This window comes from Salvia splendens, chromosome 15 (assembly GCF_004379255.2).
Source record: "Salvia splendens isolate huo1 chromosome 15, SspV2, whole genome shotgun sequence".
In the NCBI taxonomy this organism is placed as follows: domain Eukaryota; kingdom Viridiplantae; phylum Streptophyta; class Magnoliopsida; order Lamiales; family Lamiaceae; genus Salvia; species Salvia splendens.
In genome coordinates this window covers 15809141-15862706 of record NC_056046.1, presented here as the reverse complement: position 1 = coordinate 15862706, position 53566 = coordinate 15809141, and the positions used below count along the sequence as shown (strand labels likewise).

Sequence of the window (53566 nt, the reverse complement as noted above, 5' to 3'; positions counted from 1 at the left end):
CCTTTTTTTTCTTTTATATGAAAAGGGCTAGAGTATTTTTTAAATATAATCGGGATATTGTCTGTTATAAACTTTCCCTTAATTAACTGAAGTTATATTTTCAAATTAAATTTGGATTAATAAACTTTATGTTACTAGTACTAGTGTACTACTATTATGATTTGTGCGTTGATTAGTTCATGTTAAATTAAGGCTATGTACTTTATACTGTATTTAACTATTTTAAGGTTTTTTTTAATATGACAATATGAAGATAAAAGGAAATGTTGTCTACGATTTTTTTGCTAATACTATTACTTTTATCGGTTGGTATGGTTGCTTAGATTAATTTTGGTGTTATACGTCAACATGGTGATAATGATTGCTAATGACTGGAAATTTCCACTTAAATTAAGTGTGATGGATATTTAAATCATACTACTACTATATGCCTGTTATTTGTTTCTTTTTTCTTTCCTTCTAATTTTTTTTATTTTTTGTCGTTCTTTTTTTGAAGGAAACTGCTTTTAGTTTTTTTCCATTTTCGGATTAGTGTAGGCATAAAAAGTTGCATGGAGATGGACTAAAAATATTGAGTTGTCTTTTTAATGAATTGATATTTATATGTGCATTATATAAAGAGCCCATGCGTGAGAAAATGAAATGGAAAGGGACTTTCTGGAATCATTTCTCTAGCATGTGATATTTCTTTTATCTGTTGGCAAATTTCTTTCTCTTTTTGTTTTTAGTGTCTTATTGTAATGATTATTAAATATTCGTGCACGTACACAAGTAACAGATTTTTTGTTTTAGAAAAAAAAATCTCTTTAGCGACATGAAACTAATTTTCTACTAATAATACTTCAATCACTTTTTTTCTATCACTTTTTTATATTATATTAACATCTGTGTCATTTCAAAAGTTGATAGTACCATTATTTAGGTAATGGACCACACACTCTAGCAAATCACTATACTCTATTAGTTTATGTCTTATCTCAAGTGATCAATTTTCTATTTTGAGTTGTTCTAACTAAGTGATTGATTTCCCTTTTAACAAAAAAGCAATATTTTACTCATTACTTTATCTCTCTTCATTTCTCATACTTTATTAGGCAAATTGTCTGTAAAGTCATGAACCTTCAAAATAGTTTAGTTTTCCCGTGAACTTTAAATATTGCATGAAAAGTCATGTACTTTACCGGACTGTGTAAATTTCTCATCCGACCCGATAGATTTCCGACACAAACTTATCCTACGTGGCGAGCCAGAGGCATGACTTGACAAATGACAAATTTAGGGTTCAATTCGAATTGTGAAATTAATGCTACTTTTATGCTGAATTCGATTTGTATGTTTATGTCGATTTCTATGCTGAATTCGATTTGTGGAATTTGATTTGTATATTTTCATTTGTGCTACTTGTATGTTTGTGATAAGTTCATGGTCAGAGATTGCAAAGATAGAAGAGAAACCATTAGAACTAGTGGAGTTTAGTCAAGTCACGCCTCCGGCGGGCCACGTAGGATAAGCTTGTGTCGGAAATCTATCGGGTCGGGTCGGGTCGGATGAGAAATTTACACAGTCTGGTAAAATGCATGACTCTTCATGCAACATTTAAAGTTCACGGGAAAAATCAAACTATTTTGAAAATTCATGACTTTATAGGCAATTTGCCCTACTTTATTTTTTCTTTATGTCTCATGTTTTATTATCCTTTATACTTTATTCTCTTCATTTAACTCAATAAATATATTTTTTTAATCTTACGTAGAAAATAAGTTGATCACTTCTGACAAGACGGAAATTAAGAGTACAGTATATAAAAGTGGAATCGCATTCACTAACTTTGCCTATCCATTTTCCTTCGCATTTCTAAAAATTTATGCCACAACAAAGTAGGAGTATAAATAGGGGACTGATGGAGTATATAATAGGGTGACATATTCAAGATGAAATTTTATTACGTAAAAACATTTAAATTTGGTACATTAGCAAAGGAGTGGAGTTTGTTGGACTTTACAAGCAATTTGCCCTACTTTATTTTTTCTTTATGTCTCATGTTTTATTATCCTTTATACTTTATTCTCTTCATTTAACTCAATAAATATAATTTTTTTAATCTTACGTTGAAAATAAGTTGATCACTTCTGACAAGACGGAAATTAAGAGTACAGTATATAAAAGTGGACTCGCATTCACTAACTTTGTCTATCCATCTTCCTTCGCATTTCTAAAAATTTATGCCACAACTAGGGGTGGGAAATTATACCGAAATATCGTAATACCGGACTTACCGTACCGGAAAAATACCGAAAATACCGATTTTTCGGTATACCGCAGTTTCCGGTACGGTATGATACCGTACCGCAGTGTTTCGGTACGGTAACGGTATCAATTTTTCTATACCGCGGTATATCGAATCCACGGTATACCGGTATACCACGGTATACCGAAACTTCGGTATATACCGAATCCACAGTATACCGGTATACCGATAGATTATTATATATATATATATTAAATATGTTGTAATATATATATTACATTTATATATATATATATATATATATATATATATATATATATATATATATTACATTTATATATATATATTATATTAAAAAAAATTAATACATCAATTAATACAATAAAATTAAACATTCAAATGATAATTTATTCAAACAAATTCAAAAGTAACCTGAATTATTTTTTTATCAACTCATCCTATTAAATATAATAAACACAATAGCACATAACACCGAAAGAAGATTGGAAATACGATATCGGGAATATGTTTCAACAGAGCACATTTGAAAGAATTTGTATTAATTCACACCATTTAGTATATGATTCTTTGTGTAATGTCATATTCCAAATATACGAAGTAATTAAAAATTTTGTTTTATTCTTCGTCCCACTTCATAAAATGTCAATTAAAAATATGTTCAGCTGAAAATGAATCAAATCTTTTAATTAGTGTTTAATTCATTGTATGTTATCTTATTTTATATACTACTTAAATTGAAGGATGAATAAATAGGATACTGATCAGTCATTCTTAAAGAGAAATAAATGTCCAATTTAAATTACTAACTAGTGTCACGCTCGTGCGATGCACGGGTCATTTTAATTTCTTCATATTTATTTCATTTTGCGAAATAAAAGTTGTGAAATGATAAACAAAAGAATATTCGACATCCTCTTACTTTGGATTATACTTTTTCAATCACATTAACCCCACATAGACACAAGAATGTGTTTAAATGCTACCTTTTCTTAAAAATGTCAATACGATCACATTAAAATTTCAACACATATTTGTGTTGACATTTTAATAAACTGTCTTGACATTTAAATATCAGACTTAAAATTAAAAAGCATTTTAAATCTGTGAAAATATGAATTAACCGTTGAGTTATAACTGTAGGAGCAAGTTTACGTTGCAATAATTTAATATTGCACTGGTGAGACACTTTCTAGTCGAGATTCATTTCATTGCAATATAGCGACCCTATACACTAAAAACCCAAACCTTGAGACCTAAATCCTAAACCCTTAACTTTAAAATATACTCATCATAACCAACAAATGAGCCAAATTTTGATATATGTTGAATTTTAGTATTTTCACATTAAAAAAATATTATTTGCTAGTATTTTAAAAATTTATTCAAATCAAAGGAAGACCGTGCCTTGTTAATATTTTTGAGAATTTGTATGCATGTTTATAATGATAGATTGAAATTAAAGTCTAGGGGGAAAAAATTGAATCTTTATTTCATTACACTTGTAAATCTATTTGGAGATTTTATTTATAAGACCAATTATTACTACTATTGGTCTAAATAGCCAAAAATAATCAATAAGTACCTTCATTTTATCATTAACCACGATTATGGGATAAAATTATGAATATATATAATCAAAATAATCCATAAATATATATTAAAAGATACTTAAAGATCAACATCATCGGCAACAACAAATATAATATGATACTTGATAACATGCTAACCAAAATATAAAATTGAATAGAGTGATGGACGAATTACCGATAGCAAAAAATAATGAACAATCGAGAAACCAATTAGTAAATGAACAAATCAAGAAACCAATTATTTTTCGGTATACCGTAATAACGGTATGGTAACGGTATCAAAAAATCATACCGAATTTCCGGTATACCGAAAATTCGGTACGGTATCGGTATTGAATTTTGTCATACCGTACTTTCTGGTACGGTATGCGGTATGGCACGGTCGGTACGGTATACCGTACCGACCCACCCCTAGCCACAACAAAGTAGGACTATAAATAGGGGACTGATGGAGTATATAATAGGGTGACATATTCGAGATGAAATTTTATTACGTAAAAACATTTAAATTTGGTACATTATCAATAAGAGTACGATCATGTAAACTTTTTGTTTCATTTGTTTATCTGAGCTCCGTTTTCTCCATAAATTGCACAATCTTGAACGAAAAAAATATGTCTCAATGAGTCTAATACCAGTAATATAAAGAATGAAAACTGTGGGGGAGACATAAGATTTTATTCTCATCAATATAAAACGTGAAGTCACGCAATTTGATCATAAGTTTAATCTATTTCTATTAGTTAAATTATTGTTCTCACTTCTAAAGTAGTAGTGGTATCTTACTACCCATGTATCTTAGTATTAGAAAGAGACATATGAAACTTACCATAAATATATAGAAATTAATTTTGATGGATCACTCAAAATAAATTTATAAAATTGCGGGGCAAAGTATTTATACTGGGAATCCAAACACTATCAAATTAAAACACCATCAAAATTACAAACATTCCACCAATCATAAATTACATCTTAACACCCATCAAACTATACTTGGTAGTAGTACATATTTTTGTTGTGAAAGAAAAGGGAAATAAGGCTAGTTTGCAAAGTAGCCTTGGATGACACCACCTCTATTGAGGGACTCATAGTTAGGGGTATAATCAACACCAACCCAAACATTGAGCTTAGGTTCCCATCTATAAGCACCATCTTCGTCAAATCGCCAGTCGCATTTCTCATACTCATCTCCCGTGCACTCATAGTCGTATCTGTAGGCGACAAATGTGCCCATGTTGGTGGAGCAATTAAACATGGTGGAGGAAGGGTAGACCACCCGCTTCGTCACCTTGAACTCGTACTGCCCCCACGAGGGCAAGTGGTTCACAGTGTAACCATCATTGAACGAGAAGCACCGCACGCTTAGGTAGTTGGTGTGGTTGTTTGTCACCACCACGGTCTTGGCGTTAGGTTTTATGCTTGCGTGTGCCGAGGGGAGGAGGATGAGGAGGAGTGGGGCCGCCATGAGGAGGAAGGTGGTGGTGCTTGTGGATTTCATGGCTTTGCTCTTTTAATTTTGTCACTTCCCACCCTTCAATTTCAAATGTGTAACAACTTCATCATTCATAAGTTCAATGTTTGCAAATAGAAGCAAAGGATAAAATAAAAATATGCAATGATTGAATAGGGAACAAAATAACTCTATATGAATTTGGTGTTTTTGTTGATGCTATAGAACTCATGGATTGACTAGATTATATAATCTATTTAGGATGTAAATATTAAAAAGTTCTATGCATTTCAATAGATCAAATAAATTACTTATTATTTTCATTGTATTTTCTTCAATGTAATGCCTGCTCATAAACAGATAATCAATGCATAATAGAAAATGAATACGTACCTCTTTTTTTTCTCGAAGAGGAAAGCACAAGAAAATTTCTTGTGCAATTGAGGCTTCGAAATAGTGGGGAAGATGGAGATTTAGAAGAACAAAAGGAATATGAGGAAAATATGTGGGGCCTAACTTTATGATGAAACCAAAGGTTATTAATAATCGATGTTTGTAGTCTTTTCGTGTCTATACTATTTTTGGGCTGATAACGAATAACTATATAAAGTCTAGTAATTTTTTCCACATACATGTTATATTAACAAAGTTGAGTATGTACATTATCAACTTGGCGTTATGACGTTATCATCATAGTGTAATGTATATTTTATTTATTTATTTAAAATTAAAATAAAAAATAAATAAAATGAGTTATATGAATCTAATAATATAAAGAATTATTTTAAGGTATTAGAATTTTAAAAAATATTGACGTAGATTGAATCGCAAAGGTACATGGTGGCATATGGTTAGGAGTTGAATCGTATGAGGATTAAAAAGGACTAGTGTTTTTTTGTTTTTAGAATATATAATTAAATAGTTGCAATTTTTTTTTAAAAAAAATAAAGCAACATGCCATATCAATTACTTGATTTTGATTTTTGACTCAAGTTATGAAGGAGCCAAAATTACAACACTACCGTTAAAATTGTGACAAATTTTTCAAAAGGATAAATTAAAGCAAATTGGCTCAAAGGCCGTTTTATTTGATTTCAATTCTATATATCCATCAACCTTCAATTATCAGAAACAATAAAAAAATTTTGGACTCATGTACAACCGCGCAGATCCAATATCTAAAGAATGTGTCGGGTTCGGCCTGGCACGAGCCAAACACGACACACGCCCGTACCCACGAAAACCACACTGAGGACGCGTACACATTTTATAGTAACTTCAAGAGCATCAAAATAGGGAGATCAGACTCAACAAAATTCACAACATTACCCAACATTTACATGGTGTTAGAATTCGAAAAATACTACTCCAGCATAATATATCTCTGAACTATTTATATAACAACATAGAGCTACACTACACCTTACTTAGTTACTTATTATATGTCCCCACAATTTACTTACCAATTAGTCATTCTATCCTCAAGAAACTTATACCTCGATTCACGTTTGGATGTTCAATTCTTTTCGACCCGGATCTCATCCTCGACTCCTTCGATGGAGTGGAAAATCGGGTGCAAGTACGCATCCATCAACTGAGACTTGAACTCACCATCTAATTCAGTAGCTCCATCTTCAAGATCCTTGCTCATTGATTCCTTAAAATGGGAATATCAAGAAATAAAATATTCACATTCTGTGTTACATAAAAATCAAACTCTGGTGTGTGTACATCAGGATCCACCCCAATTAACGCTAGTCGGTCCCCACTTTGCGGGTTTAATTGGGGCCGATCCAGATGTATGGTGCATCCGCCCCGATAAGGGTTCACAATCCCCCCTTAGGGCTTAGGGTTTACAATCTTACCTCGAGTGGGTCATTCCGAAAAGCTGGCTCGAACCGATGCTTGCAGTACTTATGAAAGGTGAGAGTGAGAATTGGCAAAACCACAAGCAAAGGAGTGGAGTTTGTTGCCTTTTTTGTGCTCAATAGCCCCATTAGAAGTAGCTGTGATACCACCAAGCTAGCGACGATTCGATTATGAACATGCGGCCAAAACGCAGCGGCGCTCTCATATTTCTGGTTATACACATTGATGACCTGCACGAGAACAACGCCGACCATAACTTAAAACGAATTTCACTAACACCAATATGAGAATGATAAAGAAATCGACTCTGTCGTACCTGGTGGCGATAAACAAAGTAGGCGAAGGCAAAGAAGACCAGAATGAACGGAAGAAGGATCGGAGTAACAGCCATGTACACTATGCCGAGAAGGAAATACAACTGAAGGCTTGGTAGAGTCTCCGGAAAGTCGATTCCTTTAGGGCGCATCGCCTTCTCCAAGTCCCGTTCAGTTTTCACCAAGAACATGCGCTTTAGGTGGAAAAACGCTAGTGGTTTCAACCGGAGGATTTCTCCGGCAATTCCAGCCCAGCCATCGATCATTATATACGTGATAAAGAAACTAGCTTTCATCGGTATTGATACACCGATGTTTCTTGGGATCCTGCAACCAAAATACCTCATTCAGACAATAAGGCATGCAATCATACGACATTGTACTAGTCACAGGGGAACCATTATTGATCCTCTTAACAAAAAAAGGCGACGATATCCATCAGAGATATAGGAAATATTACTCGGTTGCTGATTGGTGAAGAAAAGCATTGAGTTGCTGGAACGCTGTCCCAGTCACTATGCTTCCCAAGAACACATTGACTAACATGAAATAGTAGTACTTTGCAGCAGTTTTTTGTTCTAACACAGATAGTGCAACGTGCCCCTCTATCTTCGACATCACCATTAAAATCGAAGGAAGAAGAAGCAAGAAGATCTTGAGAGCCAGACCAGGAACGAAGCCCTGTAGAAACGACTTCACCAGCTTCCTGCAGAACATATGAATTGCTTTAATCTATAAATTAACAAAATTAGAAACGAATTTCTCAGCCCGTCTCTCAAGCACTCGTTTCACAATAGACGTACAACACAAAAGAAAAACAAATCAGGCCTTCTAAAATCGAGAAATAGTCATGACCTTTCAACCTAAACTCTAGAAAGACTAATTTTCTTTACTTTTAAAGTTTTAATACAAAATTATACATATAGGGAAATAAATAATGATGGACACATTTAAATATAGACTAAAGTCTCAAAATGGTCCTTAACATATTGCGTTTTTGTTTTATTTTGGTCATGTTTTATTTTGGTCAAAAACATTATCTTTTGAATTATTCGGTCCCTCACATTTGAAATCGGATCACATTTGGTCCATTTTAGACGGTTCCGTCAAATATTTGATGATTTTAATTACCGGGTCACAAATCCGTCACTAATCGGAAGAAACTGATCCGTCACAAATCCGTCACAAATCATTTAAATTGTTTTACCTCCTTATAAAATATTGTCTTTTGACAACATTTCATATGTAATTCTCATCATACTATATTCGTCTTAATTAGCCATTCCAATTGTTTATTTAAAATATTTACGTTTTAACTTATATGATTTCAATAAAGTAAATATTTATTTTAATGAAATAATATTGTTTTGAATATTGTCAAAAGACAATATTTTATAAGGATATAAAACAATTAGTGACGGATTTGTGACGGATCAGTTTCTCCCAATTAGTGACGGATTTGTGACCCGGTAATTAAAACCGTCAAACATTTGACGGAACCGTCCAAAATGGACCAAATGTGATCCGATTTCAAATGTGAGGGGCCGAATAATTCAAAAGATAATGTTTTGGACCAAAATAAAAAAAAAACGCAATATGTTAAAAACCATTTTGGGACTTTAGTCTTAAATATAAGTAAACTACAATATCAGAATAAATGTACTCCCTCCGTTTACTCATAGTTGAGGCGGAACTTTTCAGCACGGAGTTTAAGAAATGGATATTGAGTGTGTTAAATAAATAGATAATAAAGTAAGAGAGAAAAAAAAGTAGGGAGATCAAAGTAAGAGATATTAAAGTAAGAGTGATATGTGTTCCTCCGTTCCATAGTAGTGGAGTCATTTCCTTTTTTAGTAAAAATCAACACATTTCTTCCCATTTACTTTACTCTCTCTTACTTTATTTTCTCGTCATCTCTCTACCTTTTTTATTTCCTACTTTTTTCTTCCTTTACTTAACTCACTTACTACAATTTTTCTTAATCTCCATGCCGAAAAGAAATGACTCCACTACTATGGAACGGAGGGAGTACTATATATGGAAATGACTCAACTAGAGGGAACTTCCCAAAATGGAAAAATGACTCAACTATGAGGGAACGGAGGGAGTAATAATTTTCAATGAGATACTATTACCTGTCAAGGATTGGCCTCAGAAAAGGAACTGCCTTCGAGAGTCCTTCAATATTGGCCAATGATTGGACGAAAGCAACTGGTATAAAGTAAAAGAAGATCAATCCAAACATAGCTACTGATATGAAGAGTTTACGAATGCTTAGGGAAACAAATGGTATTCCCAGATTCTTCCAATAGATATCGCGGGGTTCGGGGGCCCAATAAGTCAACCAAAGCGTAGGATTTTTGCTCTGTTGGGTCTGCGTGCATACAGCTGCTCCCCATCTCGTTTTGAAAGACACAAATGCAGCACGAGTGACGGCTTTAGGGTCTTTCATAACTTTTTCGCGTTCAATTGTCAACTGGCAAGGATATAAATCAGCAAGATACTAACATGAAAAATACAAATGAATCCGACCAGCTCATCTGAAGCCAGTCGGCACACTTACTTGCTCATCGAGATCTTTAATTTGTTGTTCAAAGTAATCGATTGAGTCGACCCTTTCACCCCAAAGTCCAAGAAATCCTTTCTGAATGGCGAAAACATTGTAATATATCGGAAAATGGAATAGTTACATAGTTTCCTCATAATATATTGCTTAAAGAGTTTCAAATTTCAATCAAAACAGGCAGCATACCTTTCTAGTAGGCCTCTTTTTTGGATTTCTCTCAAACTTCAGCTGATTGTAATCGAGCCGATTTTGAAGCTTAATTCTCTTTTTAACAAGTTTCACAAACTTTTTAGCCTTGTATACACCCTGGATAGGAAAAAAGAAGCAAAAGTCAGATCGATTGTATGAGAAAAAGTAATTAGTGTCTAGACAAGTGAGGGGCAATCTACTACCTGATGGCACAGATAGTAATCCGGATGGTTTCTCTGAAAGAAGTTGTCAACAGTTTCTGATATTGAACGGTTGGGATCACGAGGAACATTCCGCACTAGAACCTGATCAAGAGTGTTCATAACTTTGCATGCAGCTTGTAATTATAACAAAGCCTTACAAACTGGACTTTGTTATCACATGTTGGCATTTACAAACACAGCCCTAAATCAAGTACTAGCCCTAAACACGTAGTCATTTCACTGTGACAAGCATATATAATTCTCAGTGTCAAAGTTGAAACTTCTATGAACTACATAGCTGATTTTGAGCCAACGGCTATCAACTTATTGTGTTTGTTGATCACCGCTGCAGTGAGTTTTGGATCATACGCGAGGCTTGTTATAAGTAGTACAGAAACTTGCAAACAATTGGTTGATCATATTCAAGTGCAAATAAATCCAATAAGTAAGTTCAGGGGCTTGTAGATGTGATGAAAGAGTTAAATTTTCAGCTCATATTAATTAGTACAGGCAATTTGGCATGATTATATTACTATACTCGATTACAATAGCCACTGAAGTTTTAAAAGGCTAACCGTGAACTGAGCAGGGTGCCTGCCACATGAAGCCAAGAAACTCAGTCTCATCGATGCAACTTTATCATATTCCTTATAAAGCATGTAACAAGCCCAAAATGTAAATACGTACTCCAGGCCTATGTGGACAAAAAACCTGAGAATCCGTAGTGGTATGTGTTACATACCAAAATTAGAATAATAAAGAGAAGATAGAGAATAATGCACGATAAATGCAAACTGCTTAAAAGTGAACAGAAGTTGAATTCCATGTTCAAAACTCTACCTTGTTGTGTTACTGAAGGGTTCCATCTCATTTTTGAAGTGATAATAAAAGTCATGAAAATGTTTCTACTTTCTACACAATATCTGGTGTAGAAATAAAAAGCATCAAACTTACTTATTCGACTTGGGGTGAATATTAGATATAGAGAGCTTGTCAATGTTGTTAACAACCAAGTCGTGCTGCAGAAAAAACAAAGTGCTACCAGATGCATTCACCGGAAACAGAATTATTGCAGCAACAATGGCTATTGGTCCGAATATTTTCAATCTGGCAGCGGTAAAAAACAACCAAGTTAGAGGTAGTTAAAATGAACGACCGTTGCAAATTCAAGATAACACGACATTGAAGATCAAACATAAGCGACTGCCTGGACACAAAATTAGCAGATTCATTGTATACAGAGTCTAATAAAAAATGCAAATCAGATGGCGGAATCATACACCATTGATTCTGCTGAGCTATAAACGAATATACTATTTCATGAAAATCATGTCACGGGGGAAGACAGAGACCATAAGAGGTGCATGGCTATGGAAATACTCAAAACTATGACAAATTTATAATTCAAGATTGCTCCCATGTTTGCAACTGAATGCCCCAAAGCTTCAGAATGATAAGCACAGGGAATCATACAAAAGACAAAATTTGATGAATTGGAAGCTGAAAAAAATACATAATTCTTCCTTAGTCCAACGAAAATATCTACGGAGTTGCTGCGATATATCTTCTAAGACATTCAAAAGATAAATAGAGCAAGTTTTACTCGAGTTTCAAGTCCTACAAGTATAGCTCTACAATGATTATCCTAAGACGAGGAGAAAATAAGCCACCAGCAGGATGCTTTCTCTACTTTATTTTGTTTTGCATTCTTAAAAGAGACTATATGACCGCTGAATAATAATCAAGATTTCGACTATAATCCAATCCCAACATAACTTTCCTTCAAAATATTTTTTCTTGAAACTTTCTAAGATTCACTTTTTGGTAACTCGACAAACTAAATAGTTCATCCAGTTTTGCTTGTGCATTATATCCATAATAATTACTCCAAAACTAAAGGTCTTAACACAACTTAAAAATAGCCATTCCATTTTCTACATGTCACTCAAAATTATAACTATTCTAAATATGAAGTCATGCGATAACAAAAAAAAGAAAACCGAATGTATTCTCCACGACATTTCCATACGCAACATTTGGACTATAATCGAATGTTCAGTTGTCCACCCTAAAAATAACTTCCGTACAACATGTTTTTTTATTGAAAGATTTCCAATTTGGTCACTCAACAAATTTAAAACCCACTACATCCAGTTTTGTTTGTGCACAATCTTCAACAATATTAGATGTCTCTTTCAGTCTGAAGCTAAATCTATTAATACAAGTTAAAAATAGGCCTTCCGTTTTCTACATGTTACTCCAAAATATAGCTATTCCAAATATGAAACTCGTGCAACTACCAAATAACCAGAAAACCAAAATCCTCCCAAAATATTTCCACACGCAACAAAAAATAGTCAAAACCATCAAACAACAAGAACAATTTTCATCAAAAAACATCTCAAAAATGGAATCTTGAAAGTACCCAAGTGTGCAAATCCTCAAGAAAACGGCAGAAATAATGTCTTCCCTCCAAAAACCAAATTTCTAACACTCTCTCTGGAATTCAATTTTCAAACTAAAGATTTACTCCCTTCATACAGTTATGCTTGCTTGTGCATTAAAATCATACACATTTCCATACACAACAAAAAAAAACATTCACATCACAACCATCCAACAACAAGAGCACTTTTCATTAAAAAAGATACATATAAAAAATGGGATCTCGAAATTACCCAAGCCTGTAAATCCTCAAGAAAACAGCAGAGTCAAGGCCAGCATGCTCGATAATCTGAGGCTCTTTCATCTGCAAGGCCTGAGGCATCCAGTTGAGGAAAGTCAAGTAAGTCCTGTAATTGAGATTGACAAATCTGCCCACCAGCCCATCACCGCGGCGGCTGGGGCTGCTCCGCTGCCCCTCAATGTACCATTTGGTGAAATACACTCTGTCATTCAGCGGCTGAATCCTCAGCAAAGCAAACGCAAGCAAGAATGCAAAGGCGCCCAGAATGTTGATCAAAGCTGACATCCCAATATCACCTAGCGTCGCCATTTTAGCTCGGCCGAACTTCAAGAATCAATTTTTCTTAAGAATTAAGAGAGAGAATGCGTTTGGTGAAAGCAAAGAACGTATTTTTTTGAGGTGGGATTGCTGAAAAGTGGTTGTTGATGGGGATTGGGGCTGCCTAATTAGTGTGTGAAACCTGAGAAACCCTTATTCCGATGTTTCTTCTGGAATTGGAAATGGCAGGGGAGCAATTGAGTAAAAAGGTGGTGGTTTTGTGTGTGCTGTTTTTATTTTTATTTTGTTTTTTTAGTTAATCGAGGCTCTGTGTTTGTGTTTGTGCCTGTGCTGTAGTGGTCTGAAAACAGGCAGAGGAATTCTTGCTTTATTGACTGTATTTTGTTTTTTGACGTTGGGTTCTTCTCCTCCGGCGGCGGCGGGACGCCGTGGAAAGGCGGTGCCGGTGGGGAATCAAAAATAAAGTTGCTCTTCCGAAATTAGTGTTGTTTGGCTTAATATATTGTACAAATATTTATTATGTGTGCCCTTTTTTGTGTATAATATTCCATAACATGCGGTGTGATGTGACCTTTTTCATTGAGATAAAGATTAGTCATATTTTTAATAAACGAGGAATATTAATTAAATAGAGAATATCTTTATTAAAGATAAATGAAAGAGGAACAAAATATAATTAATTGGCTTTCCTTTTACTCATTTGGATTTCGGAAATATGTGGGAATATTTCTACTTTTATTATCACAAGTTTAGCCCATTTGTAATTTCATTCGTTTTTAAATGTCGTAATTATAATAATTATCTTTCGATTTAAAGAAATTTATATGTTTATGATTTGCATTAAACATTGATCGCACGATTCTGTTTGCTTATACAGAAAGCAATTGTGGCCAATCTTATCTTTTAAAAATGAGATGTTTCAGTTCAATTTGGATTCGAAAAAGGTGGTTTTGCTTGCAATTGAGGAGAGTTAGGGCATCCACAATGGGACGGAGGTTCCGGGGGACATCTCGACGAACTTTCCAAAAACACCTTCTGCTACGTCATAAGGACACCCCATTGCACTGCCATGTCATAAGGACATTCCACTACACAATGGCGGACATCCCCAAGGACATCCCGACGGACATCCATAAAAAACAATAAAAAAATCGGGACGTCCGCCAGGACATCCGTCATGTCAACGCAATGACGGACATCCGGAAAGCAGCGGAACTCCGGTGTCCGCAGCGGAAGTCCGTATCCGTATGCATGCTGCCTAATGGCGGACGTCCGGCACGGACATCCGATATCCGCTGGAACATTCGCCATTGTGGATGCTCATAGATATAGTATTGAAGTCTGGGTTATTCCGTTGATTATTTTATAATAGCACTCAAAAAGGTTGTTAGAAAATTTACCGACCTTGTAATTAACTAAATTAAATGATTTGAGTAGTACTTTATTAAATTTTCTTATTTCCACCTACTATTTACTAATTTGATTTCTTCAACAACAAAACTGGTCTATTTACAGAGAATTAATTAATTCCATAATATACTTACTTTAATATTTAAAACCTATACATAAATATAGGACTAATACATTCGTAATAACTAATGTGATAATTTCAACAATAAGGATTAAGGTGGATATATATGAAATTGTAAAATATTAACCATCCGATATATTTCCACGTGATTAAATAATTATATCATAGATTACAATTTTATATCAAGCCCGTGCATAGTTTATCAATAAATAGCCTTAGCTTTGGGGATTGTGGTAACAATTGCATATTTAACTCAATATCGCATGTATACTTGCTCATTAATATTTACTAGTGTAACACCTGTGTTGTGCACGGATCTTTAATTTATTATTATATACATATAAATTTAAAAATTAAGCAAACACATTTTTCTAATATTTCTTTTATTGTATGTATTAACTCAAAAACAAAATTAAAAAAAATATAATAGTAAATTATACATAATGATTAATTTAAAAGTAAAGAAAATTTTTAGTTATAAAAAACAATTCTAACAAAAAATATTTCTTTCTACTAATTTATGAACAAATAAATATAAAAAAAATAATTATATTGTGTCGTTAAACTGCAAAACGTGCTATGCACGATAACTTTTTTGGGTAAATGATATAATATTAAATTATTATGCATCAAAAGTAGAAAATTTAAAATTTATTTAATAGTATATTGTAATAATATTTCTCTATATATTACAAAATAAACTAAATATAGTAAAAGTTCCAAAAAACATCATGAAATCTGTAGAAATTTGTAGGAATAGTCAAACACTTATTTACACATACTGAAATGTTTGTTGATATATTATAATAATGTTTCTCTATGCATTACAAAATAAATTAAAAATCTCATAAAAGTTCCAAAAATATCATAAAATCATTAGAAATTGTATAATATTACATAAAATAAGAAGAATCAAACACTCAAGAATTGGCAGATAAATATTAGTATATGTAAAAATTGTATGTAGTAAGATGATCAAAATAAAAATGCATTTAAATCCAGAAATACAGTCCAAATCTTGGCCCTAGGATTAGATGATCTAATGGTCAATAATTAACCAAAAACACGGAAGGTCATAATTAAGCAATTTTAGGTCATATTATAATATTTGGGTTTAATGTCATGCTAAGATCATTTTAGGTCATGCTTTGTTAGCACGACCTAAAAATTAACTAAATATGACCTAAAAGTGTCCTACGTATGATATTGTTCTGTGTTTCTGTATTTAAATCTAGTTTTGCATAGATCAAAACTCATTGTATGTAATCATAAATAATAAATACAATATAAATATTTGTAGATAAATATTAATTCATTTAAATTCAAAATACTCTATTAAATGTAGTAGTTTATAGTAAATCTATTATAATTAAATATTTATAAGCATAGTGTATTTATAAATAGAACAAATTTTCTAAAATTATTAACCTTTATCACCATAATTGTCATGCCACTATATATTTATTCAAATACAATTTTTAAATAAGATTTCTTATTTTATTTTTGTTACACTTAATAACATAAATATTGTCAACAAATATTCTTTTCTTCTTAAATTATACAATATAGGTTATAGAGGTAAAAAAAAATTATAAGTCATCAAATCAAGAAAAGCAACATAATATTGTTTATAATTACTGATTAATAAATTTTGTTATACTATAAATAAAAATTGTGTGAAAAAATTTACTACTAAAGTTCATATACTATTGAACAAATATTTCATATCTAATTGTGACTTAGATCATGAGTAAAAAACAAACTCAACTTACTACAATAAAAAAATATACATAATTAGGGTAGAATAAAATGAACTATTAGACCTATATCAATACATTTATACAAAAAGTCCACCACAAAATAACGAACTTATAGAAAATGGGCCGATATTGTACCCATATAGTATAATTTATACCATAAATTATAAACCTACTAAAACATATAATGATTAAATCAATACAATTATAATGTACAACACAAATAAACTAAATAATACCCTCCATTCTCTATCCAAATAAACCTTAAAGTCTAAAGAAGAATCGGATTCATCATAACTGCTAGAAAAATTCGCCGACGACGCCACCAACACCACTCATCTTTCTCATCCGATTTCTACATATCATCATTATACATAATCAATTTCGAAATAATTCTCTACTACGGATATAGAATGTGCATGCTCTCAACTTGAGACTGAGAGCACCTTAGTTTCGAAACACAAGAATTGTATGATTCCCTCAGCTAGCCAATACATGTATTTATAGCCATGACATATATTTTATGATTAATGGAGAACCGTTACAAATTAAATTCTATTTGACCATGAAATCTCCAAAATTGAATAATAATATTAAAGTATTAATCATTTTTTTAATGGCTTAACCGTTTCACATTTAATTCTAATTTGGGCATGAGTCTCCAAATTTGAATGACACGCTTTCTTTATCATTTGGCCATGGAGTCAAAAAACTGTAACTGCCTCATTTAATCTAAATTTAATTTAAAAAGTGCCTGATTTTTCAGTTATGTCTAATGATATGTAATTAATGCATGATTGGAAGTTACAAATCAAAATCATAATTTAATTATATAGAATTAAAACTTATAAATATTAAAAAATTTGCCCAAAATTTTTTAATATTCAAAATAAGGCCAAAATCCGTCTTTTATATATGTATAGATAATAATCATATCATACTATTAATTATTATGTATAATGCTACAAACAATACGGTTGTGAGAATATATATATTCAAGCTATTTAAACGTGTCAAATTAATTATATAATTCTATTTCTAACAAACATATATCGTGGAGTACTAGAAAATTCCAACAAGTTAAAATGAAGAACCGATTATATATATTTTTGTTTTAAATTATTGATTTTTTCCGATAATACATAAGTGTGATGTATTTCAAAAGGGGGAATATTATATGCTATTCCATATTTATCTATTTTGAACTTTCTGACAAATGTCGTTTGTATCACAAAATTTGTATAGTTACATTTTAATTAATGCATTTGGTGGTAAAATTACGTCGAACAATCATCTGTACTATGTACTTAGAATAGAACGAAAAACATGGTATACATGTTTGTCATTTTGTGTACCTTTTCTTCTATAACTTCGTAATTTTTTGGTGTTAATTTCGAAACAACAAATAACACCGATATGGTATAGCACCGAAATAATTCAAGGGGGACAAGTTATTTTTATGAATACTCATGGAGGAGATCTCGAGAATTATCATATTTATAAATCTATACATATAACTTGAGCATACATTATTAATTATACACTGTTTAGACTTGTCAAGCTCAACAACAAATGCTAAATAATGTCATGTTTCCGAAGAATGTGGTCTTAAAGAAGAGAAGATGACGACTGACACCATCCCTGCAAAATTCAAGGATATCAAAAACTTCACCACCTCATATACCATTGGTGCTAAATAAGAGGCTAAGACTATATATATTATATAGTTTGATTTCTAGTTTTAATCTAAGCCTTTAGAGCATCAATAACGCCGCGGGTCGGGACCCAGGATTTCTAGTTTTAGTACAAGCCTTTAGAGCATCAATAACACCACGGGGCGGACGGCACCGCACCTGGGTCCCGGCCAGCGGCCTGCAACGTTGGAGGGGAAGGAGTTGCGGCTCAAGCCGCTCCTGTGGACGCGGGAGAGTCCCGAGGCCGCACCCGGTTGCGGCCCGGCCTAAGGGTATGGGGTGTTCGGGCCAGACCCGAACCCCATATTCTTCTTTTTTTTTTTGAATTTTTGCCTATTTATATACCATTTGTTAAACATTCTTCCATCAATTTCTCACTTTATTCTACCTCTATCCTTTCTATTTATTCCTATATTTTTTTTCAATATTTGTAATTTTTTATTTTCTAGGATTTGTAATTTTAATTTTTTAGGTTTGTAATTTTTTTTCGACTGAACAATGAATTTTCCGTGTTTTAATTGTTCAATATTTTCTATTTTATAATTAAAATAGCTTGTAGTTGTGAATAGTGCAATTTAATAGTTGAGGTCTGGATGAGGCCTATAGGATTATGGGAGTTGTGGTCTAGTAGGGCTGGCAAATCATGCGGGCCTAACCCGGACCCGACCTGTTAAGGGAACTGTAAATCCGAACACGAACCCGACCTGCTACCTTCAAATCCGAACACGACTCGCACTTGACACGAACCCGTTAATGACACGACATAATACGGGTTGACCCGACACGATAACGACCCGAACCTGATATCACACGATTAAAACCTGATATTACACGATTAAACCTTATTTTTCCAACCTAATTTACACAATTAAAATTCATTTTATACCATTTAAACCTGAATTTACAAGAATTTAAAAAAATTAAAGTAAAATATATTTTTTTAAATAATAGTATTATCTTAATGGGTTATCAGTATCCAACCCGCTTCCAACCCGAACCCAACCCGAAATTATCGGGTTCTTAATGGGTCAACCCGATAAGGACACGAACCCAATAAGGCTTGACCTAAACCCAAAAATTTTGTGCGGATTCCTATCGGATTATCGTGTCGTGTCGAAAATTGTCAGCCCTATGGTCTAGCCCTAAAAATTAGGGGAATAATGACGTGGAGGAGACTTGAGGTCTGGATCCGGGCCGGGGTTAATGATGCTCTTATATTTATTCGAGAAGCTCAAATCAAATGTACCAGTCGTCTTGGGACATCCTTTCTTAGCTACAAAAAATGCATTAATTGATGTACCAAAATGAGAGCTCGCACATGGTGTGAATAAAACAGATTCTCCATATACAGGTAATTTAGAAGATTATAAATGCACAATGAAGATAGAGAAAGAAGATAGGGAAGAAAGCAAGATTGTGAGAGTAATCCAAGATTTTGGAAAAGCGAACACTTGTGTCTCATGCAAAATGGTGGAAGAAACAAATGAAAATTATCTCTATCTTTCAAAGCATAAAAAGGAGGATTCACCAACCTCTTATGAACTTGAAGGTGTCAATCTAACCATTGTCGGGAAACCCAACCAGAGTAATTTAGTTTTAATTTTAATTAGTAATAATATGTGTTCAAAAGGTATGTGTACCAGCTATGTCAAATAGTACATGATTTTGAGGCTGATGGTAGCAATTGAAATAAGAACTCGTTTAGTTGTACTGATAGGCCATGATAGGGCCACCTATCGGAGGTATATCAGGTGTTTGGTTGCCATGATACTACTATCTCTAAGCCCGAAAATTTGCTAAAAGCCCGCCTAGGCCCGGTGGACTATCCACAAATGTGTGAATACACTATACCACACAAAAGCAGTGATAGTGTACTGTTCCCCTATGATAGTCAATATTGCCCTCTTTCTCTCCCACTTTTACTCACTCTCTCTCCCTCCTGCAACTCTTCTCTCACCCCTAATTTTACTCACTTTTCTCTATCTTCTGCAAATCTTCAAAGCTCATTCTATTGAATGATTTTGGTGATGTTTTTATTGTATTTTTGGAGTTGGGCTTCTCAGAGCTTGCAATTGAGATCGCCGTCAAGAAGTACGTTCGAAGGCTTAACGTCGGCGTGGACGATGTGAGGGGCGCAGGTATCGTGAAGGTGGGGACGAACGCGACGGCGGCGCGTTGATTCCACGTGAGTGGAGGAGTGTGGGAGGCGTGATGGAGCTTGTGGTGCAAGGTGCCGTTGGGGACGAACTCCATTATCAGGGCGCCTTGATCTTCCGCGTAGCCGAGGAGCTTCACGATGTTTGGGTGGCGGATGTGGAGCAGGATTTGGAGCTCATGGTTGAAGGCGGCGTACACGCGCTGGCTGCTGCGGTAGAGCTTGACGGCGGCGGTGGAGTTGATTTTTTTACTATTAAATCATTATGCAACTAATTAGAGGCATATAATTATTTTTAGAATTTTATTATCATTTTTAATAATTAAAAACTCGTAACTATTAGAGTTGATAAATTCAAAAGTCAGAATGTTATTTCTTCAAAATCAATCTTTTTTTCAAATTTTCAATGGAAAATTTAATTTGTTCATCTTTTCTTGGGACATTTTAATTATGATTTGTTGATTATCGTTACAATATTGATTATCGTTAATAATTTTATTGATAGCATCATCATTAACACCAATTTACTTAACTTAATCATAAAATAGAGATACACATTTACATACAAATATATTTAGTAACAAGGACATTTCTGTCATTTTACATCTTATCTATAAAACACTATCTTGTCAATCAAACAACATCATAAAAATACTATCAGACACTATCTCATTTTCGGCCCGAAAATGCTATCTTAAGATAACTATCTTGCTATTTTCTATCATGGCAATCAAACGAACCCTAAATGTATGTCTACATTGAACAGTTGGTAGAGATATCAAGGAAACATTGGGAATAAACTCACAGTGTTATTGCACTAGGGCTATGTTATCATATTTTGTAACTTGAATTGTTTTTAGTTCTTATAATTTCTACAAAGTATGAGGTTATGTCACTTTTATCTTTAACTTTTGAAAATCCTTTTCTGATTTTTTTTCTTATCTTGGGAGTTATACTCTTTTACAAGAGAGAAGCATCAGTATGCTTCGCAGATGGTAATTTCTCAATTTGATCTCTTTGGCAGGTGAAATATGCTATTTTGAGCTTTTGCCACCATGGTACATAGCATTCCAGTTAGTTGTTTATTAGTATATTTTTGTTTACTTTGTCATTCGTAGGGGTTGAAAATTCTTTTTTTCTTTTTAAAGTGGAGACAAAGCGAAGATTGCAACAACAATATATGACTCTTAATTGTGTTTCTAACCTAGCTAGCTGATTTTTGTGTGAATATTTACATTTATAAACGATTGATTAAAGATCAAAGTAGGAGTGATCATTCGGGTTTCGGTTCAGTTTTTTGCCAAAACAGAACAAAACCCGAAAAACCGAATTTAGTTCAAAACACAAACCGAACCGAACCCAAAAAAAAAAAATCAAAATCGAAAAACCGAAAACCGAAAACCGAACAAAACAAAAAAACCAAAATTTTCAGAAAAAACCAAAAAAATATGGAGTATATATTAATATATATAATTTATTTAATTTTATACATATAGAATATAAATATATATAATATAAAATTAATAGAATATATATAATACATATTATATAAAATATATTAAAAGAATATATATTATATATATGATATAATATATTAAATTGATAGAATAAATATATATAATTCGGTTTTCATTTTTTTTACCCGAACCAAACTGAACCGAACCGAACCGAACCGAAAAATCAAATTTTTTATATTTTTAAAACTGAACCGAACCAAAAAACCGAACCGAATTTCTAAATTTCGGTTTGGTTCGGTTTGGATATTCAGTTTTTTTGCTCACCTCTGGATCAAAGGTATGAATGTAGCTATTCTTAGAGCATCCGCAGCGGTGAGTGGACACGCGTCCGTCCGTGCCAGCGACGCGACACCGCCTGCTCGCCGCTACGCTCTTGCCGCTGGCGCGGCGCTGCGCGATGCATCGAGCACGTCCGTGCCATCGAGCAGCTGACGTGGCGCGTTTTGATTGGCCAACGGCATTTCCGTTGGAATTCTTTTAAAAAAATCGTAAACAATACCAAAAAAAAAATCAGAATCCCAAAAATATGGCCGTTTTTTTACCGTTTTTCTGGAATTTATTTTATTCCCAAAATCATCTATAAATACACACATTTATCATCCATTTTTCACATCAAATCATCTCCCATTCATCTCTCATTCATATTTTTCCATACAACTTATCTACATCTTTCTCTCTCATTCAAGCCCTCTCAAATGGATTTCACCAATCTCATTGCGGAAGCGGAGCGCGAAGAACAAGAATACTATGAACAATATTGTGCCACCTATGAAGCCTATGTCACCGCGAATACCCCCTCCTCCTCGGCCAACTAGATCAACTCGCCGCTATATCCATCGTGACCGGGAGGGAGCCAACGAAAGGCTCGTTGCCGACTATTTTCCCAACCAGCCGCGGTTTTTGGAAGATTACTTTCGGCGCCGTTTTCCCATGTCAAAACGCTTGTTTATGCATATTGTCAACACATTATCCGCCCGTGTTGAATACTTTCAAACAAGTACAGACGCAACCGGTCGACAAAGTCTCTCGGCATTGCAGAAGTGTACGTGTACCATCCGACAACTTGCTACTGGGCAAACGGCTGACCTCTTCGACGAGTTTTTGCATGTCGGTGAGTCAACTGGAATCCTTTGCCTTAAATTTTTTTGCGACGGCGTTCATTCAGCTTTCGGTGAGGAATTCTTTCGGGCACCCACCACCGATGATTGCCAACGTTTGCTTCGTCTTCACGAAACAGTCCATGGTTTTCCCGGTATGCTTGGCAGCATTGACTGCATGCATTGGAGGTGGAAGAATTGCCCGACTGCTTGGAGGGGGCAACACTTAAGCGGCCACAAAGGCGGCGGCCCAACACTTATCCTTGAAGCGGTTGCCGACTACCGCATATGGATTTGGCATGCATATTTTGGTATTGCAGGATCCAACAACGACCTGACCGTGCTCTATTCTTCACCACTCTTCAATGATGTTTTGAATGGTGTAGCACCGGCGATCGACTTCACCATCAACGGAAATGCATACCACATGGGTTACTATCTCGCCGATGGTATCTACCCAAGGTGGTCGACTTTCGTGAAGACGCTCAGCAACCCGCAAGACCCGAGACGGGTTCTTTTTGCGCAGCGTCAAGAGTCTGCTCGGAAAGACGTCGAAAGAGCTTTTGGGGTCCTTCAAGCCCGATTCAACATTTTGAAGGCCACGTCTCGGCTGTGGTACGTGAAAAATATCGCCGACATCATATACACATGTATTATCTTGCACAACATGATTATAGCTGACGAAGGACCAATGGCGGCTAGCTTTTACGACGAGGATGAAGCCGGAAGCTCAACCGCGAGGTCTCCCCCATGCCGAGGTGTGCATACGACGGTGGGCGAGAGGATCGAAACAAGGAACACAATGGGCGATACCCGAGCCCACATTGAGCTACAAGAAGACCTAATCAAACACATTTGGGCGAGATTCGGCCACGAGTAGTGGATTTTTTTAATTCTATGAATTTAATTATGTAATTTATAATTTTTAGGATTTTAATTATGTAATTTTTAATTTTTTTGTAATTTGTACTAGTATTCGGGATATTTTTAATGCATTTTAATTTTGTGGGAATGTTTTTATTTAAATTGAATAATAGAATGGTGGGACCCTTGAGCTTGTCCTTGCGGAAGAGCACGGACGTGAGTGTTGTGCCCTTGCCTAAGAGCAGGGAGTAAAAGTGGATCCGGACCCACATCCGTGCTCGTTGGTAAGAGCACGGATGAGGATGCTCTTACCTTCCAATTTTTATCATGTTGAACGAATGAGAAATTATTTGATTGATTAAATATATCTAACAGAAAAAAAAAGTATTTACATCAATATAGATGTGAACTATAGTCTGACTCAAAATCAAATAATTTTGAACTATACAGATAGGCAATATTGTTCAAAGATGCTTTTCTTTTAAGGGGATATTATATGCTTTTTGTTGAGCTGGATATATAAAAGATTAAACCTTTATGCACACTGTTGGAAAGAAATCATGTAATTAAGACAATTGATTCTTACCATAGCTAGATTATCTCCTTACCATATGAAGGATTGATTGTATCTATAAGAATTGTAACCCTAGCACACAATGAAATCAAGAAACATATTCATCAAACTACCGATCCTAGTTTCTTCATGGCATCAAGAGCAGGAAAAAGATCTCTGGCTCAGAGAAATCTCATCATTGCCGTGTAATACCCATCTCGGCCTTCACCTAAAATCAAACACAATCAACCTCACCCAAAATGTCAGACGGAGCAGAAGAGAAGCCAACAACAGAAACCTCAACATTGAGGACAAACAAGAACGTTACCGTGGCGTTCAAATTGAACGGGAAGAATTACCCGTTATGGTCGCGCTTAATGAAAGTCGCGATAGGAAGCAGGAGAGGATATACGCATATCCAAGACAAATCACCGGAACCCGGCAGTAAGGGTTACCGCGAGTGGGAAGAGACAGATCTCGTGGATCATCGACAACGTCGAGCACGATATCATTGCCGACTTCGCCCACCACCAAACGGCCAAGGCGTTGTGGGATAATCTCGCGATTACGTTCGAAGGAAAGGCGGATCCATATCAGATATATGACCTGGAGGACAAGATAACATATATGAAATAGAGAAATCTCGACGTAGAAACATATTACCGTCGTCTCCACGGATTGTGGATTAGCATTGATCGAACCCAGAAACAACCGGTCACATGCTGCGATAAGGGGATCGGGCAGTATCTACAACACGCGAATGACAAGAGGCTCATCAAATTCCTCACGGGCCTAAATCAAGAATACGACCACATCCGACGGGAGATCCTCAAGGAACAACCGTACCCCTCAGTCGAAGAGGCCTACGGATGGGTGAAGAAGGAGGCGGCTCGACAAAGGATCATGCCGCCGGCATCAACTCCACCCACCGGAGACCCCTCTGGCATTGGAAGTGCCGATGCATCATCGGGGGAGATAGGCTACAGATTCGGGGCACAAAGAGATCGACCGAACAACCGAGGGAGCCAGCAGCGTCCGTCACCAGCCGGAAACCACCACCAGACCGCAGGTACCGGAGGGAGACCGGACAAGAGCAAATTGTGGTGCTCCCATTGCGGGAAAAACAAACATACGAGGGAGACCTGCTTTCTCCGGGTAGGTTACCCGGAATGGTGGGACGAAAAACAGCGAACACGAGCCCAAGGAAAGCTCGCCGCCTTCGGAGTCATGGAAATCAGTCAGCGACAGCCCCCAAATCAGAATCGGGAAGGGGAAATTGATGGAGGAAATTCAACCGGTAACCCTCCCCAGCCAGAAATCGGCGGTGGAGGTGGTAGCAGCGGCGGCGGGAGCGGCATCCGGATCGGGAATTTCGTGGAACGGACCGGAGCAACGACAGAGAGTCAGAATTGGAGGAGCGGCGGAGGAGGTAAAGGGTTTGATCTTCGATCAAACCCTAATAAGTCTCTTCAATTGTGTTTTTATCCCCAGCACTCTCAAAAATTACAAAATAAACCCCACCATATTAAAATGAAACCCCCAGACTCTTGTTATTTCGAAAAAGCCCCCACACTTGCTAAAAATCCGAAATTGACCCCAAAAGTTGACCAAATTAATGTCCAAAACCGTTTTGCACCCTTGTTAAGTATTTCCGCTGCATACAACGTGCAAAATAGTGATAGGATTGATAAAAGAGGTTGGATTTTTTATTGTGGAGCCACAGATACCATGATCCCTGAAAGAACGGACTTTAGCGATTTTAGTGAAGTCACTAAAACCTTTATTAGAACTGCGAATGAGGAGTTAATTAAAGTAGCAGGGGCAGGAACCATAGAAGTTTCTCCGAGTCTTCGATTGTCAAATTGCTTATTTGTGCCAAGCTTGTCTCAAAGATTGATGTCGGTTAGTCATGTCACACGGGAACTACAGTGCACCCTTGTGATGCACCTAAATTGTTGTGTTTTGCAGGATATTCGGACGAGGAAGATCATTGGGCGTGGCACTGAGAACAATGGACTCTACTACGTGGATGGGGTAGTTCAACATGGCAGTGCAATGCTAGCTCACGGATCTACAAGAGAAGAGGCTTGGCTGTGGCACAAAAGATTAGGACATCCTTCTTATGGTTATTTTCAACTTTTGTTTCCTAACTTTAAAATTCCTAAAGATTTTTCCTGTGAGACATGTGTTTTGGCCAAGAGCCATAGACAATCTTTTAAACCTTCGAATTCTCGTATGAAATCTATGTTTGAACTTGTGCATGCTGATGTTTGGGGACCTGCGCCAGTTATTGGGGGAAAGGGATTTAGATACTTTGTAACTTTTATTGATGATTGCACTAGGATGACATGGGTTTATTTCTTGAAACACAAATCTGAAGTGGTTGAAAAATTTGTTCTTTTCTTCCATATGATTCAAACTCAATTTCAAACCACCATAAAAATCCTTAGGTTCGATAATAGGAGGGAATTTGTCAACAGTGATATGTCTGATTTTTTCCGAGAAAAGGGCCTTATTCATCAAACTTCGTGTGCGTATACACCCGAACAAAATGGGGTAGCCGAGAGAAAGAACAGAACAATCCTAGAAGTAACCCGAGCTATCATGATTGACTCCAAAGTCCCAGCCAGAAGCCGTGGCAACTTCCATCAACCTCATAAACCGATTACCCACAAAAATCCTCAACAAATCCCAACAAGCCAAAATACCTGAATCCCAGAGTTTGTCACCAAAAGTTTTTGGATGCACAGTTTATACCCATATTCCCAAACATGAAAGAACAAAATTTTCTCCGTGTGCTACCAAATGTGTTTTTGTGGGGTATGGAATCAACCAGAAGGGATATCGTTGCTTTGACCCAAGTACCAGAAAGGTTATCACCACCATAAACTGCACCTTCTCAGAAACCGAGTTCTTTTACACCCACCACCTTAGCAGTCAGGGGGAGCAAAATCCTGAAATTAATCATAGGGACTGTCTAAGTTGGTTTGTGTCACCTCCAAGTCCTTCAATTGAGGATCCACCAGAGACGGTAGCGGTCACTGCCGCCGAACAAGCCTCCCCACCAGAGTCTCCTCAACCACCTCAAGATCAACCTCAACCGATATCCCAGGTATCTCCTATACCACCATCTGAAGAAAATACTATGGTTAATACTAACCCTGCAGAAGAGGAAGAAGAAGATAATACCATTGATAGTGACACTGGGAGATATGTCCTCCCAAATCGGAGTACTCGGGGCATCCCTCCGAAGCGGTACTCCCCAGAGAAGATTGGTGCCAAAAGCAGATATGGGGTTGCAAATTTTGTGCAAGGGAATTTGAGCAAGATGGCACGCGCATTTGAGGCAGCGCTGTATGAGGAAGAGGAAATTCCGCAAACTGCAGAAGAAGCAATGAGGCACAAACACTGGAGAGAGGCCATGGAAACAGAAATGAAAGCATTGATGAAGAACGAGACATGGGTGAAAGGAAGACTGCCAGAAGGAGTCAAAGCCGTGGGATGTAGATGGGTGTTCACTATCAAACGAAGACCTGATGGCTCGATCGAACGATATAAGGCACGACTGGTAGCCAAGGGATACACTCAGACTTACGGAGTTGATTATGCTAAGACTTTTTCGCCAGTAGCGAAGATCAACACAGTCAGGGTGCTATTCTCGATTGCAGCCAACAGAGATTGGCCACTTCATCAGTTTGACGTGACGAATGCCTTCCAACATGGGGAACTACCCAAGCCAATCTTCATGGTTCCTCCCCCAGGATTCGGAGATAACTTTCAGCCTGGAGAGGTGTGCAAACTACGGAAGACATTGTACGGACTTAAGCAATCTCCGAGGGCCTGGTTCAGTCGATTCACTGAAGTGATGAAGAAGTATGATTACTGGCAGAGTAACTCGGATCACACGTTGTTCATCAAGAAGAAGAAAGGCAAAATCACGTGTCTTATCGTCTATGTGGACGACATGATTATCACTGGAGACGATGAAGAAGAAATCTGGGAATTGAGAAAGAACCTGTTCAAAGAGTTTGAGATGAAGGATTTGGGTCTTCTCAAATACTTTCTAGGAATTGAAGTCCTAAGATCAAGAAGGGGAATCTTCATCAATCAGAGGAAATACATCCTTGATTTGCTAGCGGAAGTGGGAATGGTAGACTGCAGGCCAGCAGACACGCCAATGATACAGAATCACGGATTGCAGATAGTTGAAGGAGCTAAACTCACAGACAGGGGGAGATATCAAAGGCTAGTAGGTAAGCTCATCTACCTAGCTCATACTAGGCCCGACATAGCATTTGCTGTGGGAGTGGTAAGCCAGTTCATGCACTCACCACAAGAAGATCATTGGGAAGCTGCTCTCAGAATTGTACGCTATTTGAAGGGTACAGCGGAGCATGGGGTCTTGTTCGAAAAACATGGACACTTGGACATTAGTGGTTTCACTGATGCAGATTGGGCCGGAAACCCGAATGATCGAAAATCCACAGCAGGGTACTTTACGCTGGTTGGAGGAAACCTTGTCACTTGGAGGAGTAAGAAGCAGAAAGTGGTTGCTCTCTCAAGCGCAGAAGCTGAGTTTCGTGGAATCAAAAGTGGCCTCACTGAGATTTTGTGGCTAAGGAAGCTCATGACAGAGCTTGATTTGTACGTACCAAAACCGTGTAGATTGTTCTGCGACAACAAAGCTGCGATCAGCATCTCCGAGAATCCAGTCCAGCATGACAAGACTAAGCATGTTGAAGTGGACAGACACTTCATCAAGGAGAAAATTGAAGCTCGGATTGTCGAGTTTCCATATGTGAAGTCAGAGGATCAGTTAGCAGACATTCTAACCAAGGCGGTGAACTCCAAGTCATTCAAAGGAGTACTGAGCAAGTTAAGGATCGGAAATCCCGTTACTTAACTTGAGGGGGAGTGTTAGAAAGAAATCATGTAATTAAGACAATTGATTCTAACCATAGCTAGATTATCTCCTTACCATATGGAGGATTGATTGTATCTATAAGAATTGTAACCCTAGCACACAATGAAATCAAGAAACATATTCATCAAACTACCGATCCTAGTTTCTTCACACACATGTTACATCATTACATGTATGACATGTCTTCGTTTGATAAATGTGATCTGATTCCAATCTATTAGTATCAAAGTTTTAGTCATTGTAGAACTAAGAAAATTTCATTAATTACTGACTTCTTTAATACTCCATGTTGATTCGGATATTAGTTAATTACTCAACTAATTAATTTCACAAATATATTATTCTATAAATCTTTCACTCAATAATGCTGGAATAATATTTCATCCAACAAATTTTTTGTGTTAGAGAGAAACTGGTAGCAAAGTTCAACAAACTACTGTTATACACTATTTTTTCTTTCATTTCTTAAAGGGACTTTGAATTGAAATATAATCCTCTTTTGATGTGATAAATACATCGGACTGTGTTATATGATATATCCAAAAGCTTGCAACAAGGGAAAGTCGCATTATTATTTTTTAAAATTGTGAATTTCAAAAGTCGTATTACTTGAAACCTAATTTCATTATTAAATTTTCATTGTCAACATTTCATTATTACATATGTCATCGCATGCAACTGATTCTTTATTTATAGCCACTTTAATTGTTTATCATAAATAATTGTGAAGTCTCTATGTACACTACTAGCTTGTGGTTTTGGAAGAGTATTATTTTAAAAGTTTGTCATCAAATACATTCAATAACATATTTATCAACATTTATAAGACATATCTCTCCGTCCCATGTTACTCACATTTTCTATTCCATCTTAAATTACTTACATTATTTATATGTTAAGTACCATTTTTTTCTCTATTATTACTCATTTTTTAAGTACAGTACCATTTTTATACTCTATTATTACTCTCTCTCTTATCTCTTTTTGGGTGCTTGTATATTAAATAATTGTAATTAGATTCACACTTATACATTGTTTTGAAGGACGAAACTAAGAATATTTAAATTTAGACCCTTATGCTAATATAAAAAAAATGTGTCTTTTTCTTCTCTAACACGAATGCTTAAATAATAGTTTGAGTTGAGCAGAAATTTGCCAAAAGCAATCAAAGGAATAATAACATTAATCAAGTGGCCCAATTTCTTTTAATTGCAATACATATCCTATGATTCTCTCAAACCGCCCATTTTGTCTCGCCTTATGTTTTCTTCTTCTCTATCCTCATCAACGACTGCAATAATATAAACTTGATAAACAACAACGATAACTGTGTGACACCTATTAAACTTCATTATTCAATTTGCGTAGTTTATTTTGCGTGTGAAAATTCAAGTGTGTCTATCGTCATATGTCATATAGCGTGGAGGAGACAGATGGAATCCCAGCAGAAAACCCCAAACCACAAGCCAAGATTTGAGCTTTTTCATATTCCTTACATTTATAAGTGAACTACCTTTCTCTCTCTGAGTTGTAGACCAAATCGTTTTTGGTTGGCGGATTGAATCAGCTCAATCCCCTTTCGAAATTTGACTGTAAGCTGATTTTTTTTGCTGCCTTAATAATATGGTGGGGATTTTCTCAAGATTTTCTGGCAGAGGTAGCCATCGCCGCACTCAAAGTTCTCTTGTGAGCTCTCTCTCTCTCTCTCTCTCTCTTAAAGATTGATTTTTTTGACTTCTTATTCTTGGATTTTTGGCATATCTGAAGGGTTGGATGATGCTGTCTAGTTTGAGCAAGTTTCCCCTCCCCTATTTGAGCTACTCTGTCTCATCTTAAAGAGTTTGTTGGATTCCATGTTTCTTGGTTTTTGGCCTATTTGATGAAGAGTTGGATGATGCTGTCCATTTTGTAGTATGATTTGATTATGTTAAAGATTTTTTTCAGTTGGGGCATTTGGATTTCTAGTCAACTACATTGAAAGTTGAAACCATATCAAATCCTTAAGAGAAAAATTGTTTATATTCATCCTAACCCAAGCAAAGAGTCATTATTGAATTACTTTCTTGGATGTGGTTTGGTTTCTCTTCTGTTTGTACTGAATTATGATATGTATATGAGCATATGGTATTATGGTAAAGGTTTTGTTAGTATTGGATTTCTTGTTTGCAAGATTACTTCTTTCAAATGTGTGTTTGCTGATGATATTGAACTAATTATGGTTGAAATTGTATGCATAGCATACTAAATCAAGAATTCTGCTCATTGATATGCTTATATTGTAATGATCTCTTGTTTCATTTTTCCAAACTTGGATTTAGGTGTTTCTGGTGTGTTTCATTGCTTATGGTAAGTTGTTTTCTTGATGTATAGGATGAAAGGGGAGCATTGCCTTGTAGCACATATGCTCCAACCACTGCTATCTTGTCGACAGCTACGTCTGCTGTTCCCCATGGGATTGAAGTAGCAGTCGAGTTTAAGCCCGTTGAACATCCAAGTGAGCCTCTCGACAGTGACCAACCTATCCTCTGTCCACAACCCGAGCCTTCCATTCTTAATGTAAGTTTGATCCCTAGCCTTGCTTGATTGGAAATATGAAAATAAATTTACTTGCTTAAAGTATTATATAAACTCATTTTAAATGCTTCTTGAGGTATATAAGCATGATCTTGTTTTCTAATATGATGATATTGTATTTGTATCTCAAGAAATTAATATCTCACATAAATATTACTACTACCTTTAGCTTGAGTTGTGAATGAGCTTAGCTTATTGTTTCTGGTCACAGTTTCGCTTGATGATTACTTGTTTTGAAGGACCACCACCATTTTTTTTCTTGCTACACAAAATTAATCTTTGTTGCTTTCATATTAGTTAATTCTCTGCAAATCTAGATACATAATCAGGAAAGATCTAGTAAAGGCAATATCAATGTCATAAGGGAGTGTTTGCTTTAGGTTAATCTACCTCATACTGCAACAGATTAAATCATTTTGAGCTTGTTTGATTGCATAATCCTCGAAATACTCCGGGTCTGTGTCAATCAATCTAATATACCCGATGTTTGTATGTTTGTGTGACGATCAGGATGGAAGGATCTGGAAGGAAAGAGCGTCATCGGGCGTATCCCGAAGGGTGGAGACGCCGGTTTTAGAGGAACAGGTCGACATCGAACCCGAGACTCCAAGAACGAAGCCTCAGCCTCCTCGACGCATTCTGCCATCTATGAGTGCCCCCGAGCACAACATCCTCAAACTGCTGGAAGAGTGTAATGCATCTGGAATAAGCTTCAATACATGATCACTATCAACAACCTTTCTTTTTATTTTTGTACTATAAAAACCTTCACCTTAAGGTTACCTTGTCAAGTGGTTTTTAGATTGGTTAATGGTGAATTTGGAAAGTGAATTTGATTAATTTTTAATATTAGTATTCTTTCGTATATTAGTGCAATACATAGTATAATCATGAATAGATGCACAGTTATTAACAACTTAGTAGTAGTTAGTAGTAGTAGTACTAGTTAATTTCTTACCTTACGCTCAACTAAGCGCGAACTAATTGAAAATTACAAATACAAGTAATTGACTAATTACGATCCTCACATAGTAAAACTGTAAACCCTAAACACATAAATCAGGAATTTAATTACATACACAACTCCATATTAGCTATCAATTTCGTCAACAATCAAACAAACAACTACACGAACAGAGCAAAATTGCCAGATTTTGAGACTAAGGGCCCGTTTTATTGCTTGTTGTGAAAAAGATGGATTGGATTAATTACTTGGATAATTTTGGCTTTAACCAAGGTTGAAGCTATCCACATTTGGGAGTTTTATAGCAATTGAAAAGAGATGGATTGGGCTAAATATTTGGTTAACCCATTTCGGTTGTTTGGTCTCGTCGGCCCAACTGAGGAGTATGAACATTGAATTTACCTTTGTGTCCTCAAAGTTGTGTAAAGTGTGCCTTCATCCCTTTCCCAAATTTGTACCTTTGTTCGAATCTTGCCGGATATGCTTACCAACTGGTTCGAATCTTGTCGAACTTTGTAACAAATTTGTAAGATAATACCGATTGTGGCCCAACTTATGAGTCTCCCGCCGGAAATCGCCTCCTTACTCTCCAAGTTTGGAAATTGCAGATTGGAGGGGCACGGTTGCCATTTTGTGTCCTTAATCCAGATGGAGGCCCAGACTAGGGTTTCAAGTCCATAACAAAGTGGTGGACTATTTTTACCCCTTTTTCCAAACCCAACAGTTAAAAATACCGGGTCATACCAATTAAACCCGGATCCTTAGGAAAGCAGAACAAATGTATCAAACGATGGATTGTGGTGGGACCCTCACACCTTACCCTGGGTTTATGCAGCAATAAAACGGGTCCTAAATAGGCAATTTAGGAACTGGAAGCGGATGCTCAGCCGTTGGATTCACGAGGCGATCGTGGGGACCACGGAAGCTTCCGTGGTTCATCCATGGCTTCCTCTGCCACCTCCGTCCGCCTGCCGCTGCTTCGCCGGAAGCGATGATCAGAAGAAGCAGGAAGAATGCTCGTAAACTGAACATTTTCGAATTGTTTAGGTTGCGTTTGCGATTTTTGACAGAATTAATAGGGAGAGAATAGCAACTTTGCTTCGCTTAGAAGTCAAATTGAAATAATTGCAGCACACACAGTCACACACAGTCACACACGCACTTTCATGTGGATACTGTGACTTGAGTATTATATATTGGTGATCAAAACAACCATAAATCAGATCTCATGATGTTTACGGGCTGGGTCATTTAGGCCCATTAAGAAGCCCAATAGCGAACAAACCTATTTAATTCGTTTCTTTGGGAAAAAGAAAAGAGGGGAAAATAAATCAAAATTGAGGAACATTTAAATTTGCAGATACACTCAACATATAATACTCCACCTCCTTCGATTTCTCTTTCTCTCCTTTAAATTTGTTACCGGCGAAGCACCACTGTCTCGTGTGATATTGAACGGGGGAAGGATTTCGATGGCGGCTCTTCAGTATCTGGAATCCCTGCGTAATGCGCATCCGGAGCTCAGCGAGTGGTACACCACTCTTTCAGATCTGTACCAGAGGAAGCTCTGGCACCAGCTCACGCTCAAGCTCGAGCAATTTGTCACGCTCGCCGTGTTTCAGGTGCTGGACCACTTACCTGCCTGAAAATTGTGCTTTGTTAATGCGAATTGTTGCTACTTTTTTCGTTTTGATTGTGTTATTAGGGTGGTTGTCTTGTGTTGATTTGGTTTCTGTGTTGTTCCATGATGAAATAGTGAATCGCACTTTTGCTTTGTGTTGGAGAAATTAGGTTGAGTTTTGGGATGTGGGGACGGGGTTTTGGTGCTAGGGTTTTGTTATCGGTGATGTTTTTGAGGGATTGAATTTTTCGATTGGGTTATTATATACTATTGGTTGATTTTTTCACTCATTTCTGTCATGATTGTTGGTGTTTTCATAAACTGGTTGTGCATACGGTTAATTGTGAAATTATGTGGATGTTTATGAAAAACCTAGGGAAATTGGCCTGATTTTTGGGTTACGCATGGAAATGATTTTGTATTCATGTATGTGGCTGAGTGGCACTTCATTTTGGAAATCCCTTCCTTGGATTTCCTTCACATGATTCAAGTCTGTTGAGTGAAAGAAATACAGTTCATACTTAATACAGCATGTTATTAATTGGAGTGTTGAACCTAGGCTCGGTTCAGTTAACAAAGTTGAAATCATTATGAATAATTACACGAACTTATTTAAGAGAGTCAATTGTGGAATTCCCACCGAATGACCAGACTATCATTTCCAACTTTGAGATGAAGTGACCGCATGATTGCTCCCACTGGCTAATTCGGAAATAATTCAAATAAATTCTACTACCAAGTTCAAAAGTTCTTTTATGTTCCCAAGAAATCCATTTGTATGTCTCTTGCTTGTCCGCTTCTTTGCATGCTATTTTCATTACCAAAGGATTATAATGGAGTCCTGATACTGCGAAGAGCTCCATTGCTCTAAAAGGAAACTACATATGTTTTTTTTGCTAATTCTGTTTACTGGGTAACTGTATAGTTATAGACAAGAGGTGATTTCACAAAGTACTGCAAGTGCTCGTGAGCTTATGATATAGTGCTTCTGACTGGCAGTCAATCATTTTAGAATTAAAATATTATGATATATTGCAAGTTCAGATCTTTATATTACAAGTCCCGACACTCTAATTTTATGTGGTTTGGTCCCTATATTGTAAAGGTGCAGTTTGATAATAGTAATACAACAAAGGTGCTTTTCCGATGCATGGTTTGTGTCTTTGTGCTTGTAAAATTTTAAGATGAACATGAAATGCATAGGCAAATTGTTTCTGTACTTGCATGTGCAATCAATTCCTGAAAGAATTGATCAAATTTGAAGTTGAAGAATTCTTTATTTGGTCAAAACCCATTTGCTACTTATACAATTCTTCAATTGGAGACAACTTTTTTTAGTACTGCTGTAATATATAATGCCATTTGCAAGACACAATATTCTGTTATACGGAGTTTAATATTTACACCAGTTTAGCTTTATTATACTGCGTAATGTGGCTATACATTATCATTACATAGATAAACTGCTCATTATCATTCTTTCCATATATATGTCGCACCAATGGCACGCATGTAATGTAGTCAATATTCCCACACTCTGAATTTTTCCACCTACGGTAATCACGGATAAAAAGGACTAGTAAAGCTATGTTCTTACAGGCATCTACTTATCCTGATTCCAAGCATCAAGCTGTGTGATTTCTGCCTCATTGTAAACCGCATGTCTCTTTGCATTTGTTAACGTGAACGAAAAGTTAACTAGTCATAGAAATCACACTGTGAAGGGATATCTTCCAGACTTACCTCAGTGTCAGAAGTTAATTTGTTTTTCTTATGCAGTTATGCTATTGACTGCATCTCATTTTTCCTACTTCCTACTAGCACTTGTATGTACATGATTTTGAGTTGAATAATGTTCATTCATCACTTCAAAGTTCTTCTCTCACTTTGATTAATTTTTCTTTTCTTTTCTGAAATCCATGTCATATCTATGATTCTATAGGTGATTCGTATCTAACCGTTTTCTTTCTTTTGCCCTAATTCAGGCTGGGGATTCCCTAATCCAACTCTACCAAAACTTTATAACTGATTTTGAGACAAAGATCAATCTACTCAAGCTTGCCCATTTCGCTGTCATAGTTTCTCGACGGTATTCAGAGAAAGATGCTGCCATATCATATCTTGAAGGAGTGATAGAGAAGCTCCGTACTACCAGTAAAGTACGGATAGAGGAGCCGATACTTTATATCAATATGCAGATTGGTTTATTTAAGCTCGAGCTGGGAGACCAAAAGGAATGCAAGAAACTTTTAGAAGAGGGAAAGAGTACTCTTGACAGCATGACTGACATTGATCCATCTGTGTATGCTAGCTACTATTGGATTTCATCACAATATCATAAAGCCCGTCAAGAATTTGCTGAGTTCTATAGAAGTGCTCTTCTGTATTTAGCTTACACTTCAGTCGAGACTTTGTCGGAATCATTTAAGCTGGTATGTTATTGTTTACAATGCTGGTGTTTGATAGTAATTCATAACATTTTCTGATTATGAGAAAGTCCAGCATTATGTTATGATGGTTGTGCAATTCTAGTTGACATGGAAGCCCAAGACCTTTCATATTAATGTAACTAAATATGCGAACTATTAATGTTTGTGTATACTGTATAGTCATTTTACTTCTATTGGGCTTTGATTTTTTTAGCATGGCTTAAACATTGCATACAATTATATCCTACTAGTCATGTTATTGTGTGAAATAAGTCCATGTTGAGGTTTGAAGGAGTATCAGATAGACCAGTTTAGGTCATATATGTTTGCTAAAATATTCTCTGAAGTTGATATTGGGGGTATATAGTAGTGGCTGGGTGTGTTGAACACTTTAGGTAGTAAAGACTAGACTACTAAACAGGGATCTTCCTGGGCTACCTGTATGTTGTCAACTATGCTTCTTGTTGTCGCAATAATTTATATATGGTCTACCCCTTATAAGTTGTTTCCTTGGCATTATTAAGCGTGACATTTAATAGAAATTACTAGTTTTTTTCAGCCACTATTAATTATGTTGGGTCAGGACTAGGAGTTGGGTTCAGTTTAAGTGATGGTCTTCTGAATTGCTCGAAGAGCCTATTGTCTTTATCTTGCAATTGCTCACCTTATAAAGTAAGTAGGTTCAAATCAATATATTCTCTTAAGAAAATGAGAAATAAATTAAAAAAATATACTTTATATGTCTGTAACTAGAGCAATTCCTCTCATGTTTTTGTAGTCCTTCCTTTAAACCTTAAAAGCTGACTTGCTCTGTGAGGAGACAATAACTTGTTTTACATAGATCAGGCTGGTATTTCATGCTGACATAGTTACTGAAAATTCCAATTTGTTTGTTTATTTATCATGCTGTGAGGAGACAATAACTTGTTTTACATTTGTTTATTTATTTATCATGCTGTGATCATTAGTAGTGCATTTCACAGTTTGTATTTTAATTGACGGTCATACTGTTTTTCTCTATTTATTTTATTATCATTATAGCTACTGTCAATCATAACTAGAATCACATTGAAATCCATGCATTTTCTGGTGTTCTAATTGTATGTTTGTTGGATGTTCCCGCTAATTTTAACGATGCCATTGCTGTTGAATTGACCTTGTATTTTTGTTTATTAGGATTTGACATTTGACTTATCTCTGGCGGCCTTATTGGGGGAGAACATCTACAACTTTGGTGAACTTCTTGCTCATCCTATTGTAAGTAATTTGTCAGTGCCAGTTCTGAATTTTTAGTTAAAGCTTATTTCTTCTGAACATTAGAGAGGTCATGGTGTGTATCACTCTAACCATTTGGTGCTACCGTGCTAGAATGTATCCCAATATACCTGCTAATATTGTTGTGAATAATTAAATGAACTTTGAGTTGAAGTAACAGTGTGTAACTAATAGATATAGTTATGGATAATTATCAATTACAATCGACATATAACGGAAGACTCGTACTGTAAATAGAAGTAATGTAGTTGTCTGATACTCTGATCATTATGTTGCATTGTTGCATTGTTGCATATTTTCCTTCTATCATAAAATATGCTTGGATAAAACTGTGTTCTTCCTGATATGGGCATTTCCTTCATGCTTTATCACATAATAATGACACTGAAAAGTTTTTCTAGTTAAATTGCACCTTCATTGGAGGCTCAGTTTTCTTACTTTAAATGATGAATTGCAAAGGAAAGATCATGTTCTGTTATGTGACTCAGTTATGTCCAAAATACAACTATCATGTTAATGAAGAAGACAGGGAAGATCTGAGCATGTGCCACTTTGTCATTACTTTTCTGAGCACTTGCTTATAAGCTAATAATCTTTCTACTTCCGCAATTTCTGCAGATTAAAAGTCTTATGGGAACTAAAGTTGAGTGGCTTTACTATATTCTCGAAGCATTTAACTCTGGTGATTTAGTGCGTTATCAAGAACTGTGTCGTGTACATGGAGCCGCTCTCAGCAGCCAACCTGCATTAGTCCAGAATGAGAAAAAGCTTCTTGAGAAGATCAACATTCTTTGCTTGATGGAGATCATATTCAGGTGAATTTCTTTCTTTATGCCTGTGAGTTACGTTGCATCATATTTTTTTTACTCTGAACTTGAAGAACAGCTTCTACTTACAGCCGACCATCAGAAGATAGGACTATTCCGCTAAGTATTATTGCTGAACGAACAAAACTTACTGTTGAAGATGTGGAGTATCTTCTCATGAAGAGCCTTTCAGTAAGTGGATTCAAAGTTTTTTTTTTGTTATGCTGAACTTTCATAATGTGATCAAGAGTAGATGGAAATGTTTAGTCAATAAAAAATTGAACCAGTTTCTGAATTGCCCTGGAGCTGGTAGAATAATTGTCTAATTACATCACCCGAGCTCAGAACTTGTTGCAAATGTCACATCCAAAATCAGGACAATTTCAAATCATCTAGGGGCCTAGAGAGAGTATTTACTTGCTAATCTCATTGCAGGTGCATCTGATTGAAGGAATCATTGACCAAGTAGAGGGAACCGTTTATGTCTCATGGGTGCAACCCAGAGTTTTAGGGATCCCTCAGATCAAGTCATTGCGTGACCGGCTGGACAACTGGGTGGACAAAGTCCACACTGCTTTGTTATCTGTTGAGGCCGAGACACCTGATCTAGTTGCAGCATGATCTTTTTAGCTCTCTTATGCCTTCGGTTTCTTCTCTGGCAATGATTTTAGAAGGCCAAATCTGTTACTTCCGCCGGAAACGAATCAGTTGTTACGGTTGTCTTGCAGTTGCCTGTATTTCTTTCCCCTTTTTGAGGCAGATCTCTTAATGCGACTGAATATATGTTTCCAGCCAGAAACCATACTTGTAAAACTCATTTAGTTTTTGCAATATCATTCTATTTGAACAGGATTATTTAAATTTGCCTCTACTCATTTTAAGCGTCGTTGATCCTATTATGAGATTTCAGCACAAGATATCCGATGTGATTGTGAGGTAAAAACTAAACGTGCATTACTGTTCCGGCATGATTCAGTTCGTGATATTGTGCTTTGTGGGTATGCACGGTTAGAAAGCGCTGAGATATTTATTAGTTTGTCGAATTGGGTGGTGGTTTTTAGTTCGTCTTCAAATTTTGATACTGAAATTACACAAGAAATCTGCACCATGTTTTTGGAGTGTAGGAGGGTTGGACTTTCTCCCTGGTTCGTGTGACTCTCTCCCTAGAATCATGAATGAATCTCATAAACATGAATATATTTTGTTTTATGCCTAACTTGGGCAAACAGAAATCTGAAGTAGGGCATAATTTCACCGTATGAACCCCTACTCTTAACATAATCTATAGTTATAACGAACCAAACACATTATTGAGGCAGCTAACACATTGACTACAAATGAACTTGACTAGAATGATAAACTAAATGCCTGCTAACACTTTGTATTGAGCACTTCATCAATTTATTTCCCAAAACACCATAAAAGAAAGAGCAACACAGTATGCACCGTATGTCTTTGGCCATGAGTGAAAAATAAAGACCAACTATCAAACACTTAGCTGAGTAATGACCAATATGTAAATCCACCCCGAGCTTAGGGTATCTGCAAATTTGACAGCGAGAAAATATACCTAAATGAAATTTTTTTTTAAATGTGAAATAAGTAGGAAATGACTTGAAACTAAACGTCCTTAGAAGCAAATGAAAAATTATAAAAATATATTTTTCAACGCGTATTGCCACTTCAAATTGGAAGTGATTGTATACAAATTTGAGGTGCAAGAAAATTTATCTTAAGATAGGTATCCATCCATCAGGTGCCCTATGGTGACTCATTAATTAAAATGAGAACCTAACACCATTTATATCCATTAGATCTAGTAATTGGACGGATTAGATTAATTGGTAGAAATAGAGTTCGTTTTGCTTGATAGTGAAGTAAACATTGCTTGAACGTGTATTATTGGCATTTTACCTAACTTGAAACTGATATGGGATTTGGAAAATCAGGATAATTTGGGAAACAGATTCAGAATAGATATCTCTCTCTCCCACTCCACTCCGCTGTAACTCTCTCCCATTACATTGAAAACTGAATAGTCGTTTCTCACTCCCCCATTCTGCAATGTTATAGAAAAAGAGCAAAGATCGACGATAGCAACAATCAAGCAATAAGAAAAGAACACAAAGGATTTTACGTGGTTCGATCGTAAGATCTACATCCACGGCCAAAGGCAAAATGATTCACTATTTTTTGAGAAGTATGCAGAGATTTACAATCGCTCAAGAACTCACTCCAAGAACTCAACACCTCTAATCTAATTCTAAACCAAGAACTAATCAAGTGATAGTTTGGAGACTCTTTTCTTGAATATCGAAGTAGCTGATTAACTTCTCCAGATGCGGCCTTTGTCAGCTTTATATCAGTCCCTTCATCCTCCAACGGCTCCCTCTCGGATGTTAGTTTAGTCAGTTAAAACGGTTGCCAATAACTCCAGCTGTTGAGAATGATGGAAGCCATCGAGTTATTCATGGCCTTTGATTTTAGCTCACTGTATCCAACGGTGTGTGATGATTGCGAGATTATTTCATTAACAAACTCCACCTTAATCTCAAGATCAACAATGAATCAAAATCCTCTGACAAAACCTCAAACTCATCACTCCACAAGTCCTACCAGCCCCACGCAGTATTTAAACTTCATGGCTGGCAGCGGCTTAGTTAACATGTCAGCCGCATTATGCTCAGTAGATATCTTCACCATCTTGACTTCACCCCTCTGAATTTCATCCCTTATGAAGTGCATCCGCACATCTATGTGCTTACTTCTTTCGTGAAACACTTGGTGCTTGGCAAGGCATAATGCGCTGCTGCTATCACAGTTTATCTCCACTGTGTCTTGCTTCTCTCCAAAATCTTCTAGGATTCCCTTTAGCCATATTGCTTCTTTCACAACCTCTGTCATTGCAATGTACTCGGTTTCCGTGGTAGATAGAGCAACCACATGTTGTAATCCAGATTTCCAGCTTATAGCAGTGCCATATAGGTTGAACACATATCCAGTTTAAGATCTCCTATTATCTCTATTTGAGGCATAATCAGAATCGCAAAACCCCACCAGTGCTCCACCTTGATCCTTAGCATCTGCCTTGTATAGCAGGCCATAATTTGAAGCACCTCTCAAGTATCTGAGCAACCACTTCAATGCTATCCAATGCTCTCTCCCATGGTCTGACATAAATCGGCTAGTAACACTTATAGCCCGAGCCAAATCTGGTCTTGTGCATAACATCGTGTACATTATGCTTCCTATGATGTTTGCATAAGGTATCATGCTCAGCTCTTTCCTCTCTGAGTCATCTTTTGGTTTCTGATCCATGCTCAACTTAAAGTGAGCAGCCAATGGTGTAGAGACAGGTTTGAAGCCATCAGCCTGAAATTTCTTCAAAACTCTCTGGATATAATCTCTCTGCAACAACCTGAGCTCTCTCTTTGACCTATCCCTCAGTATATCCATGCCAAGGATTCTCCTTGCATTCCCAAGATCCTTCATTTCAAACTTGGATTCCAGTTCAGCCTTGATTCTCTTAATCACTCTCAGATCTGCTCATGCCACAAGCATATCATCAACATACAAAAGTAAAAAAGCAATTGGCACACCATTCCTTTCTCTGATGTAAACACAGCTATCATACTGTGATTTTCTGAATCCAATACTCATCATATGCTCATCAAACTTGAGATACCACTGCCTACTGCTTTGCTTCAATCCATACAAACTTCTTTTGAGCAAGCACACTTTGTCTTCATTCCCAGCCTCCATGAACCCCTCGGGTTGATGCATATATATTGTTTCTTCAAGTTCACCATGCAAGAAGGCCGTTTTGACATCGAGTTGGTGTAACTCCCAATCATACTTTGCAACAAGAGCAAGCAATATCCTGATGGAACTGTGTTTAACAACCAGAGAGAACACATCATTATAATCAATTCCCTCTTCTTGAGTGAATCCTCTAGCAACAAGCCGTGCCTTGAATCTGACACTCTCAACTTCACCAACTTCAATCTTTATCTTGAAGATCCATTTACAGCTAATAAGCTTTTGGGTCCCTGGATTTTTCACCAAAATCCAAGTATGGTTTTTGAGCAGTGACTGGATCTCTTCCCTCATGGCTGCAAGCCATTTCTCCTTCTCCTTACTGGACATAGCTTCAGCATAGGTGGATGGCTCTGAGCACTCCAATACCTCAGCAACACAGAGAGCAAAAAAACTCATCTCATAATCACTGAACCTGGCTGGTTTTCTGATCTCTCTTCTGTTTCTGTCCCTGGCTATAATATGTGATCTCTGACCAACATCACTCTGATCATGTTGCTGGGGTTGCTGGGGACTTGAAGCTTCATGGGAACTTGAAGCTCCACCTCCATTCTGATCATCTGGATAATTGGGTGGTGGCTGGCCATACTGAACTTCCTGATCAATAGAAATTCCTTCACCCATCTGATCCTCAGTCTTTAAGAATGGCATGTGATGCTCATGAAAGACCACATCTCGGCTCACAATTATCTTCTTGTTCCCCTCTTCAGTGCACCACAGCCTGTACCCTTTCACTCCACGTTGGTACCCAACCATCACACATTTTTGAGCCCTTGCATCAAGTTTTCCCTGCTTGCAGTGGGCATATGCTCTACAACCGAACACCTTGAACTGATTGTACTCTCTATCTCCACCGTACCACCTGACATCTGGGATTTCATTCCCTATAGCCGATGATGGAGAACTGTTAATCAGCACTGCAGCAGTACACACTGCCTCCCCCAGAACACCTTTGGCATGCCGGATGACAGAAGCATACATCTGACTCTATCAAGGAGGGTCCGGTTCATTCTCTCAGCAACTCCGTTTTGTTGCGGGTTAGCCAGGACTGTCCTATGCCTTTGTATACCACTTGACTTGCAGAAAGACTCAAATTCCTCAGATAAGAATTCCAGCCCGTTATCAGTCCTCAAGCATTTGAGAGTGGTGGATTTCTTCAGCCTCATCTCTGTGCACCATTCTCTGAATTTTTCAAACGCCTGTGACTTCTGCTTTAAGATGTATATCCAGACTTTTCTGCTATAATCATCTATTATTGACATGAAATATCTGCCTCCTCCCATAGAAGCAGGCTGAGCTGGACCCCATAGATCACAATGTGCATAATCAAGAGGTGATTTCGAGGTGTGCTTTCCAGCCATGTATGGTAGCTTCTTGCTTTTTCCCAGAGCACAGTGTTCACATTTCTTGAACCCCTGATCTTTACCAGCTAGAATAACCCCTTTCTTGATCAGTTCTCTCATCCCACTCTCTCCAATATGGCCTAGCCTTTTGTGCCATAGGTCCATATCAGAGTTCTCTGCAAGATTTACTGAAGCAACAACAGTTTCTGCTACTAGATAGTATAAACTATTTCTTCTCTCAGCAATCAGCAAGATTTTCCCATTAAGTGAGACATTCATATAGCCTTTCTCAGAAGAAAATTTGAAGCCTCTAGATTCAAGCATGCCAAGTGAAATTAAATTCCTCTTAATCTCAGGAATGTACCTGACTTGAGTAAGCAGCTTTGTTGATCCGTCATGAGCTCTCAATCTGATGTCTCCAATGCCTTTGATGTAGCACATCTGATCATTCCCCAACATTACTGACCCGGTTGCCTCAGATAGGTTCTCAAACCAAGCCTTGTTGGAACAAATATGGAAGCTGCATCCAGAGTCCATTATCCAAGAAACCTCTATCCCACCACTCACCACATTCATGATCTGGGGTAAATCCGTATCCTCTGCAAGATCAGCCTGGTTTTGGGCAGTTTTTTCTTCATTTTGTTTCCTCTTCCATGAGTGGCAATCCCTTTTGAGATGCCCGGGCTTCTTGCAATAATGACAGCTTCTATTTTCTTTCACTAGGATATCAATCTGCTTCTGATAATGGGGTTTCTGGTACTGAGTGAACTTCTTCTTCTTCCCTTTGAACCCCTTCACATTCAGAGCCTGATTCCCTACTTCTTGGCCTGCATTGGACTTTCTTAGCTCTTTAGATTTGAGAGCACACTGCACCTCTTCCAGAGTAATGGTCTTCTCCCTGCCATACAACATGGCATCCCTCAAATGATCAAATGCCTTTGGAAGGGCACTCAGCAGGATGATGGCCTTGTCTTCATCTTCAAGCTTCACATCAATGTTCTCCAAATCGTCCACTGACTTGTTGAACTCATCCAGCTGCTCTGCAAGGCTCTTATCTTCATTAATCTTGAAAGAATACAGCCTTTGCTTCATGAATAGCCTATTGGCTAATGACTTTGTCATGTAGAGGGACCCCTGCTGCAGTCGTCTCCTTGGACACTTCTCTCAACACGTTGTCAGCCAAGCATAGTATGATCACACTATGAGCCTTTTCATTTAGCTCTTCTTTCTTGGCCATAGCTTTATCATCTTGAGCGCCTTCAACCGCTGCCTTTCCAGCATCATCCTTGATGGCATCTCCAAGACCTTGCTGCACCAACAACGCTCGCATCTTAATGCGCCATAATCCGAAATCATTCTTGCCGGAGAATTTCTCAGTTTCAAATCTTGTAGTAGCCATTTCTTCAAGCGCTTGATGTGCAAGAAACACACAGCAAAATCAACCAATCTTTCCTCCTTCTTTTCCCACAGATGGCGCCACTTGTTATAGAAAAAAAGCAAAGATCAACGATAGCAACAATCAAGCAATAAGAAAAGAACACAAAGGATTTTACGTGGTTCGATCGTAAGATCTACATCCACGGCCAAAGGCAAAATGATTCACTATTTTTTGAGAAGTATGCAGAGATTTACAATCGCTCAAGAACTCACTCCAAGAACTCAACACCTCTAATCTAATTCTAAACCAAGAACTAATCAAGTGATAGTTTGGAGACTCTTTTCTTGAATATCGAAGTAGCTGATTAACTTCTCCAGATGCGGCCTTTGTCAGCTTTATATCAGTCCCTTCATCCTCCAACGGCTCCCTCTCGGATGTTAGTTTAGTCAGTTAAAACGGTTGCCAATAACTCCAGCTGTTGAGAATGATGGAAGCCATCGAGTTATTCATGGCCTTTGATTTTAGCTCACTGTATCCAACGGTGTGTGATGATTGCGAGATTATACTTTAACATGAAATTAAGAGCACAGATTTTTGGAAAAAAATTAACCTAGGGCGGCGGCGCTGTAATCCTTAATCAAACGGTTTTTGCAAGTCATCGATTTCCTTTCTTCGTTTGAACTATCATCGCTGAATAGCAGTCCAAATCGCCCGTCGATATAATTGGCCTCCGTCGCCTAAATTGGCCTTGAGTAGGATTCCGTCGCCAGAAGTCATCGCTTGGCATCGCTGGTCATCGCAGACAAAAGCTTCTGTTGTCGCTGGTTACTGATTCCAATTGCTTGTGATTGTTTTAGTTTTGCTTACAATTCAATTCAATTAATTTGATTAATAACTGCTTGTTAAGTGTGTTGGAATTGCTTGTTAAACAAATTGCTTGGTCAGTGAGTTAGAATTACTTGATAAGCATTGAATCTGTGGGCCAAAAGGCATGTGTTTAAGTTGTTTACCAATAGCTTGAAATGTGCTTGATAAACGTATTGCTTTTTGTTAAAAGGCTTTCTTTTTATTCAATTCTAAGTATTGTCACGGATTTACAATGTTCTATATAGGGAGGAGCCTCTACAAAATATGGTAAGATTTACCCTAGTACTCGTTTCCTTATTGCACGGTAATTACAATTAATTTCATATCTCCGTGAATATTTGCTTGTGATTTGGTTCTTCTTTGATTTCTTTCCAACACTCCCCCTCAAGTTAAGTGAGGGGATCATCCAAGCTTAACTTGCCCAATACTTCGTGAAAGCTTCGAGAGTCCACTGCTTTGGTGAGGATATCAGCTAGCTGGTCTTCTGATCTGACAAACGGTAGTTCCACAATTTTGGCTTCAATGTTGTCTTTGATGAAGTGTCGATCGACCTCAACATGCTTCGTTCGATCATGCTGTACTGGGTTCTCAGATATACTGATAGCTGCCTTGTTATCACAGAACAGTTTGCAGGGTCCCGAAGTTACCAACTCCAACTCGGTCATTAGCCTCTTTAACCACAGGATCTCAGTCAATCCACTTTTGATCCCTCGGAATTCTGCTTCAGCACTTGACAATGCTACCACCTTTTGTTTCTTGCTTCGCCAGGTGACCAAATTTCCACCAACGAATGTGAAGTACCCTGCGGTTGACTTTCGATCATTCGGGTTTCCAGCCCAGTCAGCATCTGTAAATCCGTATATGTCCATATGACCATGTTTCTTAAACATCGCCCCATGCCCCGGAGTTCCTTTTAGGTATCGAACGATCCGCATTGCTGCTTCCCAATGAGCTGCCTGAGGTTTGTGCATGAATTGACTCACAACTCCAACTGCGTATGCAATGTCAGGCCTTGTATGAGACAAGTAGATCAGCTTACCAACCAAGCGTTGGTATCTCGTACGATGAGTAGGTTCTGCTCCTTCTACTATCTGTAGCCCATGATTCTGCACCATAGGAGTATCTGCTGGCTTGCAGTCCAGCATCCCCGTTTCCGCTAGCAGGTCGAGCACATACTTCCTTTGGTTAATGAAGATCCCCTTCTTCGATCTCAACACCTCAATTCCCAGAAAATACTTTAGTAATCCGAGATCCTTCATCTGAAACTCTGAGAACAGGTTCTGCCTTAACATCTTGATTTCTTCCTCATCGTCGCCGGTGAGGATCATATCATCCACGTAGATGATCAGGCAGGTGATCTTTCCTCCCCTCTTCTTTAGAAACAGAGTGTGATCAGAGTTACTCTGTTTGTACCCATACTTCTTCATCACTTCGGTGAATCTCCCAAACCATGCTCGAGGAGATTGTTTCAATCCATATAGCGTCTTCTTGAGTTTACACACTTGTCCGCCCTTGAAATCTTCAGAGAACCCTGGTGGGGCTTCCATATATATTGGCTTTGAAAGTTCTCCATGTAGAAATGCATTAGTAACGTCGAACTGGTGAAGGGGCCACTCCTTGTTGGCCGCAATAGAGAACAGGACTCGGATCGTGTTCATTTTGGCTACTGGGGAGAACGTCTCTGCATAGTCAACCCCATAGGTCTGAGTGTACCCCTTAGCTACTAACCTCGCCTTGTATCTTTCAATCGATCCATCAGGTCTCCTCTTAATGGTGAAGACCCATCTGCATCCTACGGCTCGCACTCCTTCTGGTTTGGTACATATGTCCCATGTTTCACTTTTTGTCAGGGCATTCATTTCCACCATCATTGCTTTCCTCCAATGGGGTATCTGCATAGCCTCTTCTGCTGTTTGAGGTATCTCTTCTTCTTCATATAGGGCGGCCGTGAATGCTTTAGCCATTTCGGTGAGATTGGCTTTAGCAAGGTTGGCTACTGAGTATCTGCTTTTAGCCCCGATCTTCTCCGGACTGTACCTCCTTGGCGGAACTCCTCGAGTACTGCGGTGAGGAAGAATATACCGGCCAGTGTCTCCATCGACGGCAGTGACTTCCTCTGTGTCAGAATTGTCAGCGGTAATAGATGTATTCTCAGGATCGGATTCAGGAGTTACCTCAGATATCACTGGAGGAGGATTGGATGGAGGCGCGGTTGGCTGAGGAGGATCTACAGCAGACATGACCTGCTCGGCGGTGACGCTAGCTTGTTCTGTTGGTTCCACGGTGGAGTTGCTTAATTGAGGCACTAACCAACTTGGGGGTCCATTTACATTTCCTAGGCTATTCCTAACTTCATCATTCTCCCCCTGACCCCGAAGCTGGGTTTGGTAAAAATACTCGGACTCAAGAAAATTGCAATTCATAGTGGTGATTATTTTCCTAGATGACGGATCATAGCACCTATATCCTTTCTGATTTATCCCATACCCAAGAAAGACACATTTTACAGCGCAGGCAGAAAATTTAGTTCGTTCGTGTTTTGGGATATGCACATAGACAGAACAGCCAAAGATTTTGAGCGGAAGAGTGAGGGGTTCAGGGACCTTTGTTTGTTTCGTGAGGACTTGGAGAGGTGTTTTCATATCAAGCACTTTGGTGGGAAGACGGTTTACCAGATAGACCGAGGTAGCTACTGCCTCCGGCCAAAGAAATTTGGGGACATTGGAATCAAAAAACAAAGCTCTAGTTATTTCAAGAAGAATTCTATTTTTTCTCTCAGCTACCCCATTTTGTTCTGGCGTATAAGGACATGAGGTTTGGTGCACTAACCCGTGTTTTTTAAAAAAAATTTCCATGTCTTTGTTGACAAATTCCCTCCCGTTATCCGACCTAAGGATTGACACTGTTTTGTGAAATTGTGTTTGAATCATTTTAAAAAATATGACAAATTTTTCAAACACTTCAGATTTATTTCGCAGAAAATACACCCAGGTCATACGTGTGCAATCATCAACAAACAGAAGGAAATATTTAAAACCATGATCACCATTAATAGGCGCAGGGCCCCACACATCAGCATGAACTAGAGAAAAAATGTTTTTTACTCGTGTATCATTGGATTTAAACGACTGTCTATGATTCTTAGCAAAAACACACGATTCACAAGAAATGTCTTTTAAATGCGAAAATTTGGGAAAAAGCAATTTAAAATAACCCGCGGATGGATGACCCAATCTTCGGTGCCACAATCAAGCTTCCCTACTAGCAGATCCGTGAGCAAGCATCGCAGCGCCACCTTGATGAGCTATCTCGTCCACATAATAGAGTCCTTGACGCTCAGTGCCACGCCCAATTATCCTCCTCGTCCTGATATCCTGTAACACACAGAAATTCGGGTGCATCAGTAGAGTACAATTCAGCTCTTTAGTCACGTGACTAATAGACATCAATTTGTGAGACAATTTTGGCACATAGAGACAATTCTTAAGTTTCAGACTCGGAGTAATTTCAATAGTTCCACTTCCATGCACAGACGTAAATTCACCATCAGCAGTTTGAATCTGGCTTTTAATTGTCCCATCAAAAACAGAGAAATCTTTCCTTTCATGAGTCATAGTATCTGTGGCCCCACAATCAAAAATCCACTCACTACCCGTATTACACTGCGAATTTTTCGCCATGCAGGCAATATGTGTGTTTTCAAGGGGTGCAAAGTAATTAGGGCTAATAAATGCGTTTTTCGAATTTGGGAGGGTGTTTTTCGTATTTCCAGGTTTCTGGGAGCCTAATTGCAAGGTATCATGAATCTGGGGGCATAATTGCAAAGTATGGGGTAAATTATGCAATTTTAATGTTTTGGGGGACTTAAGTGTAGAGAGTGAAAGGGGGTTAGGGTTAAAGAACCCTAACCCGGTACCTCCAAATCTCTCGCCGCCTCCTCTGTATTCCGCGACCGCTGCTTCCCCAGCCGCCCCGCCTCTCGTTTCCGGTCGGCCGTGAGTGCTGGTGGCCTCGGAGTTGCCCGCTCCGGTCGCTGGGAGCGTACCTCCATCGTTCTCGGTTACTCCAATAGCCAATCTCGCCTTGGATTTCTGGTTCTCATCCCACCAATCCGGAAAACCGACGAGAAGAAAGCACGACTCCTTGGTGTGCTTGTGCTTTCCGCAGTGAGAACACCAAAGCTTCGATTTGTCGGGCTTGAATGGCCGGCGGTTTGGGGCATTTGGCGTTCCCGTTCGGTATTGTGGTGGTCCGCTTCGTTGCTGCTGGTTTCGGGCCAAAAAACCGAGCCCGACGTTGCCCGATGATGATATAGCGTCGTTGATTGCACCGGTGTTGGAGTTGATGTTTGTTGCCGGCATAATTCTTAGCCGTGCGGCTTCTCGTCTAATCCAGCCGTATGCAACCTCCGCTGAGGGCCATGGTTGATCCTTGAGGACTTCTCGTTTCATCTGGTCGTACTTTGGATTGAGGCCGGTCAAAAACTTGAATAGCCGGCGTGTCTCGATGTATTTCCGGAACTGCCCTACTCCTTTGTCACAGCACGTGACCGGTTTTTCTTGACACCGGTCCACGTCGATCCAGGTTCCGTGTAGGTGTCGCCAATACGTCTCGAGACTTTGTTCTCCTTGTTTAATGTTTTCCGCCTTCTCCTCCAGGTCGAATAGCAGGAACGGATCCGAAGTGGCTTCGAAAGTCACGGCTAGGCTCTTCCATAGCGCCTCCGCCGTTTGGTGGTGAGCAAAGTCGATGACAATATCGGTCTCGATATTGTCAAGGATCCATGAGAAGACGATTAAATCCGTCTCCTGCCACTCCGTGTAGCCAGCCGCCCCTGGTTCGGGTGGTGGCGGGCTGCCGTTGATGTGGCGGAGTACTCGTCTACTCCCGATTTGGATCTTCATGAGTCGGCTCCATATGGAGTAATTCGTCCCGTTGAGCTTTACTGCCACGGTCACATTCTTGCTGACCCGTAGCTTGTGGTCGTCTTGAACTGGGGGTTTGGTTTCGTCGGCCATGGCTTAATCTGCCTTTAGGTCGAGAGAGGTAAACAAAGGCTATGATGAAATTATTTCTGAGCCTTGCTCTGATGCCATGTTAAAAGGCTTTCTTTTTATTCAATTCTAAGTATTGTCACGGATTTACAATGTTCTATATAGGGAGGAGCCTCTACAAAATATGGTAAGATTTACCCTAGTACTCGTTTCCTTATTGCACGGTAATTACAATTAATTTCATATCTCCGTGAATATTTGCTTGTGATTTGGTTCTTCTTTGATTTCTTTCCAACACTTTTTTAGCATGTTAGAATTGCCGGTTCAATTTATTAGAATTGCTTGTTCAAGCTTATTAATTGCTCATTTAATTTTCGCTTTAATAAAGCATTGAAAATTTGTGTCAAGAGACATGTGTATAATCTGCTTACTTATGGTTGGGAATGTGCTTGTTAAAACATGATGAGAGTAATGGTTTTCGTCGTGTAACACATGACACGATTAAACAATAGTTAGAAAGAGGAAGGTAACCGCAGAGCCTGCAGAAGAGGACTCTCGAAGGAAATCTTTAGAAGCTCAAAATAAGTTTGTGGATGACGTAATGAGTACGACAACACACAACTTTGAAGAGGCTCAATAGAAGGGACCCGTTGACGTTGAAAAGATGGTTGAAGATTACCCCAGACCTTGAATGGTGAATGATATTGTATTAGGAGAATGAACGCCACTGTGTTTTGTTTAGAATTTTTTGAGGAAACTAACTCCTGATGGTAGATGACTGTTTATTTCTTTTGATGTATACATTGATGGTTTTTGGATTACTATTTTGTTTGGTGTAGATATTGAATGTTAAATACGCTTAAGACATGATTTACAATGGTAAGCAAATTCTGACACATTAGCAAGCAAAACAAACTCTTGTAACATATTCTGACACTTTGGCAATGAAATTGCAATACGAATTCTGAGTTGAGTATAAACAACTTCAAGCACTAATCTATTTAAATCCTTGGTACTACAAAGCACTAAATTATAAATTGACATGCAATATTTGATGCAATTAAATTATAAAAAAGAATATGGAATTAATGACAAGATATGCTATTTAGATAACGAAGCAAGCAATCCAACAGAAGGAACCAAGCAATTCCAGATGCTGAGGCAAGCACTAATCGAATTTTAATGATAGTCTATGAAAACAATTGTTACAGAAAGCAATGCCCAGGAGTTTCTTTTTTTTTAAGGAGGATCAACGATGGTTCCCCATCTACCCCCGAAGTGACTCGGACCCCCGGCCTGACGGTGGGAGGTGAAGCGTCTTACCACCGAGCTGCGCTTCGTTGTCCCCTTGGGAATAAACGAGTCAACTTGCCGACCCCAGAACTGGTACACGGCTAGTCAACTGTCACCCCCAAGGTTGGGTACAGACGAGTCAACTTGCCAACCCCATAACTGGTACATGGCTAGTCAACTATCACCCCCAAGGGAATTAATTGTCCCCTTGGGAACAAACGAGTCAACTTGCCGACCCCAGAACTGGTACACGGCTAGTTAGGGCTGGCAATTTTTGACACGACACGATAACACGACACGAACCGGCACGAAAATAATGGGTTTGGGTCAGAGCTTATTGGGTTTGTGTCCTTATCGGGTCGACCCGTTAAGGACACGAAAATTTCGTGTCGTGTTCGTGTCGTGTTCGTGTTATCCGTTAACAATACGTGTTCGTGTTGTGTTCGTGTCGTGTTCGTGTTATCCGTTAACAAATAATATTTTAATATTATTAATTCTTATTATTTTCATTTTAAATAGGTTTAACCGTTATCAGGTCGTGTTGTTATCGAGTCGTTATCGTGTCATCTCGTGTACGTGTTGTTATCGTGTCGTGTTGACCCGAATTGGTTCGTGTCGTTAATGGGTTCGTGTCGTGTTCGTGTCGTGTTCGTGTCTGAGGATTTCGTGTCGTGTTCGTGTTCGTGTTTGAGGTTTT

At 37.7% G+C, this 53566-nt stretch overlaps 4 protein-coding genes across 4 annotated transcripts; 2 read left to right on the top strand and 2 right to left on the bottom strand.

The window, feature by feature from the left end:
• Positions 1-4784: 4784 nt before the first annotated feature.
• On the bottom strand, positions 4785-5843 carry LOC121768099. The gene is made up of 2 exons (XM_042164460.1): positions 5705-5843; positions 4785-5392 (listed from the first exon to the last, which is right to left on the bottom strand). Exon 2 carries the CDS (start codon positions 5357-5359, stop codon positions 4901-4903), a length of 459 nt encoding a protein of 152 aa, XP_042020394.1. The 5' UTR covers positions 5360-5392; positions 5705-5843; the 3' UTR covers positions 4785-4900.
• Positions 5844-6576: 733 nt separating this feature from the next.
• LOC121769178 (CSC1-like protein At1g32090) lies at positions 6577-13900 on the bottom strand. The gene is made up of 11 exons (XM_042165898.1): positions 13131-13900; positions 11407-11559; positions 11028-11163; positions 10453-10554; positions 10247-10366; positions 10058-10138; positions 9630-9970; positions 7955-8200; positions 7497-7821; positions 7177-7410; positions 6577-6968 (listed from the first exon to the last, which is right to left on the bottom strand). The coding sequence occupies exons 1-11, from the start codon at positions 13445-13447 to the stop codon at positions 6828-6830; spliced, it is 2196 nt and encodes a 731-aa protein (XP_042021832.1). The 5' UTR covers positions 13448-13900; the 3' UTR covers positions 6577-6827.
• A 16844-nt stretch (positions 13901-30744) lies between these two features.
• On the top strand, positions 30745-32948 carry LOC121768768. Its single transcript, XM_042165311.1, has 3 exons — positions 30745-31195; positions 31880-32065; positions 32594-32948. Exons 1-3 carry the CDS (start codon positions 31133-31135, stop codon positions 32804-32806), a joined length of 462 nt encoding a protein of 153 aa, XP_042021245.1. The 5' UTR covers positions 30745-31132; the 3' UTR covers positions 32807-32948.
• Positions 32949-34347: 1399 nt separating this feature from the next.
• Positions 34348-40039, top strand: LOC121768767 (26S proteasome non-ATPase regulatory subunit 13 homolog A-like). Its single transcript, XM_042165310.1, has 6 exons — positions 34348-34669; positions 36654-37100; positions 38274-38354; positions 38991-39187; positions 39271-39370; positions 39614-40039. The coding sequence occupies exons 1-6, from the start codon at positions 34520-34522 to the stop codon at positions 39797-39799; spliced, it is 1161 nt and encodes a 386-aa protein (XP_042021244.1). The 5' UTR covers positions 34348-34519; the 3' UTR covers positions 39800-40039.
• The last annotated feature ends 13527 nt before the right edge of the window (positions 40040-53566 follow it).

Coding starts and splice junctions, on each gene's coding strand:
- LOC121768099 (XM_042164460.1), bottom strand. CDS start 5,359: ATGAAATCCACAAGCACCACCACCTTCCTCCTCATGGCGGCCCCACTC.
- LOC121769178 (XM_042165898.1), bottom strand. CDS start 13,447: ATGGCGACGCTAGGTGATATTGGGATGTCAGCTTTGATCAACATTCTG. Junction 10,555..11,027: donor GGCACCCTGCTCAGTTCACG/GTTAGCCTTTTA, acceptor ACTCTTGATCAG/GTTCTAGTGCGGAATGTTCC. Junction 10,367..10,452: donor ATTACTATCTGTGCCATCAG/GTAGTAGATTGC, acceptor TTTCCTATCCAG/GGTGTATACAAGGCTAAAAA.
- LOC121768767 (XM_042165310.1), top strand. CDS start 34,520: ATGGCGGCTCTTCAGTATCTGGAATCCCTGCGTAATGCGCATCCGGAG. Junction 39,188..39,270: donor TTGATGGAGATCATATTCAG/GTGAATTTCTTT, acceptor TTCTACTTACAG/CCGACCATCAGAAGATAGGA. Junction 39,371..39,613: donor TTCTCATGAAGAGCCTTTCA/GTAAGTGGATTC, acceptor ATCTCATTGCAG/GTGCATCTGATTGAAGGAAT.
- LOC121768768 (XM_042165311.1), top strand. CDS start 31,133: ATGGTGGGGATTTTCTCAAGATTTTCTGGCAGAGGTAGCCATCGCCGC. Junction 31,196..31,879: donor GCCGCACTCAAAGTTCTCTT/GTGAGCTCTCTC, acceptor CTTGATGTATAG/GATGAAAGGGGAGCATTGCC. Junction 32,066..32,593: donor CCGAGCCTTCCATTCTTAAT/GTAAGTTTGATC, acceptor TGTGACGATCAG/GATGGAAGGATCTGGAAGGA.